Raw genomic sequence first — 72,089 nt, forward strand, 5'->3', positions numbered from 1 at the left:
GGGGCATCGCTGGGTTCCTCACTTGTTTTCTTAGCACTCAATCACTTTGCACCTATTTGGATGTTCACAGCATCTCTGACTTGCCATTTTGTACTTTCTCATCTAGAACTTAAAATTTCAGGAGGGCAAAAAGGGGACATGAGATAGCTTTGGCAAATAGAATTAAGGAGAACCCAAAGGGTTTTTACAAATATATTAAGGACAAAAGGATAACTAGGGAGAGAATAGGGCCCCTCAAAGATCAGCAAGGCGGCCTTTGTGTGGAGCCACAGAAAATGGGGAGATACTAAATGAATATTTTGCATCAGTATTTACTGTGAAAAAGGATATGGAAGATAGATACTGTAGGGAAATGGATGGTGACATCTTGCAAAATGTCCAGATTACAGAGGAGGAAGTGCTGGATGTCTTGAAACGGTTAAAAATGGATAAATCCCCAGCACCTGATCAGGTGTACCTGAGAGCTCTGTGGGAAGCTAGAGAAGTGATTGCTAGGCCTCTTGCTGAGATATTTGTATCATCGATAGTCACAGGTGAGGTGCCGGAAGACTGGAGGTTGGCAAACGTGGTGCCACTGTTTAAGAAGGGTGGTAAAGACAAGCCAGGAACTATAGACCGGTGAGCCTGATCTCGGTGATGGGCAAGTTGTTGGAGGGAATCCTGAGGGACAGGGTGTACATGTATTTGGAAAGGCAAGGACTGATTAGGGACAGTCAACATGGCTTTGTGCATGGGAAATCATGTCTCACAAACTTGATTGAGTTTTTTGAAGAATTAACAAAGAGGATTGTTGAGGGAAGAGCAGTAGATGTGATCTATATGGAGTTCAGTAAGGCGTTCGACAATGTTCCCCATGGGAGACTGAGTAGCAAAGTTAGATCTCATGGAATACAGGGAGAACTAGCCATTTAGATATAGAACTGGCTCAAAGGTAGAAGACAGAGGGTGGTGGTGGAGGGTTGTGTTCCATACTGGAGGCCTGTGACCGGTGACCGGTGGAGTGCCACAAGGATCGGTGCTGGGTCCACTACTTGGTGTCATTTACATAAATGATTTGGATGCGAGCATTTGCAGGTGACACCATAATTGGAGGTGTAGTGGACAGTGAAGAGGGTTATCTCAGATTACAACATGATCTGGACCAGGTGGATCAATGGGCTGAGAAGTGGCAGATGGAGTTTGATTCAGATAAATGCAAGGTGCTGCATTTTGGGAAAGCAAATCTTAGCAGGACTTATACACTTAATGGTAAGGTCCCAGGGAGTGTTGCTGAACAAAAGACCTTGGAGTGCAGATTCATAGCTCCTTGAAAGTGGAGTCGCAGGTAGATGGGATAGTGAGAAGGCATTTGGTATGCTTTCCTTTATTGGTTGGAGTATTGAATGCAGGAGTTGGGAGGTCATGTTGTGGCTGTACAGGACATTGGTTAGGCCACTGTTGGAATATTGCATGCAATTCTGGTCTCCTTCCTATCAGAAATATGTTGTGAAACTTGAAAGGGTTAAGAAAAGATTTACAAGGATGTTGCCAGGGTTGGAGGATTTGAGCGATAGGGAGAGGCTGAACAGGCTGGGGCTGTTTTCCCTGGAACGTCGGAGGTTGAGGGGTGACCTTATAGAGGTTTACAAAATTATGAGGGCCATGGATAGGGTAAATAGGCAAAGTCTTTTCCCTGGGGTAGGGGAGTCCAGAACTAGAGGGCATAGGTTTAGGGTGAGAGGGGAAAGATATAAAAGAGACCTAAGGGGCAACCTTTTCATGCAGAGGGTGGTACGTGTATGGAATGAGCTGCCAGAGGAAGTGGTGGAGGCCTGTTCAATTGCAACATTTAAGAGGCATTTGGATGGTTATCTGAATAGGAAGGATTTGGAGCGATATGGGCCGGGTGCTGGCAGGTGGGACTAGATTGGGTTGGGATATCTGGTTGGCATGGACTGTTTGGACCATTTGATCAGTGGCCATTGCAGTGTATGGAGGCTGGGGAAGCCAATTAGAAATAGAAGCAGAGGTAGGACATTCGGCCCCTCAAGCCTGTTCCATCATTCAACAAGCTCATGGCTAATCTGCCCCAGCGTCAACTCCACGTTTGTGCCAACTTAGCATACCCACAACTCCTGACATTTCACAAATCTACCAATTTTCTCTTTAAATACTTTGTGAAGTAGCCTCCTTATTTCTTGGGTCAAGTGTTCCAGACATTCAGTAAAAGGTAAGTCACTATAGGGCTGCTCTCTCATTAACAGCTGGTGGGGCTTTAACCTGAAGGTCACCATACCTAAGCTGAGGTGAAAAGTTGACAAGGACAGTTCTTCATTTTAAACTCAGTGGTGCAGGAATTAAACCACACTGTTGGCATCACTAGCATTGCAAACAAATTATCTAGTCAGTTGAGCTAAACAACCCCTGACATTCATTACTCTCTGGGAGAAGAAATTGCTTTGCATTTCAGTTTTAAGTAAGTGTCTCCTTATTCTGTAATTATATCCCCAAGTTTGAGATTTGTCAGCAAATTTGATACATTACACATGGCTGTTCCTCCTAGTCATTATTGTAGAGAGAGTCAGAAAGAGACTGAGAAATAAATTAGAAATTTGAAGTTTTTGTCGACATATTTGTATTAAAGACTTTAACTGACTCCAAGTGTGGCATTTGTCCTACAATAAGGTCAGATAGGCTATTCATGCCTCAGAAGAAGAAAACGTAAAATAAAACTAAGTTTAAAATCATACAACACCAGGTTATAGTCCAACAGCTTTGTTTGGAAGCACTAGTTTTCGGAGTGCTGCTGCTTCATCAGTGGTTGTGAGTATTTCCAAATAAATCTGTTGTACTATAACCTGGTTCTGTGTGATTTTTAATTTTGTACACCCCAGTCCATACTGACACCTCTAAATCAAAACTGAGTTTAGGTTACTTTGTGCATTCATAACATTAATGTTATCCAGCACAAACAGAGTTTGGGCACTATGTTTGCCAGGTCTTTTGGACGAAAGAATAGTATGTGGCTTCAAGATGTGAAGATAAGTTCAGAAATTGAATGATTCAAGAAAAGCAAAACTATTAAAAGTCTAGTGGGGGAAAATAACCTATGAATGATCTGGAAGTCACAAGTTCAAATCCCCCATTGCTTGAATTCAAATAAAAAATGAATAATTATCAGCAAAGATGATCAAAATTTGTCAGATAAACCTAATGTCACCTATCAGTCAGGCAGAAATTCACCATCCCTACCCAGCCTGACCTGTGTCTGACTCCAGTACCATGTGGTTTACCCTTAGCTGCTCTCCAAAATTGCATATTAAGTCAATTAGTTTGATCAAACTGCTACGTCAACTAGAGATGAGCAATCAATTCCGGTCTTCCTTGTGCAGCCCACATCCTGAGAATGAAAAATAAGCCAGTGTGAAGTTCACAGTACGGGCAGAAGCATGCTTTCATTCTGCAACAGCCCCAAACCCAGAAGGCTAAGTGGCTATGTGCCCCATATTGTTGGGTAAGTGTCTCCCTCCGCATAGCTCCTATGTTGATAGTAAACCCATGGAAATTATTACAGTCAACTTAGCCTTATTAATGCTTCTGTAGGCCAGTTTTTTATTTACACTGATGTAAGCATGGAGTAAGAATGATTTACTTATGCATAAAGTCACTATATTCATACAATTAAACCATATGACTTGGAAACATTACTGTACACAGAGTCATATTTAAAAACTGAAACCATAATTATGCCTCTATTGCTTTTGTTTAAATTAGTGCCACAAAAATAAAGCAGCTATACTTTACTTAGAACAAAACAGAAAAACAAATAAAAGGTTTTCCCACTCCTACACTTTTCTCAGCGCATATGCCTTTACTTGAAATATTCTTTACAAAGTAAAGCGTACCGGTTGAATTGTACAAACACATTCAGATACTGTACGTACTTATAAGTTAGACTGATTATAGTGCACAAAGGACCTTCATATAACGCAAACTGCATGAATATCCCACATCATGACTTCCACTTGACTACCTTTTAGCAATCTAAAGGAAATGTTTATTGATAGATTTACAAGTGCAGTTAAGAGGTGTATTGCCTGTTTACCTAATGCAATTAAATATGCTGATCCAGATTTTATGAAACAATCAATTGAGTTATCAGGAACTAACTCAGGTAATAAATCATATATATAATTACTTTCTGTATAAAGGTGACTATAATTTTTATTTTTCCAGATTTCTTAATTTCCTTACTCAGTAAAGAACTCCCTGTCTTGTGCCATTGACAAAGGACTCGGGTTGGCATTCAAATCGTGCACACGACGTGCATATTTTCCATTCCAGCATTTTGTTTCTTAGGCCAGGTGTCATTCTTCAGACATGGTGCTAAACCTTAATAATAGTTACAATTGAGTCTTCAGCAAGACTGTGAGTAAGCATAGAATCCCTACAATGCAGATAGAGGCCATTTGGCCTGTCAAGTCTGCACTCACCCTCTGAAGAGAATCCAGCCTGTAACCCCACATTTACCATGGCTAACCCACCTAGCCTGCACACTACAGGGCAATTTAGCATGGTCAATCCACTTAATCCGCGCATCTTTGCACTGAGGGAGGTAATTAGAGCACTCATAGGAAACCCATGCAGACATGGACAGAATGTGCAAACTCCACACAGACAGCTGTCGGAGGCTGGGATCAAACCCAGGTCCCTGGTGCCGTGAAGTCAGCATGCTGACCAGCAATAAAATAATACAGTTACTACAATAAACAACCCCAAAGAACTGACACCAGTACACTATAAAATCTCTTCACAAGGTGATGCAGAGGAACTTGTTGATAAAGGAAAATGGAATGATGTAGTTGTGAACATACACGTTCTCTGTAGTCAGTGGCCCACTGAATAGAATGAATTTGCTCACTGAACCTCTGGAGAAATTATTCATCTTAAATTATTTTTGATAAAAGACAGTGTCTGAAATATTTCTTCTTCTCCTATTTATGTTATTTGATAAAATTTTGGACCCGGATCCAAGTCTTTCAAAAGCTGACATCCTTCTGTTCAGTAAGGTGCATCTTGTGCAGAACTGTCATCATCAAGCCTTTTACTCTGGAAAGCAGAGTGCCATCTGTACAGGATTGTGGCTGGGGCGAGGCTAGGGTGCCACTTGGGCAAGGGGGAGGGTGCCATTTGAATAGGACGACAGCTAGGTGGGATGCTGCCACAGCAGGGGATGTAGTACCAAGTTGGTATCTTGCCAGGGTGCAAGGTTGCAAGGAAGCCAGGTAAATGATGTCACGCTTAGGCAAAGTTGGTGTGGTTGGGGGGAAATGGGGTCCATCAGGGGGTGGGAAGGGTAGGTGTTGGCTCTGGGGAAGTGGCAGCGAGAAGTGAGGGGTTGTCAGGTCAGTCGGGAGGAGGAAAGCAATGGGTGGGTGAGTCTGGTGGCATTGGTTATGTCGGGTCGGATGGCAGGGTTGGGGTTAATGTTGGGTTAGATCAGGTGGCAGTAACAAGATGAGTGGGTGGGGATAATTTGGGGTCAGGTTAGGTCACGGGACTGATGTCTGATGGCAGGAGTAGGGGTTGTTCAGTCACATGTGTTGTCAGGGCAGGGTTCTTTTACAGGATTGTCTGGATGTGGATTAATGCAGGAATGTCAGGTTTCCAGGAACTGGAGGTCAGGTCCGAGGGTGGGGAAAGGTTGGGTCTGGGAAGTGGTAGGGAGGATGTTAGGGGCTTGGGGGAGGTTTAGTTGGGGGTATTTGAGCAAAGCATACTGTCAGTTGAATGGTTACTCAGGAGTTAGAGTATGTAGTCAATAGTGTAACTTTTCCTGTGTAACTACTTTACATAGTCTCATCAGAACCCTCTGAATTTACTGATTTAAATTTCACAATTACATAATTACTGTTTGGGTCTTCTAAAATCTCAGAAAAGTTTATGCTTCAAGACCTCTATTTGTCTCTAAAGCCTGGGATTTGTCAGGTATGTCTGAACAACAGAGCTATTAACTGAGTCTGTGCAATTTGAGCTTGTGGCATGTGCAGAATTTTCCAGCATGCATCAATAGGTTTGACCTTGGACTTTCTAAGTACAAACTTCATTGCTACAATCTGTGAAAATAGTTATATGAGTTTCAAAATTCAGGTCAGCTTAAAAATGATCAACTGATTTGAAAAAGTCAAATTAGAGAGGGAGTCGGTGAAAGGGACAAGGGTGTGTGAAAGAGCTGGGGTGAGGAAGGGGAAAGAAATGGGAGAGGGTAGAGGTGAGAAAGCAACAGGGCTACTCAAGAAACAAAAGTTCCGATCTTTACATGGAGTTTTGTGAGAACTATCTTTGAAGACACATTTCAGACTGGCCTTTTTTAAAACAGCAGCATGGAACAGTTTTCTGTGGAGCAGAGACTCCTTATGACACCTGGCATTTAACTATTTTGTCAACATTCATGTTAATAACAGATGTGTAAATTATAGACGAATTGTATGCTGCCCCAGAGTGGATTTTCTACTTGAAATCTCATTGGAAACAGCAAACAGGGTTGCCAGTTCAGAAAAGGACTGAAAATGTGTTGCTGGAATACAGGTAGGGGTGCATTAATGGATCAAGGAAGTTCACTGGGACATTCCTGCCCCTCCCCACAGTTCATTGAATCACAGAAAAATAAAACACAAATCAAAACAATTCAGGCCATTGCCTTTACACTACCTCTGAGCAATTCACTTAGTCCTATTCCTCCACTCTATCCCCAAACCCTGCAATTGCTTCTCTTTCAAGTATTTATCCAAATACCTTCTGATCAGGTAGAATAGCGCAACATAAAAATGCCTTTCCATAAGTCCCCTTAAGCTTCGGCTGTGTCCTAGAGTGGTTTGTGAGCCTTCACCGATGAGTTAGTGTCTATTTTCATGATTAAACTTTTCCTCATTAAATTAAGACTGAGATTGACAAGTTTCTATGTATTAGCACAACGTCATTATGGGGATGTTCCTGATCATCACATTGTGTTCAGCATCATTCAGAACTCCTCGCAGTCCATGTTCAGATGTAACAGGATCTGGATAGTATCCAGATGTGGGCTGATGGGTGACAGGTGGCATTTGTGCCACACAGGTGCCAGACAATCTAACCTCCAACACTAGATGTTACCATCACTGAATCCCCCACTATCAACATCCTGGAGGGGCACCATTGACCATAAACTTAACTGGATTCATTGCATAAACACCGCAGCTACAAAAACAGGACAGAGGCTAGGAATACTGCGAGGGACACACCTCCTGACTCCCCAAAGCCTATTCACCATATACAAAGCTCATCAGGAGTGTGATGGAATATTTCCCACTTGCCTGGTGAGTGCAGCTCCAACAACACGCAGCACATTTGATACTTTCCAGGGCAAAGCACCCACTCAATTAGCACCATATCCACGTGCATCCATTCCCTCCACCACTGATGCTCAGTAGCTGCAATGTGTGCTATCTACAAGAGGCACTGCAGAAATTCACCAAAAGATCGTGAGATGGCCCCTTCCAAACCTGTGACCTCTACCATCTAGAAGGTCAAGGGCAGCAGATACATTGGAACACCACCATCTGCAAGACCCCTTCAAGCCACTCACCATCCTTCCTAGGAGATATATCACCATTCTTTCACTGTTAAAATTCCAGAATTCCATCCCTAAGGACATTGTAGAGCCAAACTAGAGCCAGCTCTGCTCTCATTCATTTGTAATTTTCTTTATTTAAGTTCAGTACAGTTGGTTTTGATCCAAGTTTATCTCTCTCAAGCAGAATGCTTAATTTGACCAGGCTATGATCACTGTTTCCTAAGTGATTTTTAAAATTACTTATTAAACCTGCCTTATTATCCATCATCAGGTCCAAAATAACCTGTTTCTATGTTGGATCCATGCAAATTGCTGGGGAACCATCCCAAGTACAGTCTATGAATTCTTCCCCATGGTTATCTCTGCCAATCTTGCCACACTTCTTGCATGAGTCTGCCTCATACAAGCCTCGTCACTCAGATTCACATAAAATTTCCTTTGTTTCGTTGAAGGGCTTTGTGAAGCTCAAGATCATACCATCAATTTGAATGTTTAAATGGCCACAAAGCAATTAACATCTCGAATGGAGGAGGCAAAACCAATTAAGTGAAAAAAAAAACAGCATTTGGCAATACATACAGCAGATGTTTAATTTACAGATAATCACTGACAGTCACTGGGATCAAACACAGGTCAATTCTCATTAACTATTTTCTCAGATGTGGGTTATTGATACTGCAGAGATCTGAAGCGTGTGACCTTTCTTGCTGTTAACATATTCAGGATATCATTACAATGAAACGTTTACACAGACTTCCTTTTAGAGTCTTGAGATTCAGAGGTGGCTGAAGTTAGAAGTTTGTTATTTATTTATATTTCACAAGGGTCACAGAATGCTTAAGATGATTGATATCTTAAACGATGAAGTCTCCATTGATGTTACAGACAGAAGAAGCACAAGCCTCAGAAGTTTCTGTAAATGTAAGCATTTACATTATTATAAGAAGGATAAGAGGTAACTTGATACAGGTGTACAAGATGTTGAGAGGCATAGATAGAGTGGGTAGCTAGAGACTTTTTCCCATGGCAGAAATGTCTATCACGAGGGGGCATAATTTTAAGGTGATTGGAGGAAGATTTAAGAAAGATGTCAGAGGTAGGTTCTTTACACAGAGTGGTGGGTGCATGGAATGCACTGCCAGCAGTGGTAGTAGCGTCAGATACATTAGGGGCATTTAAGCAACTCTTGGATAGGCATATGGAAGATCATACACTGAAGGCTGTGTAGGTTAGGCTGATCTTAGAGTAGGATAAAAAGCCAGCACAACATTGAGGGCTGAAGGGACTGTACTGTGCTGTACTGTTCTATGTTCTATGTACAAACCAATTTGTTACCAGGCAATTGTTTGAGTATGGCGAGATACGAGAAAATTTGAGTAACATTTTAATTTTACATGCCTGCTCAATGGCACAAAAATATCAGTGTCAAGGCAAGGCTTTTCACAGGGTAGTAGTGGCCCAATCCACAAACCAGAAAGTCAGGGGTAAGCCTTCTCCACCAGTAACACGCCGAGATTTTATATGGATTAATTCATTCTGTTGACTGCCCTTGTGGATTTCACTCCTCAGCTGTCTCTAAGAGCTGAAGAATAATCAGATGTCCGGCAGTTCTTCAGTAGCAGTAGTGTCATCGCAATCACTGGCCAATGCTGGGACTGAAAGAGACTCCAGAGTCACCCTCTCCCACCTCAAAATATGGCCCATAAAATCCAATAGATTCTGCCAGTTCATGTTGCTTTTAATCAGTGTAGTCCAGCTGAAATCAAACAAAATATTGGAGGAGTTTTAAATAGCAGTCATGTCAAACCGAAACGGGTTTATTAAAATGACAAATGGACCAAAAAGAGCAGCAGACTTGAAGATTGGGAGCAGTTTAGAGTTCAGCAAAGGAGGGCAAAAGGATTGATGAGGAGAGGGGATATAATGGATAAGAGTAAGCTTATGGGGAACATACAGACTGATTGTAAAAGTTTCTATAGGTGTGTGAAGACAAAAAAATTAGTGAAGACAAAAGCTCAGAGTTCTACATATGTAATTTGTGGGGTGAATTTGTACTTGCAGAGTTACATTGCACTTTGCTCAAAAACTGCATACATTCATGTGGAACTCTGAGCTCAAAAACTGCATGAATTTATGTAAAACTCTGTTATCTCACTTTTTAGATTAGAATCAATCTAAACATCAGGTCATAGACAGAGAACACAGGGGGCTAACATCTTCAACATATTGTCTAGCTATCACCGTTGTTAACAGCTAACCCGAGAATGCAACTTAAAAAAAAAGGTTTTGTGATTTACACATGAAAGAAGTGAAACTATCACTGTATTCTAACAGATGAAAGGCTTAACAGACAATCAGTTTTTCAATGTATAATTTCAGTTACATCACACTGCAAATTTTTGCCATAAATTCTGTGTTAGGATCGAGCCCTCCACAATCACCTGATGAAGGAGCGTCGCTCCGAAAGCTTGTGTGCTTCCAATTAAACCTGTTGGACTATAACCTGGTGTTGTGTGATTTTTAACTTTATACACCCCAGTCCAACACTGGCATCTCCAAATCAGAAATGGAAATAAGTGTAATAACTCCATGCTTGTAGACAAGATGGTGAGGAGGATGCAGAGATGGTTCAATGTGGTTTGACAAGTTGACTGAGTAAGCAAATGTAAGGCAGGTAAAAAAACATTGTTGATAAGCATGAGTTATCCACTTTGGCAGCAAAACAGAAATGTTATCTGAATGGAGATAGTTTGGGAAAGGGGAAGGTGCAATGAGACCTGGATGTCCATGTACACTAGTTGCTAAACATAAGCATGCAGGTGCAGAAGGTGGTGAAGAAGGCAGATAGGGGTACGTTGGCTTCCATAGTGAGAGGATTCAAGCACAGGAGCAGGAATGTCTTGCTGCAAATAAGCAGGGTCTTTGTGAGGCCACACCTGGAATATTGTGTGCAATTTTGTTTTCCTTCTTGAAGAAGGATGTTCTGGCTATGGAGGGAGAGCAACAAAAGTTTACCTGGGGATTCCTGGGGATGGCAGGACTGACATATGAATAGAGACTGGACCAGTTAGGAATATACTCGCTGAAGTTTAGAAAACGATGGGGGATCTCATTGAAATATACAAAATTCTAATAGGGCTAGACAGGGTAAATGTGGAAAGCATCTTCCCATGACCGGAAAGTCCAGAATTAGAGGTTACTGTCTAAGGATGCAGTGTAGGTCATTAAGGACTGAGATAAGGAGAAATTTCTTCACCCAGAGAGTTGTGAGCCTATGGTATTCTCTGTTGAAAGCATAGAAAACTGTTGAGCCAAAACATTAGATGTTTTCAAGAAGAGGTTAGATATATCTCTTCAGGTTAAAGAAATCAAAGGATGCAAGGAGAAAGCAGGACAAGTTAACTTGTGAGTGGGAAAATCAGCCATGATCATATTAAATGGTGAAGCAGGCGCTTAAAGGACCAAATGGCCTACTCTTGTTCCCATTTTCTATCTTTTTACATTTCTCTGTTTGATCTGGAAGCTGCCCCAACTACAACACCGGCCACAGCCAAAATAGTGTGTTTGGCACGTTTCTCCTGATTGTTTCCATTTCCAGCCATTCAAGCAACCTCTTCAAACTGGGTTAGGCACTAAATCAATTACTTACAGGGAATATAACTGACGTCCTTATTAAAGAAGATTAGTTTTTAATGATAAAAACATTTTTAGCTCCATTTGTACATTTACAAAAGCTTACTGCTCTTCAATATATCAATAAACATATTTCAATGTGAAAAAGTAAGAAAGAGATCAATCTGAGACTGGTGCAGCTGAGAAAAGAAGTGAGTCAAACAGTCAGGGCAGGCTGGGACAAAGCAGAGAACAAGGTAGAACTGATAAATTAAACTGCATTTATTTCAATGCAAGAGGCCTAACAGGGAAGGTAAGTGAACTCAGGGCATGGTTAGGAACATGGGACTGGGGTGTCATAGCAATTATAAAAATGTGGCTCAGGGATGGGCAGGACTGGCAACTTAATGTTCCAGGATACAAATACTACAGGAAGGACAGAAATGAAGGCAATAGAGAAGAGGGAATGGCGTTTTTGATAAAGGATAGCGTAATAGCTGTACTGAGGGAGGATATTCCCAGAAATACGTCCATGGAAGTTATTTGGGTGGAACTGAAAAGTAAGAAAGGGATGATCACCTTATTGGGATTCTATTATAGACTCCCTAATAGTCAGAGGGAAACTGAGAAACAGATATGTAAGGAGATCCCAGTTATCTGTAAGAATAATAGAGTGGTTATGGTAGGGGATTTTAACTTTCCAAACATAGACTGGGACTGTCACAGTGTTAAGTGTTTAGATGGAGAAGAATTTGTTAGGTGTGTACAAGAAAGTTTTCTAATTCAGTATGTGGATGTACCAACTAGAGAAGGTGCAAAACTTGACTTACTCTTGGGAAATGAGGCAGGGCAGGTGACTGAGGTGTCAGTGGGGGAGCATTTTGGGGCCAGCGACCATAATTCTATTAGATTTGAAATAGTGATGGAAAAGGATAGACCAGATATAAAAGTTGAAGTTCTAAATTAGAGAAAGGCTAATTTTGACAGTATTAGGCAAGAACTTTCAAAAGCTGACCGGGGGCAGATGTTCGCAAGTAAAGGGGATGGATGGAAAATGGGAAGCTATTAGAAATGAGATAATGAGAGTCCAGAGACGGTATATCCATGTTAGGGTGAAAGGAAAGGCTGGTAGGTGCAGAGAATGCTGGCTGACTGAAGAAATTGAGAGTTTGGTTAAGAAAAAGGAAGCATATGTCAGGTATAGACAAGATAGAGCAAATGAATCCTTAGAAGAGTATAAAGGCAGTAGGAGTATACTTAAGAGGAAAATCAGGAGGGCAAAAAAGGGACATGCGATAGCTTTGGCAAATAGAGTTAAAGAGAGTCCAAAGGATTTTTACAAATACGTTAAACAAAAGGATAGCTAGGGAGAGAATAGGGCCCCTCAAAGATCAGCAATGTGGCCTTTGTAAAAGGTAAAAACAAGGACTGCAGATGCTGGAAACCAGAGTCTAGATTAGAGTTGTGCTGGAAAAGCACAGCGGGTCAGGCAGCAACTGAGGAGCAGGAAAATCAACGTTTCGGGCAAAAGCCCTTCATCAGGAATAGATGCAGGGTGTCTGCAGAGTGGAGAGATAAATGAGAGGAGAAAGTAGCATAGAGGCCAAAGGGATAGCCATGAGCACCCGTATGGGCCCCAGCTATGCCTGTCTCGTTGTTGGCTACAAAGAACAGTCCATCTTCCGTAGTTACACCGGCACCACTCCCCACCTCTTCCTCCGCTACATTGATGACTGCATCGGCGCCACCTCGTGCTCCCGAGAGGAGGTTGAGCAATTCATCAACTTCACCAACACAATCCACCCCAACCTTAAATTCACCTGGACCATCTCGGACACCTCCCTCCCCTTCCTGGACCTCTCCACCTCCATTAATGATGACCGACTTGACACCGACATTTTTTACAAACCCACCGACTCCCGCAGCTACCTGGATTACACCTCTTCCCACCCTACCTCCTGCAAAAATACCATCTGTATTCCCAATTCCTCCGCCTCCGCCGTATCTGCTCCCAGGAGGACCAGTTCCACCACAGAACACACCAGATGGCCTCTTACTTTAGAGACAGCAATTTCCCTTCCCACGTGGTTAAACATGCCCTCCAACGCATCTCATCCACATCCCGCCCCTCCGCCCTCAAATCCCACTCCTCCAACCGTAACAAGGACAGACTCCCCCGGTGCTCACCTTCCACCCTAACAACCTTCGCATAAACCAAATCATCTGACGACATTTCTACCACCTCCAAACAGATCCCACCACCACGGATATATTTCCCTCCCCACCCATTTCCGCTTTCCATAAAGACCATTCCCTCTGTGACTACCTGGTCAGCTCCACGCCCCCCTACAACCCACCCTCCCATCCTGGCACCTTCCCCTGCCACCGCAGGAATTGTAAAACCTGTGCCCACACCTCCTCCCTCACCTTCATCCAAGGCCCAAAAGGAGCCTTCCACATCCATCAAAGTTTTACCTGCACATCCACCAATATCATTTATTGTATCCATTGCACCCGATGCGGTCTCCTCTACATTGGGGAGACTGGACACCTTCTAGCAGAGCGCTTTAGGGAACATCTCCGGGACACCCGCACCAATCAACCCCACCACCCTGTGGCCCAACATTTCAACTCCTCCTCCCACTCTGCTGAGGACATGGAAGTCCTGGGCCTCCTCCACTGCCGCTCCCTCACCGCCAGACACCTGGAGGAAGAATGCCTCATCTTCCACCTCGGATAACTTCAACTCCAGGGCATCAATGTGATTTCATCAGTTTCCTCATGTCCCCTTCCCCCACCTCATCCCAGCTCCAGCCTTCCAGCTCAGCACTGCCCTCATGACCTGTCCTACCTGTCTATCTTTCTTTCCACCTATCCACTCCACCCTCCTCTCTGACCTATCACCTCCATCCCTACCCCCATTCACCTGTTGTACTGTAGATATGTTACTTCCTCCCCACCCCCACCCCCCTCTCATTTATCTCTCCACTCTGCAGGCACCCTGCCTCTATACCTAATGAAGGGCTTTTGCCCGAAACGTTGATTTTCCTGTTCCTTGGATGCTGCCTGACTGGCTGTGCTTTTCCAGCACCACTCTAAATCTAGACAGAAGGTGGCCTTTGTGTGGAACCGCAGGAGAATGGGAACAACAATAAACGGGTATTTTGCATCAATGTTTATTGTGGAAAAGGACATGGAGGATATAGAATATAGGGAAATAGACGGTGATATCTTGAAAAATGTCCATATTACGGAGGAGGAAGTGCTGGATGTCTTCAAATGCATAAAAGTAGATATATCCACAGGATTTGATCAGGTGTATTCTAGAACTCAGTGGGAAGCTAGGGAAGTGTTTGCTGGGCCCCTTGCTGAGATATTTGTAACATCGATAGTCACAGGTGAGGTGCTGGAAGATTGGAGATTGGCTAATGTGGTGCCACTATTTAAGAAAGATGGTAAGGACAAGCCTGGAAACTATAGACCAGTGAGCCTGACATCGGTGATGGGCAAGTTGTTGGAGGGAATCCTGAGTTACAGGATGTACATGTATTTGGAAAGGCAAGGTCCGATTGGGGATAGTCAACATCGCTTTGTGCATGGGAAATCATGTCTCACAAACTTGATTGAGTTTTTTGAAGAAGTAACGAAGGGGATTGATGAGGACAGAGTGGTAGATGTGATCTATATGGACTTCAGTAAGATATTCGACAAGGTTCCTCATGGGAGACTGGTTAGCAAGGTTATATTCCACGGAATACAGGGAGAACTAGCCATTTGGATACAGAACTGGCTCAAAGGTAGAAGACAGAGGTTGGTGGTGGAGGGTTGTTTTTCAGACTGTAGGCCTGTGACCACAAGGATTGGTGCTGGGTCCACTACTTTTCGTCATTGATATAAATGATTTGGATGCGAGCATAAGACGTTTAGTTAGTAAGTTTGCAGATGACACCAAAATTGGAGGTGTAGTGGACAGTGAAGAAGGTTACCTCAGATTACAATGGATCTTGATCAGATGGGCCAGTAGGCTGCGAAGTGGCACATGGAGTTTAATTTAGATAAATGTGAGGTGCTGCATTTTGGGAAAGCAAATCTTAGCTGGACTTATACATCTAATGGTAAGTTTGTGAGGAGTGTTGCTGAACAAAGAGACCTTGGAGTGCAGGTTCTAGTTCCTTGAAACAGGAGTTGCAGGTAGATAGGATAGTGAATAAGGCATTTGATATGCTTTCCTTTATTGGTTAGAGTATTGAGTACAGGAGTTGGGAGGTCATGTTGCAGCTGTACAGGACATTGGTTAGGCCACTGTTGGAATATTGCATGCAGTTTTGGTCTCCTTCCTATTGAAAGAATGTTGTGAAACTTGAAAGTGTTTAGAAAAGATTTACAAGGATGTAGTCAGGGTTGGAAGATTTGAGCTAAAGAAAGAGGTTGAACAGGCTGGGGCTGTTTTCCCTGGAGCATCAGAAGCTGAAGGGTGACCTTATAGAGGTTTATAAAATCATGAGGGGCATGGATAGGATAAGTAGACAAAGTCTCTTCCCTGGGGTGGGGGAATCCAGAACTAGAGGGCATAGGTTTAGGGTGAGAGGGGAAAGGGGCAACGTTTTCATGCAGAAGGTGGTACATGTATGGAATGAGCTGCCAGACAAAGTGGTGGAGGCTGGTATATTGCAACATTTAAAAGGCATCTGGATGAGTGTACGAATAGGAAGGGTTTGGAGGAATATGGGCCAGGTGCTAGCAGGTGGGACTAGATTGGTTTGGGATATCTGGTTGGCATGGACAAGTTGGACCAAAGGATCTGTTTCTGTGCTGTACATCTCTATGATTCTATGACTCTAGAAGTTTGATTATGTTGCTGGATTGCATTTGTAAATCATTGAACATTTGTGATTGTGTAAATGAATTTGAACAGAAATTGAGCCGTCACTTCACTTCAGTGTCGTTGCAAGTGCAACTTACATCCAGTTTTGGAATTGCATCCAATGTGGAAACTTTTCTCTTTAATTTGCAATTTTCCTATTTGGTGAACTTTGCAAGCTTACTGCAAAGATCCATGAGGTCACAGAATCATCAAAATACCAAGAACTGCAAAATAGTCCAAATAGTACAAATAAACATCAGGGTCAGGAAGCATCTGTGGAAGAAAAATGAGTCAGCCAGCCACATTTTCAGGTCTGAAGAAAGGCAAGAAACTTCAGGGTTACCACTGCCTGTGGAATAATATCCCAGACAAGTCAGAAGCGGACAGGACATCGGTGGTGGTGTTTCTCTTTAATGAGTATTGCTATGGATTCTTGTTGTCTTTGGTTCCAAGATGGTCGATAATAATCACACTTTTAAGTGTGGAAAGCATAAGAATTCTTTTTAATTATCGCCATTCTGCCTTGTACAATAGAGCCGGTCCTGATTCACATGACTCTCAATGCAGCCATGAATGTAGCCCTTGGAACACTAGTTTCCGACTAACCAGTTTCTAGCTCTTTAGAAGCAATGCAAGGACATATAACAATTAGAAAAAGTATATCATATTAATGCATTTAAGATCCAATATAATCATAGAACCTGTACAGGGTAGAAGCAGGCCATTTGACCCAACAAGTCCACACTGATGCTCCAAAGTGTAAGTCAGCTAATCCCCTATCCTATTACTCCACATTCCCCCTGACTAATGCACCTAACTCAGATCCCAGAACATATAGCATGGCCAATTCCCCTAGCCTGCACATCTTTGGATTGTGGGAGGAAACCAGAGCACCCGGAGGAAACCCAGGCAAACATGGGAAGAATGTGCAAACTCCACACAGACAGTCACTCAAACTGGAATCAAACTCGGGTCCCTGGCGCTGTGAACAGCTGTGCTAACTACTGAGCCATTGTGCCACGGTGAGATACTTTCCTATTGATGCTTTGGATTTATATCTAGAACATCCAGATTTTAACTGCGAGAATTCAGGTCAATTAATCTTTGTTTGGAAGCTTCTGAATTAACCCTTTTGATACTACACTTTCTTCAGTGATTCCAATGGAAGTATAACTTCTACTCCAGATGTCATGATTATCTGTACAATATTGCAATATAAACTCATTAAAATATGGACAGCAGAGGAGTATCAAATGATTTCCTGAAACAACTATTACAACATGGAGGTGGACCCCTCTGTTAATTAAACCAAGCGCCTAGAAAAGCTTCCTTCAACTCGTAATCTGTTAAAATATGAGTGATAGAGAACTCCCAAATTCCACTTTTTAAAGAAAATATCATCATTTTATTTTTTAAACTCTAAAAGTGGATATTAAACAACAATTATTCACAACTCTAAGCCCCCTTTTCTCTTAACTGCTTACTATCTGCCTTCAACTTTTTCACAATATGCTGTTCCAATAAGACATTTATTAAAATTAAGGCAACTTAATTTCAAAACCACAGTCTCTGTCTTCTTCTGTGTCGTCACTCTTCCAGCTGCTGATTTCCCTGAGTCGATCTTTCTTTTTACCGTGAGTAGTTTCACATGAAAAGGTACCTTTGATAGACAGTCTTTTCTAATTTCTTTGAGAGCAAGATGTTAAATGTGTAATTAGCTCTCTGTGAGTTTCTCTCTCTACTGCAGTTGTTCACTGCCCAATTTCCAAAATGTCCAGCCAACTTTGGATTGTCTCATTGGTTCGATATTGGCAAAACAATTAATTCAACCTCAAGTGGGTTTTAGTATCCTGGGGCAAAATTTAAACTGATTGGTTCTATTCGAATTATTGTCAAAACAGCAACCAAAACTCAGATATCTACTTCACAGCTAAATGTTGTATATTTTCAATTTTTCAGTACACTCTGGGACTGCCATCTATTCATATGCACAGGTGCTTGTAACCTTTCAGTTCAGAACAGCATTCTCTCTTTCTTAAAGGTACAGTACGCGCCTTTAACCTCATAACACTATAAAAGTAAAAATGTTAATTTCATTTGGGCAAGTGATCATTCCTCATCAATTACAGAAGTTTGTAACTTCAATATGTTTCTGTTTCTTTCTGTTTATTCCTGTGTATTCATCATTTTTCAGTTTCAGTGAATCACTTCTCACTGAGGAGGCCAAATAATTGATTTGATCTCAAAATAAAATGATCATTTTTGCTATGATGGCAGTAACAAGCAAGATTTTGTGTGACAGTAGAATCTGGTTGTGCTTTAGATGTGGTAGGGTGTACTCAATACAAAGCTGCACCCTTGTCCCTGATCCAGAGGCTTCAGGATTTGGTTGTTCACAGGCTTCACGGTCTTACCCACAATGATGAATGTTTGGGGCTGCTCGGCTTTGTAACTGAAGTTCCAGAAAAAGAAAAGAGTTGAAATATCTAAAAAATGAGTGACAGCATTTCACATTTTAATTCCTGTTTGGCATCAGGAATGAACAGGGAGTTCTGGGGATGAATGTTTGGCTTTGTGGTTTGTAAACAGCAGCTGGAACTGTCTGATTTTGTGCAGTAGGTCAGTTTTATTAGCAAACTGCTGATTGAACTAATTTAAAATTACCCTTTCCCCCCAGGCAGCGCAGGAATGTTCAAAGCTAGCCTACAGTGGGTCATCCAGCAGTCAATTGGATGTGACTGGGGGAGTCTTTAGTACCCAGTTAATTGATCGAAAGGCCCGCTAAACGATTCCACTAACCCTAGGCGTGGAGAATGAGTGTAGAGTTATGCTTGACATTTGAGAGTAATCCACTCATTTTTTCCTATACAAGTATGTCACAGTTATTTTGTTTTGATTCTGTAAATCTGTTACCCTGGTTTGTTTTCTTTACTGCTGGGATTCAAATGAACATTTTAAAGACATTAGTTAAACCTCAGCTGGAGTATTGTAAACAGTTCCTATAGCCACACTACATTAGAGACAGCACTGAAGGGAGCACAAGATAGAACTGTCCACAGTACTCCAGCTGAGGTCTAACCAGTATTTAATATAAGTCTTGATAAACCTCCCTGTTCTTGGTTTCAGTTATGAGGAAAGATTGGAGATGTTGGGACTGTTTTTGTTGGAGAAGAAAAGCCTAACAAGAGACTTGATAGAAGTTTTCATAACTTCTATCACAGTGGCACGGTGGCACAGTGGTTAGCACTGCTGTCTCACAGCGCCAGAGACTTGGGTTCAATTCCCGCCTCAGGCGACTGACTGTGAGGAGTTTGCACATTCTCCCCGTGTCTGCGTGGGTTTCCTCCGGGTGCTCCGGTTTCCTCCCACAGTCCAAAAATGTGCAGGTCAGGTGAATGGGCCATGCTACATTGCCCCTAGTGTTAGGTGCAGGGGTAAATGTAGGGGAATGGATCTGGGTGGGTTGCGCTTCGGCAGGTCGGTGTGGACTTGTTGGGCCGAAGGGCCTGTTTCCACACTGTAAATAATCTAATCTAATCTAATAATCATGAGGGAGTTGGGCAGAGTTTATAAGGAGAAACTATACTGAGTTGAGAACCAGGGGTATAGTTTTAAAATACTTTGTAAAGAAATTATTTGTGATGTGATGAAAAGAACTCTTTCACACTGTGAGGACTGAGGGTATGGAATGCACTACCTGAACATGTCGTGGTGATGGGTTCAGTGAAGGATTCAGGAGGGTATTGAATGGTTATTTAAAGAGAAAGGTTATGGGGAAAAGTCTGGATTCTGGCATAAAGTTAAATTGGTCAGAGAACAGACACAAAGGGTCAGATTCTGTGATTCATTGAATTCTTTGACACTTCTAATTTCTTATTAAATGGCCAAAAGTATTCAAAAACAGGTAACAGGTAACAATATATTTGTTCACTATATGGTTGCAGTTGCATGACATTGTAATCTTTTGCTATATGTCTTATGTGTCTTATGATCCTGCTCCACAGCTACCTGATGAAGGAGCAGGGCTCTGAAAGCTAGTGCTTCCAAACAAGCCTGTTGAACCATAACCTGGTGTTGTGTGATTTTTAACTTTGTACTTCCTAAAGACGATGCTGAAGATTCAGCCCACTTTATATGATTTAATCCTGAGGTATGGATCAAATACACAACTTTCTGATTCATCAGCAACAGTACAAACAACTGACTGAGCTGATTAAAGGAGCAGAATGCAACTTAGCTGCTATCATCCAGACAGTTGGATAGAATATTCTTTCCATTGATACTGCTTTTAGTATTGTTTATCAAAGAACTTTCTGCCAAATTATAACTTGGCTCCGTTCAATTGTCAGACACTCTTGTTGCCTTAAAATGAACATATATGGTTTCCTGCCTAAGTAGAAAACACTTCTGTTTTTGCAGCTCAGAAGTGCTGAGAAATGTCAAAATTACAATCTTTTGCATGTTTTTTTCTCTGCAAAGTCTGTGCAGACCTGATTCAGAATCTTTGTGCCTACTTATGGATTTTTTAAATAATTAAAGTACATAAGACCAGAAGACATAGGAACAGAATTAGACCATTCAGCCCATTGGGTTTGATCTGCCACATGATCATTGGTGAATAGATTCTCAACCCATTCTGCTATCTCACCATAACCCTTGATCCCCTTACCAATCAGGAAGCTTCTTATCTCTGTCTTAAACACAGACAATGACTTGGTCTCCACAGTTCTCTGTGGCAATGAATTCCACAACTTAACCACCCTCTGGCTAGAGAAATTCCCTTCATCTTAGTTCTAAAGTGTTACAACATGTGGTAATCCCACCCTGTAAATCTTAAACCAGCAGCATAGAAAAGATTAATCCCGTACAGGAATCTGTGAAAATTAACAACTTTATTTCTTAAACTGTAACAGAGAATAATTAACTAACAACTATTTACAACTCCTTTCTCTAACCTATCATTTACCTTCCCCATCTACATTACTAATCCAATAAAACCCCCGATTAAGATTTACCAAAAATTCAAATTTCAACACTAGTCAGCTGTTGAATCTTCTCTTTATATCTTCTTCTGTCTTCTTTTCTTCTTCTTAGGGATTTCTGTTTCACAGGTCACTGATTGATAAAGATACCTTTAAGGTAGGTCTGACTAGCAGCCTACATCTGTTGGTCTTTTGGCAGTTCTCCTCCCAACTGTTCAATTTTTCCTGGTCTTAAACCCCCAAAGCATCGGATTGTGTCATTGGCTTTTAAGATTATCACTATACCAAATTCAAACTAGATTGGAGTTCGGTTTTTTGGGGGGGTATAATTTAAATTGATTGGCCTAATTCAAATTTGTTTTTGTCTTCAGGCAACCAGCTATGCTAGCTGCTGGACCAAAAGGTTACATTATATCTTGTTCAGAACATGTGGTGCTATCAGGTAGTTCTGCTAGCTTTTAACTTTCTTAAAGATACAGTACACCCACAGCTTCATAACAAAAGAATCGTCTCTTCACTCTGAGACTGTGCCCTCAAGTCATAGTTTCTCCTAATCGTGGAAATTTCTTCTCCACATCCACTCCATCCAAGCCTCTCAGTATTCTGTACGTTACAATGAGATCCCACTTCCCTGCTCCCCCCCTCCACCCATCTTTCCAAACTCTATTACATGAAGACCTACAGTCCTCAACCACTCCTCATATGACAAGTCCTTCATTATGGAGCTCATTCTTGTAAATGTCCTCTGGACACCCTCCAAGGGCAGCAGATCTTTCCCAAAATACGGGGCCCAAAACTGCTCACAATATTCCAAAGGCAGTCTGATCAAAGCAGTACATTTCTGCTCTAGTATTCTAGCACCCTTGAAATGAATACTACCATTGCATTTGCCTTCTGAATTTCCAAGTGAACCTTCATGTTAATTTTAAGCAAATCACAAGACCATAAGACCATAAGACTTAAGAGCAGAAATTAGGCCATTCAGCCCATTGAGTCTGCTCTGTCTTTCAATCATGACTGATAAGTTTCTCAACCCCATTCTCCTGCTTTCTCCCTGTAACCTTTAATCCCCTTGATACTCAGGAACCTATCTATCTCAGTGACTTGGCCTCCACAGATGATTTCCATAGATTCACCACTCTCTGGCTGAAGACGTTTCTCCTTATTCCATTTAAAAGGTCTCCCTGAACTTTGTGCTTCAAATTTCCAAAGCCTTTCACTGTTTAGAAAACTGTCTACTCCTCTACTCTTCCTACCAAAGTGTATTACCTCACACTTTCCCATATTGTATTCCAACCGCCACTTCTTTGCCCAGTCTCCAAGCCAGTCTAAGTTTTTCTGCAGCCTCCTTGTTTCCTCAATTTCGTCTGTCCCTCCACCTATCTTTGTGTCATATTCAAACCTAGCAAAAATGCCCTCCCTCCCTTTGTCTAGATCGTTACTATATAATGTGAATAGTTGTAGCTCCAACACTGACCCTTGTGCAACTCCATTAGTCATCCTGAAAAAGACTCCTCTATTCCCACTCTCTGCCTTCTGCCAGTCAGCCAATCCTCTATCCATGTCAGTACCTTGTCCCGAACTCCATGGTCTTTTATTCTATTTACAGTCTCCAGTGTAGCATTTATCAAAGGCCTTCTTGAAATCCAAATACATCACATCCACTGGCTCTTCGTTGCATAACTTGCTCATTACCTCTTCAAAGATTTCTAACAAATTTGTCAGGCATGACCTCCCCTAACTCAGTCCTATTTTACCATGCTAAGTACTAAGTACTCCACAATGTTATCCTTAATAATGGACTCTAAATTTTATCAATGACCATTGTCAGGCTAACTGGCCTATTGTCTCCTGTCTTCTGTCTTCCTTCCTTCTTAAACAGGGGTGTTACATTAGCTATTTTTCAGTCTCTGGGACCCTCCCTATGCCCCTATCACCATCTCGAGAACCCCTCAGCTATCTCCTTCAGAACTTTGAGGTGTAGTTCATCCAGTATGGGTGATTTATTCATCTTCAGACTTTTCAGGTTCAGGTTCACTTTCTCCTTAGCGATGGCCACTACACTCATCTCTGCTCCCTGACTCTCTTGAAGTTCTGCTATCCTGCTGTTGTCTTCCATTGTATAAAATGATGAAAACTACCCATTCAGTGTCTCCGCCATTTCTTTGATCCCCATTACTACTTTGCCAGTGGTCCAATATCCACTCTTACCTTTCAGATACCTAAACAAAATGCTTGCAATCTTCTTTTATACTATTAGCTAGCTTATTCTTATAATTTATCTTCACCCCACTTATTGCTTATTTAGTAATCCTCTGCAGGCTTTAAACAATTCCCAATCCTTTGGCTTCTCACTAATCTTCACCACATTGTATGCTTCTTGAAATAAAAAAATTGGACATGACTTGTAAATTAACTCTAATATACTGCAGTTGACAGCAGTTTGAAAACAATGGATCACTTTCAAAATCTTCTTTTTCAGCAGTCCCTCAGGATTGAGGATGATCTGCTTTTACACCAGGGGTTGGATTCTGTGGTGGCTGACAGTCAAACCCTGAAGAAACAGATTCTGCACCCAGTGGGGCAGGTGGTGTTCGATCTGTCTGGTGGGGATGGGGAGAGTCGGGTTGGGGGGTTGGTGGGAAGGAGGCTTTTCTTGCTGTTTGCACTTTACCTCCACAGGCTCCACTTAGTGATGTTCAAAGTGGTTAGCACCTTCACGGATGCGTGTTCCTCAGTTTTTGCATTCTAAGGCAAGCAATTCCCATCTGGCGGTGGAGATGTGTCATTTGTTTTGGCTTTCAGGGTACCCTTGTAGTATTCCTCTGTCCTCCGAGAGATTGTTTACTACTGTGGAGTTTGGAGTGTTGTGTCATGCATGCAGACAATGTGGCCCATCCATCACAGCTGAACGTTTGATAACCAGCGCCTTGATAGTGGAGATACTAGCCTTGGAGCAGACGCTTGTGTTGGTACACCTAAACTACTAACGGATTTGAAGGAATTTCTGAAGGTAAGGCTAGTGATAACTCTCCAGGGATTTCAGGTGTTGGCTGCACATGATCCTGTTTCTGATCATTACGGGAGGGTGGGAGCCACAGCTCTGAGCTTGAGGTCTCAGTCTTTTAGCACACTGTTCCTCAGGTGTCCGAAGGCTGCTCTGTTGCATTGGAATCATTGTCTGCTCACACTGAGAGGAGGCTGCTGAGGAATACGAAATAATTCATATTGTCCCGGAGCTGAGTGTGGATTTTGATAGTCAGTTAAAATGCAGTGTAGTATGGCAGGAGCCTCACAAAATATTTCAAATTAAAAGCTAACCACTTGATGAATTTCCAAATTTGTTCAAATGAATAATTTCCATTAAAAATAAAGCTTAGTGAGCATTGCAAATATTGTGATTTAATTTTTATTTTAAATTCAATACCAAACATGCAAATTTGTAGCAATTTTATGAAATGTAGAGTTTAGATTAGATTAGATTACTTACAGTGTGGAAACAGGCCCTTTGGCCCAACAAGTCCATATCGACCCGCCGAAGCGCAACCCACCCATACCCTTACATTTACCCCTTACCTAACACTACGGGCAATTTAGCATGGCCAATTCACCTAACCTGCACATCTTTGGACTGTGGGAGGAAACTGGAGCACCCAGAGGAAACCCACGCAGACACGGGGAGAACGTGCAAACTCTACACAGTCAGTCGCCTGAGGCGGGAATTGAACCCGGGTCTCTGACGCTGTGAGGCAGCAGTGCTAACCACTGTGCCACCGTGCCGCCCACTGACCAAGTCACCATAAAGCAACGCCCAAGAAGATTCCAGCCTACTGTTCTCTTCTTGAGATGCTTTGTCATCAGTAAACTCTCAGGACCATTTTATGAATGAAAGTTTTGGCTTCTACTTTATTATTGTTAAGGCAAGAGATTTTGCTGCAAAAAATAAACTTCAGTCCTTCCATAAATGCATTTCTTGCAGCATTCTTCCTATTTTACTTTTAATGTGTAATTTTAAATATGAATAAAAACTACAAATCCAAACCACAAATTACAGATCATTTGAAACTGTCTGGAACCTGAAATGCTCATTTGAATCTGGTCATGTAGACAATGTGCTCTTGGGTTTAGTCACGTAGACATTCAAATAAAACTCCTCTTTTTCAAAAATAAAATTAAAGGTGAATTTTATGCCAACTGGAGAGAGGCATGTTAATGTTAAAATGTAATTAATTTATACCTTGCACTCCACATTAGCGGCAATTACACTCATAGCTGGTAAAGTAGGGGTTGAAACTTCTCCCTACATTTCCTTCTGTCTGCTCTGAAAGAGGCTCATTTATTGTACTTTGGAATCAGAGAATTTGATCTAAAAAGTTCTACCAGTCTTCAAATTAATACTGGCATCCTCAAGCTGGTGATATACTGACACCTATAAGTAACACCAGACAGCTTGCAAGTGAGATCGCTTTAAGAACTAGGTCATAATGACAAGAAGAAGGGCTCTCAGGCAAGGTCTTAAAAAAGACCATGTAGAAAGGCGGTCAGATACAGTGGAGAGTGTTTAGTTTTGGAAATGTGTGCAGGCCAGTTTAGCTGGGGTGATAATAGCAGCAGGCAGGGGTGGGTGGGATGTGATCAAGATGAAGGGATGGTGAAATATTTTCAAGCCGACGGTGTGTGATTGAAGAGGGACGTGGGGTTGATGTGTTCCCATATACTCAATGCCTTTGGTCTTCCAGTGGTAGAGATGATAGAATTGGGAAGAAACCTTGACATTTTGCAGTACATCTTGTAAATGGTACTCACCGAAGGTTATGTAAAATGCTAAGGGGTTGGATGGAGTGGTCAGGTCGACTACTTATTCACGGAAGAGTTTTCTGAGAACATTCTTCCAAGAATAGGTAGGCTGCCTGACCACTGGACAGCATTCCATTACAGGACGAGGGCAACTCACCACAGAATTCCTAGACTCTGACTCGGTCTTTGATTCTTTCCTTGTAGCCACATTATTTACATTGCTGAAAATGTGTTGCTGGAAAAGCAGCAGTTCAGGCAGCATCCAAGGAGCAGGAGAATCGACGTTTCGGGCATGAGCCCTTCTTCAGGAATGAGGAAAGTGTGCCAAGCAAGCTAAGCTAAAAGGTAGGGAGGAGGGATTTGGGGGAGGGGCGTTGAAAATGCGATAGGTGGAAGGAGGTTAAGGTGAGGGTGATAAGGTGAGGGTGATATGCCGGAGTGGGGCGGAGAGGTCAGGAAGAAGATTGCAGGTTAGGAAGGCGGTGCTGAGTTCGAGGGTTGGGACTGAGACAAGGTGGGGGAGGGGAAATGAGGAAACTGGAGAAATCTGACTTCATCCCTTGTGGTTGGAGGGTTCTTAGGCAGAAGATGAGACGCTCTTCCTCCAGCCGTCGTGTTGCTAAGGTCTGGCGATGGAGGAGTCCAAGGACCTGCATGTCCTTGGTGGAGTGGGAGGGGGAGTTAAAGTGTTGAGCCACAGGGTGGTTGGGTTGGTTGGTCCGGGTGTCCCAGAGGTGTTCTCTGAAACGTTCCGCAAGTAGGCGGCCTGTCTCCCCAATATAGAGGAGGCCACATCGGATGCAGCGGATGCAGTAAATGATGTGTGTGGAGGTGCAGGTGAATTTGTGGCAGATATGGAAGGATCCCTTGGGATCTTGGAGGGAAGTAAAGGGGGAGGTGTGGGCGCAAGTTTTGCATTTCTTGCGGTTGCAGGGGAAGGTGCCGGGTGTGGAGGTTGGGTTGATGGGGGATGTGGACCTGACAAGGGAGTCACGGAGGAAGTGGTCTTTTCGGAACGCTGATAGGGGAGGGGAGGGAAATATATCCCTGGTGGTGGGGTCCGTTTGGAGGTGGCGGAAATGACGACAGATGATACGATGTATATGGAGGTTGGTGGGGTGGTAGGTGAGGACAAGTGGGGTTCTGTCCTGGTGGCGATTGGAGGGGCGGGACTCAAGGGCGGAGTAGCGGGAAGTGGAGGAGATGCGGTGGAGAGCATCATCGACCACGTCGGGGGGAAATTGCGGTCTTTGAAGAAGGAGGCCATCTGGGTTGTTCGGTATTGGAACTGGTCCCCCTGGGAGCAGATGCAGCGGACACGAAGGAATTGGGAAAATGGGATGGTGTTTTTACAGGGGGCAGGGTGGGAGGAGGTGTAGTCTAGATAGCTGTGGGAGTCGTTCGGATTATAGTAAATGTCCGTGTTGATTCAGTCGCCCGAGATAGAAATGGAGAGGTCTAGGAAGGGGAGGGAGGAGTCTGAGATGGTCCAGGTGAATTTGAGGTCGGGGTGGAAGGTGTTGGTAAAGTGGATGAACTGTTCAACCACCTCGTGGGAGCACAAGGCAGCGCCGATACAGTCATCAATGTAGCGGAGGAAAAGGTGAGGGGTGGTGCCAGTGTAGCTGCGGAAGATGAATTGTTCCACATATCCTATGAAGAGGCAGGCATAGCTGGGGCCCATGCGGGTGCCCATGGCTACTCCTTTGGTTTGGAGGAAGTGGGAGGATTGGAAAGAGAAGTTGTTCAGAGTGAGGACCAGTTCAGTCAGTCGAAGGAGGGTGTCAGTGGAAGGGAAAGGAAGAATCGGAGGGCTTTGAGTCCTTCGTGATGGGGGATGGAGGTGAACAGGGACTGGATGTCCATGGTGAAGATAAGGTGTTGGGGACCGGGGAAGCGAAAATCATGGAGGAGGTGGAGGGCGTGGGTGGTGTCCCGAACGTAGGTGGGGAGTTCTTGGACTAAGGGGGACAGGACCGTGTCGAGGTATGCAGAGATGAGTTTGGTGGGGCAGGAGCAGGCTGAGACAATGGGTCGGCCGGAGCAGTCAGGTTTGTGGAACACTCCAACCACAAGGGATGAACTCAGATTTCTCCAGTTTCCTCATTTCCCCTCCCCCCACCTTGTCTCAGTCCCAACCTTCGAACTCAGCACCACCTTCCTAACCTGCAATCTTCTTCCTGACCTCTCCGCCCCCACCTCCACTCTGGCCTATCACCCTCACCTTATCACCCTCACCTTAACCTCCTTCCACCTATCGCATTTCCAACGCCCCTCCCCCAAGTCCCTCCTCCCTACCTTTTAGCTTAGCCTGCTTGGCACACTTTCCTTATTCATGAAGAACGGCTCATGCCCGAAACGTCGATTCTCTTGCTCCTTGGATGCTGCCTGACCTGCTGCGCTTTTCCAGCAACACGTTTTCAGCTCTGATCTCCAGCATCTGCAGTCCTCATTTTCTCCTATTTACAATGCTGGTCAAGTTAAATTTCCAGTCAATGCTATAACACCCATGATCTTAGCAGTAGGAATTTGATCATGGTCAAATCAATGAATGTCAAAGGGATATCTCCCTTATAGAAAATTCCAAAGAAAATTTACAATGTGGAAAGGGATTATTTGGCCCAACATATCCACTCTTAGCTTGTTGGAGATTCCATTGTTGTGAAATTATGTAGCACCAATGCGACTTGCCAATTATTCGCCTAGGATCAAATATTGTTCAGGTCTCTAAGATAAAAAAAAATTCTCCTCATCTCCATCTTAAATGAGAGACACTTTATATCTAAACTGTGACCGTTGGTCTAGATCCACCCTTGAGGGGAAACATCTCTCCACATCTGCTATGTCCAGCAGCCTTATAATCTTGTATGTTTCAGGAAGATCATCTTACATTTGTCCAATCTCTAGTGAGCACAAGCCTCTAGGGCATTTTAGTACAAGAGTAGAGCTTATACAATTAATGGTCGGGTCTTGGCTCGTGTTGTAGAATAGAGGGGTCGAGGGGTTCAGGCACATAATTGTTTGAAGGTTGTGCCACATACAGACAAGATGGTTCAAAAGGTATTTGATATGCTTGCCTTTATTGCTCAGTCATTTAAGTATGAGACTTGGGAAGTCATATTGGGATTGTAGAGGGCATTGGTGAGATCTCTTCTGGAATACTGTGTTCAGCTCTGTTCCCCCAGTTATAAGGAAGATATTTTTAAGCTGGAGAGAGTTCCGATGAGATTTACCAGGATGGTGTTGGGTATGGAAGCTTGAGTTATAAAGAAAGGCTGGATAGGCTGGGACCTTTTTTCACCAGAGTGGAAGAAGTTGCAAAGAGACCATATAGTTTATAAAATAATGAGAAGTATGGATAGAATTAGTTCTAGTTGTCTTTTCCCTAGGATTGAGGATTTCAAGACTAGGGGCCACATTTTTAAGGTAAGAGGACAAAGATTTTAAAAAGACATGAGTGGCAAAATGTTTACACAAGCTTGGTTCTAGTATGGAATGAACGTCCTGAGAATGATGGATGTGGGTCCAATTACAATATTTAAAAGACATTTGGATAGGTACACAAATAAGAAAGGCTTGGGAGGGGTATGGGCCAGGAGCAGGCAGATGGGACCAGTTTAGTTTGGGGTTATGTTCTGCATGGACTGGTTCGACCGAAGGGTGTTTCCATGTTATGTAACTCTATGACTTTATAACTCATTCATCCCAGGAATCTGCCTATTTAATTTTCTGAACTGCTGCCATTGTAACTGGAAGACTATGGTTTAATGGAAACATCACTGGGCTGCAAGCTCAGGCTAATGTTTTGAGATTCATTCCTTTCCCTCCGCTTCTTCCTTTCCCACCGTACCGACCAGTACCCTTCCACTGACACCCTCCTTTGACTGACTGAACTGGTCCTCACCCTGAACAACTTCTCTTTCCAATCCTCCCACTTCCTCCAAACAAAAGGAGTAGCCATGGGCACCCGCATGGGCCCCAGCTATGCCTGCCTCTTCGTAGGATATGTGGAACAGTCCATCTTCCGCAACTACACTGGCCTCCCCCCCCAACCTTTTCCTCCGCTACATCGATGACTGTATTGGCGCCGCCTCGTGCTCCCACGAGGAGGTTGAACAGTTCATCCACTTCACCAACACCTTCCACCCCGACCTCAAATTCACCTGGACAGTCTCAGATTCCTCCCTCCCCTTCCTCGAACTTTCTATTTCTATCCTAGGCGACCGAATCAACACGGACATCTACTACAAACCGACCGACTCCCACAGCTACCTGGACTACACCTCCTCCCACCCTGCCCCTGTAAAAACGCCATCCCATTCTCTCAATTCCTTCGTCTCCACCGCATCTGCTCCCAGGAGGACCAGTACCAAAAACGTACAACCCAGATGGCCTCCTTCTTCAAGGACCGCAATTTCCCCCCGACGTGGTCGACGATGCCCTCCACCGCATCTCCTCCACTTCCCGCTACTCCGCCCTTGAACCGTGCCCCTCCAACCGCCACCAGGACAGAACCCCACTGGTCCTCACCTACCACACCACCAATCTCCATGTACAGCGCATCATTCGCCGTCATTTCCGCCACCTCCAAACGGACCCCACCACCAAGGATATATTTCCCTCCCCTCCCCTATCAGCATTCCGTAAAGACCACTCCCTCCGTGACTCCCACGTCAGATCCACACCCCCCACCAACCCAACCTCCACTCCCGGTACCTTCCCCTGCAACTGCAGGAGGTGCAAGACTTGCGCCCACACCTCCCCCCTCACCTCCCTCCAAGGCCCCAAAGGAAACTTCACCTGCACTTCACTTCGCCACAAATTCACCTGCACCTCCACACACATCATCTATTGCATCCTCTGCACCCGATGTGGCCTCCTCTATATTGGGGAGACAGGCCGCCTACTTGCGGAGCGTTTCAGAGAACACCTCTGGGACACCCGGACCAACCAACCCAACCACCCTGTGGCTCAACACTTTAACTCCCCCTCCCACTCCACCAAGGATATGCAGGTCTTTGGACTCCTCCATCGCCAGACCACAACAACACGACGGTTGGAGGAAGAGCGCCTCATCTTCCGCCTAGGAACCCTCCAACTACAAGGGATGAACTCGGATTTCACCAGTTTCCTCATTTCCCCTCCCCCCACCTTGACTCAGTCAAATCCATCGAATTCAGCACCGCCTTCCTAACCTGCAATCTTCTTCCTGACCTCTCCCACCCCAGTCTGACCTATCACCCTCACTTTGACCTCTTTCCACCTATCACATTTCCGACGCCCCTCCCCCAAGTCCCTCCTCCCTACCTTTTATCTTAGCCTGCTGGACAAACTTTCCTCATTCCTGAAGAAGGGCTTATGCCCGAAACGTCGATTCTCCTGTTCCCTGGATGCTGCCTGACCTGCTGCGCTTTTCCAGCAACACATTTTCAGTTTTGAGATTCAACTCTGGCTCGGAGAATTTTACTTAAATTACTAACATTTGGATAAAAATAATGTGATGTGCATTCTGGAGATCTGAAATAAAAGCAGAAAGTGATGCAGAAACATAATAGGTCTAGTAGCATCTATAGAGGCAAACAGAGTTAATGTTTCAAATCCAATATGACTCTTCATTAGAATAGGATAAAATGTTTTGGAATTTAAGGCCCGATTGGGGGCAATTGCATGATCCATGCAACCCATCTTAGGTCCCTCTTTAAACAAAAGGACCAGGATTGTAGATGGTAATCCAGATACTGTTTTACCAATGTGCTGCCCTGCAAGATGTCCCTTTTAAATTCTACTCCTCTTGCAATTAAAGCAAACACTCCACTTGGCTTATTCCTGAGAAGGGCTTTTGCCTGAAACATCGATTTTCCTGCTCCTTGGATGCTGTCTGAACTGCTGTGCTTTTCCAGCACCAACCTAATCCAGAATCTGGTTTCCGGCATCTGCAGTCATTATTTTTACCTTCCCAATTAGTTGTTGTGTGTGCGTGCTAACTTTTTCTGAAGTCTGTAAACAACATCTGATTCCTCGCCATTTGAAGTGTTCCTCTAATAAAACAATAAATTCGTCATAGACCATTGGGCTGCTCTCTTACACGAGAGAGAGAGACAAACAGCAGTGGTTTAACCTGAGGGTCACTACACATAAGTCAAAGAAAAAGATTGAGAAAGAGGGACAGTGTAGAAATTGAAATAGTAGCAATCTGTGTGATAGACAAGCCATCCAGCAAGTTGAGCTAATTAACCTATGGGTAGCTTTTGTAAAATATGGAGCCCTTGTATAATATATCATAGATTCATAGATCATAGAATCCTTGCAGTGTGGAAACAGACCATTTGGCCCAACAAATCCACACTGATCCTCTGAAGAGCAACCCACCCAGACCCATTCCCCCACATTTCACCTGACTAATGAACCTAATTTACACATCCCTGAACACTATGGGCAATTTAGCATGGCCAATTCACCTAACTTGCACATTTTTGGACTGTGGGAGGAAACCAGAGCACCCAGAGGAAACACAGACATGAAGCAAATGTGCAAACTCCACACAGACAGCCGCCTGAGGCTGGAATTGAACCTGGGTCCCTGGTGCAATGAGACACCAGTGCTAACCACTGAGCCACCCACATAATAGTTATGCTACCGAAAATCATATGTTAAAATGAAATTGAGTTATTAGAAATGCATGCTCCCACAGAAACCCATGTAAATGTTTGGGTTACATTCCCAGAAATCATCCAGGCTGATTGGACAACTTTTTAACAGGGGGATTATCCTGCTGCTCCAGATCATTTCACCATAGAGTCAATAATTCCACCTCTATTCCCACTAACATAGGGTGAAATTGCCATTCACAGTCAATGATTGTTGACATCCTTTATTGGCCATTTGAAAAAAGGATCATGTGTATTACTGAAATAACTCCAAGGAGCTATGTATTTCATCACCAAGTCACCTTTTATTTACCCATGCACAGTACAAGGACACTGATTAGTGTGCTCAGAGCCTGTCCCTAATATGGGGACACTCTCTGAATCTCCTGTTTATATCTGTCAGCCAGGGCTCCCTTATTGACCCAGGTTAACAACTGCAATCAAGGATCACACAATCAATAAGATTCCTCTGACCCTTGTTCCAATCACTACAATTACATGTGAGATTTGCCAACACTTATGAAACTACACGTGATCTGGAGAAAGTAATGAAGATAGGAATAGTCCAGACATGGCTGCATGAGTTGGAAAAGGGAGTATTGGGATTTAGAAAAGAAACACTGTATTCTATGAGCTAGGAACAAATGATAATCATTCTTTAAAGGCCACCTCCAGCGTTGCTTATCCTTTTGTCAACATTTCAGTAATCAACAACACCTCATTGTCACGAATAAGGCATGTGTTATTGAAATAATGGGTTGTAAAGTAAAATCTCTTACAGCGCCAGGGACCCGGGTTCAATTCCTGCCTCGGGCAACTGTCTGAATGGAGTTTGCACATTCTCTCCGTGTCAGCCTGGGTTTCCTCGGGGTGCTCCAGTTTCCTCGCACAGTCCAAAGATGTGCAGGATAGGTGAATTGGCCATGCTAAATTCCCCGTAGTGTTAGGTGCATTAGTCAAGGGTAAAAAAAAAACGTAGAGTAGGGGAATGGATCTGGGTGGGTTGCTCTTTGGAGGGTCGATGTGGACTTGTTGGGCCGAAGGGCCTGTTTCCACACTGTAGGGAATCGAATCTAATCTAATCTAATCTAATCTAATCTGATCTATGTTATGGTGAAATATGTATTTCAAAACAATGCAAACAAGAACTATTAGTATTTTGCTTTTCTATTTTTCCTACCAGAGTAGACAAAATTGCATTTGTTTGGACCATACCCGATTTGCCAATATACTCTACCAATTTGGATGCCCAGGAAACATCACAACAATCCTGCAACTGTTTCATGATGGATGCAGGTTTGCTTGCTGAGCTGAAAGGTTCATTTCCAGACATTTAATTACATTACTAGGTAACATCTTCAGTGGACTTTACGCAAAGCAATGCTGAAATTTCCGGCTTTCTATTTATATGTTTGAGCTTCTTTGGGTTGGTGATGTCATTTCCTTTGGTGATGTTATTTCCTGTGGTGAAGTCACTTCCTGTTCTTTTTCTCAGGGGGTGGTAGAAGGGGTCTAACTCAATGTGTTTGTTGATAGAGTTCCGGTTGGAATGCCATGCTTCTAGGAATTCTCGTGCATATCTTTGTTTGGCTTGTCCGAGGATGAATGTATTGTGGCTGAAAATATGTTGCTGGAAAAGCGTAGCAGGTCAGGCTGCATCCAAGGAGCAGGAGAATCGATGTTTCGGGCATGAGCCCTTCTTCAGGAATGCAGCAGATCTCCAGCATTTGCTGCCCTCACTTTCTCCTAGATGGATGTATTGTCCCAGTCGAAGTGGTGTCCTTCCTCATCCGTATGTGAGGTTACTAGTGAGAGAGAGTCATGTCTTTTTGCGGCTAGTTTTCTGCCTGTTTGTCCAATGTATTGTTTATTACAGTCCTTGCACGATACTTTGTAAATGATGTTAGTTTTGCTCATTGTCTGTGTAGGGTCTTCCAAGTTCATTAGCTGCTGTTTTAGTGTGTTGGTGGGTTTGTGGGCTACCATGATGCCAAGGGGTCTGAGTAGTCTGGCAGTCATTTCCAAGATGTCTTGCTTCATGATGATTTGATTGAAACTGTAATGAGTAAGAGATCTGAAACATATCTGGGCCAGTATCAAGTAAGGCTGTATAATATTTAGACTCTATCTGATAGTAGTTAATCACCGCAACAAAGATAAATGCTGCCTAGACAGAAAGGTCTTTCACCTTAGAGTTTTACTAACTAACAAGTTTTGTTGATGCTTCAAAGGTCAGTGGGAAAGCAAGTTGGAAGGAAGTTTCAAAGAATGTTTAAATCTGTAGGCAACAAACTGGGCAGATAGAGCTGTTGGCTCTCCCTTGATTCAAGTGTGGTGTTTACTCAGGATCACCAGCTATCATCAGCAAATCTATAACAATGTCAGGCCCCTCCTTCAAGTCATTCATAACTGAGGCCCCTGCACAGATCCCTCTGGTATTCAACATGATAGCATTTGTAAACTTGAAAATAATCAATTTATCCTGGCATTCTTTTTCTTGTTAGTCAGTCAGAACAGTATGTGTGTTCCATATCAGCCCAAACATCATCTTGTGGAGTAACCTTTTGTGTGACATCTTTTATATTAAATGTCTTTTGGATATACGGATAGACTATAACCACTGGCATCTTTTATCCACTCTACTCGTTCTGTAAGAACACTAATAAATTTGACAAAGACAATTTCACTTTTACTTAACTATGTGGCTTTTGCTTTTGTTTCATGATTTTGTAAATGTCCTGGTATTATTCTTAATAATAGCACTTTCCCCATTGACAGATGTTGGGCTTACTGGCCTATAAAGGACGTGACAATAAAGAATATTCTATATTCACTTCTGTAGGCTCCTGCTTTTGGCTCCCTCTTTCTTGAACAGAGGTATTATGTTACTGTTTAATATACAAGACATTTTATTCTTTGAAAAGTCCCAAACAGTTCTGAACATTGTGTTATAATCAGTGAACATTCCCACTTCTGACCATATGATAGAGGAAAGGCCATTGATAAAGCCATTGAAGATGATTGGATCAAGTAAACTAATTTAATTAGATCTGTCGCAACATCCTGAGCTGTGATCATTGACCCCCAACAACTCTAACCATCAGTCTTTATGTTAGATGTGACTCTACCCAATGAAAAGTATATCCATGATCTCATTAATTACAATTTAGTGAGACTTCTCAGAGCAACACACACTCAAATACTGCCTTGATGTTAAGGGACGTCATCCTTACCTCATTGCTGGAACTCAGCTCTTTGTCAACATTTATAACAAGGCTGTAATGTGGTCTGGAGCTGACTGTCTCTAGCAGAACCCAAACTGACCATCGATAGCAAGTTATTTCTGAGTAATTCAGCTTAATTACATTGTTACTGACCTCTTCCAGCGCTTGGATATTATTAAACTGCAGAGGATTCAGAAAAGATTGATCAGGATGTTGCTGGGAATAGATGGTTTGAGTTATAAAAATAGACTGGATAGCTTGGGACTTTTTTTTAACTGCAGCCAGGAGGTTCAGGGGTGACCATATTGAGGTTTATAAAATTATGTGGGGCATAGATAAGGTGAATGATAAAGCTCTTTTCCTTAAGGTGGGCGAGTTCAAAACTCGGGGACATATTTTTAAAGTGAAAAATGAAAGATTTTAAAAGACATGAGGGATAACTTTTTTAATATTGAATGATGAAGCAGAGTCAAAGGGCTGAATGGCCTACTCATGAACTACTTTTCTATGTAATGACATTAGAAAATACAGCCTTGTCTACTCTGCAAATATCAGGGAGGTGTAGGCCCCACAAACATCCCTATCCTCAAAGTTTCAGGAGCCCCAGTACCTCAGTGCAAAAGACAAGTCTGAGCATTTTCATTCACCTTCAGCCAAATGCTGGGTGGATGATCCAGCCCAACCTCCTCTCGAGGTTCCCAACATCCCAGAGGGCAGTCTTCACCCAGTTGGATTTGCTCCATTCCATATCAAGAAATGGCTTGAGGCACTGGAGGCTGCAATAGTTATAGGCCCAGATACCAGTCTGCTCAGACTTGTGCTCCAGAATGTGCTGCAGCCCTGGCCAAGTTAGTCCAGAACAGTTACAACACTGGTATTTACCTGATCAAATAGAGAATTCTCAAGTCTGTCTTGTACTGAAAAAGTAGGATAAATGCAACCTAGAAATTACCATCCCTTCAGTCTGTTCTTAATCATCAGCAATGTGATGGACGAGGTGGTCGAAAGTGCCATCAAGTAGCATTTGCTTAGCAATAGCCTGCTCATGGCTGCTCATTTTGTCTTCTTCAAGGGTCACCCAGTTTTGTGGGTGTCTGTACACATACTGCACACCCTACACTACAGTGATTCAATAATGCAGCTCCTCACCGTCTTCTCCAGGGTAACTGAGGATGAGCAATAGATGCTGGCCGCATCTGTGCCAGCATATCCAATGAATGAATAATAAAAACACACAAGCTGGGATTGAATAAATGCAGTTTGGACTGGTTACTCATCAGAGACAACACTGCTCCGAAAGGCTGAATCACCACCAGCTACTGAGTGGCTGACAGTCTAACGTAGGACATCTGGGGCCTGATTAGAATATTAAAGTCACAGCTCAGTGATGTGGTAGGCATCATTATACGACTTTTACATGACTCACATCCTCCAGAATGTCCAGATGTACCACCCACAGCATACCTCCTACACAGTGTCCTGCCCTCTCATTAAAATCCCCATCACCCCCATTTTGAACTCAAGCTGTCTGCAGGCAGGACTCTTCCAGAGAGAGCATTTCATAGCGTTATCACTCTAACCTCAGGGAATTCTGATCGCAATCTAGAATCTTTCATCTAAATAATTGAGATTTTTTTTCACGGTTAACCTTCTTGCAAATCAGGCAATTGGTCTTGCAGATAACTTGGTGCTTTCTTCAAAAGCAAACTTTCACAGGAAATTTGAAATTAGATTGCAAAATGCTGGAAATATTCCACAGGTCTTGCAGCATCCACGAGGAGAGAAAAATGGGATTTACAGACTGAATTTTACAAGAAATCAGATAAGTATCAATTTTCCCAAGTTTTATGGAGGGTTTCTGAAATGATTGGAATGAGGTTGGCCAGGTAGATCTCAGTGACTATTAGTTCCCTGACTGGGGCTGTTAACCTGGGCCAATCAAGGAACCCTGGCTGACAGACATAAACAGAAGGGTCACACCTGCACACACACATAAAAAAAAGAAGAAAAAAATAAATAGGAGTGTCAGACATCCTGCTCACTCTGACAGCTGGCTCTGAGGGAGCTGGATCAGTGTCAAGGACTCTCCGTGTGTAAATAAAGGGTGACTTGGTGACGGGATACCGGCCTCTGTGGAAAACAATAAATAGAAGGGTCAGGGATTCTGCTCAGGAGCCAGCTATGAGCTAGCTGTCAGATTCCATGTGCAATGCACATGTAAATAAAGAGTGACTTGTTGACGGGATAATGACCCCTGTGCAGTTATTTCAGTTTCTCTCCACAAGGCCTAGTGAGATTTTTCGCTCTATCCTCACCTCATTACTTATAAACCACCCCTCTTTGGCACCACGCTCATTTGCATTCTCTGATTCATCGCAGGCTCTGGTACTCGACACTGCCAGGGCCTCCAGAAATCCTGGCACTGGTGCCATCTTGAAAGCTTCTCAGGGCACAAAGGTGGCATTGCTGACACTTCATTGTACCTACAAGTGCATATTCATACATCTATTGCTAGTTAACAATCAAAGTACATAGCTTACCCATCCTTGGCCACATCCCATTAGAGAACCCTGTCCAAGTCAGTGCTACTTTCTTCCTGACATCCAGTGTTGACCAACATCCTCTCACTGTTCAATATAGAACCACCTCACACATACAGCAAAACCTTCAAATGGTTAAAAAGATTAACTTTTATTCAGCAACTGTAAAAATGAACAAAAAACCACAAACTGATTTTTTCCAGGAAATAGCGAAGTGTCAATTTTGGTGAGTTTCGTGGGCTATTTCTCTCTGCCAGCACTAGTGAGAATTCTCATTCTATTCTCTGGAGCCTGCCTTACTATCTATGCACCACACCTGTAGGTGGGAGAATGGGAAACTACACATCAATGATGGGAGGTTGCATAATGAGGATGCTAAGATATGGAAATTGGTCTCTCATCTCTCCCTTGTGAGAACCTTGCCTCACTGTTCAGCACTTGGTTGGAAATTGGGATCTTTTGCTATCAATATCGGCCAGCTCCTCACTGCCAATCTCATGCATTTCTCCCAAAGAGACAAAGCTGCACTTGCCTCTTGGAGCAGACAGGGAATGCTTGTGTTTGAACACCAACAAATGTGCAGTCAAGGAATGATCTCTGCCCCCAACTCAAATCCCCTGGAACTGGGTGTCAATGAAGTCCTGACTGGCTTGATATGCATAATGCAGCGCCATTCTATCATGCTGAAGGTGATTTTTCTCGCACTCAATATCCTCAGCTTCCTGCTTGAAAGATTGCTGCCTCACTCCCAGCTCTTCAGAGTCCCTCACACCCTTTCTTTGCCTGCTCAGTCATGCAGAGCACAGCACAGAAGGATTATGTGCTGACGACCATATAGTAAAGACTCACAGAATGATCCAAGGCTCAAACTTCACCTTTAGTAAACTAACTGTATGATCACCCTGACTGAAGAATGGGCTGCACATACCTATGTCTAAACTCAGTTGGGATTTGTACCACTCAGTCCTCAGCTATGGCTGCAGAGTGTGGCCTTGTCTCTCGTAATCATATTTTAAACTATTCTGAAGAATAGTCACTGGGCCTGAAACATTAAATCTGTTTTCTCTCCACAGATGCAGTTAGAGCTGCTGAGTTTTACCAGCTATTTCTGTTCTTGTTTGTGATGTCCAGCATTCACAGATTCTTTAGTTGTTTTTTTGCTTTTCTGTCTCTTCAATATTCTGACTTAAGTAGCCATTATTTAAGTGACCTTCGATAGTCAAGATTTCAAAGACATTTATTTAAAACATTGCATTAATTCAAACTACCAGCTTAAGTGCAGGCTGCTAGATATCTTTCAAATACTTGAAATAAATTCTGTATGTGGGTTAAATATGTGTTTGTGCCTTTAAGCTTTAAAACAAAATTCACACCAAAGTGGTGTATTGCTCTAATCTGTAGGTAATATAAACTAACATTATTATTACTGAAAACGTCTGAAAACTCCAAGCAGCTAGAATATATCATTTACTTCACTAAGGTTGTACAGTTATGAATTTTAAACAGAAAACGGTTACATATTGATGTCTGCAAACACACATCTTCAGCTTCATCTGCAGAATTGTTGCTCATGTTAAATTGTTCCGCGTTTTCTGAAATTTTTTTTCCTTTAACTTAATCTTTTGTTCATTTAAATATTTTTAATATTTAAAAATACCATAGATGACAGCATATGAGCTGACCTTTGAAGTCTTGAAAAATCCCTCCAATAAAAGGTTGCTGTTGGCAGAGTGTGGGTGGTCATGATCTCTGCTGTTCACCATGTGGGCTCTGTCCAAATGTGGATATGTTAAACTCCAGTGCATCTTCAAAATGCAGCCATGTTGCTTGCTGACACTCAGTTATAAAGCATCAGTAAGTAAGACATGCAGTAAAATTTTAAAATGCTAACCTTGTCTGTTTTGATTGGTTTCTGTTACACTACGTTATTACTTTCCCAATAACTTGGGAAATTAGTGCCCTATTAAGACTTTTAGAACACGTAGCTTATATTCCAGTTTGATCATTTTCTAAAATGACTCACCAGGCATAGCATTACAAATCACTGCAAGTGATGAGAAGTTTTGAATTTCTGTCAAAGCCTCCTTGCTTCCTGCTAAGTGTAAAATCCAATTTCATAAGCCTTCATTTTAGATTGTGCAACTAAAATGTTGTTTACTCTGATGTAACTATGGATCAAAGGTTGGCAGATATTATCATTAATATGAAGGATGAAGATAAAAAGTCACATTACCATAATTACACTGTCATAAACAAATCGAGAGATAAGCTAACAGTATCGGTTAGAGCCTTCATTACTACATGTAACACCAATTCATCCTTTTAACTGAAAATATTGCTGCGATGTAAACAAAATTTTGATCTATGTCAAGCAGAGAAAATTTCTGCACTCTGGTTTTAAATAACTGCAGACAACCAAGAGACCGATGGAATAAACATTGGTTTCAAATTATTTTAGCTTCTAAAAGACTTTCCTTGATACTGGGACTGGAAATGGAAAATCCAGTCATTCCAACTGTCCTAATTCACCCACAATTCAGAAGAGTTGGCTGGCTTTCTCCATTGGTGGTGTGAGGATCAAATTTCCTTTCAGCGAAAAATGTTACAGTTTTCCTGGCATGACCAATTACTTAGGGCAGCTGCATTCCCAGCACCCAGCCGTCTCCTGCAGCTACTAGTTTTATGATCAAAAAGGAAGCACATGCAGGAGCAAGAGCTAACAAAAGGCAGCAGAAAGAATGGGGCCAGTACAGTCAAAAATTTGAAGTACCATTATTCCCTTTCATCATTGTGCTGCTGTTCAGGGCCCCAGTGAGACCAGGCACAGTCCTTGCAAAGTGAATTTCAGGAATTGTTTTGGGAAGAGAAAGCTGATAAAATGAATCCATTCCCTTATATCTGTTTTGTCACTGCTGGGAACCGAATTTATGTCACATCGCCTCCCCACAATCCTTTACAGTCTATGTTTAGTAGCAAGGAAAAGCACATCTGCAGGTTGCAGAAATGGAAACATTTATTATCTGGAACATCAGTGGATAGCTGGAGAGGGAGGTAGTTAATGTCAGCGTGAATGGTTTCTTATGGCATCCAAGGGTTTCAGAGAGCTCTTAATCAGAACAAACTGATTCCAAACTAAAGAATGTAATATTGCGATGAGTATTCAAAATGTGGTTAGTGAACATGCTATTAAAGAAACAATGGGAGAAGGAGAGACACAAGGGAATCCCAATGAATAAGGTATAACCAATTAAGAATATAGTCATTGTTAATGTGAAAATGCAAATGGAGCCAGGGACAGACAAAAGGAAAATTCTGGTTGAGAATTGCAAGATTGCAAAACGTTACAGAGATGAAGGTGAAAATGCTGAAATTGATGCACAAAAGGGCTAAAAGTTAAAGTAGAAGTGAGGTTAGGGAATGAGAGCTGGTGGTGGTTAGGATATAGATAACCATTTTGGATGAATTAAGTTTGAGGATGGGAAGCTAGCCAGCATAGCATTAGAATATCATGTCAGAAGTGACAGAGGCATGGAGGAGGTCTTCAGCAGCAGATGGGATTAAGAAAGGCAGGCATTGCCAATACTCAGAAGTAGAAGGCAAACAAAAAGAACATGTTCAAGCCCCGTGCACTGTTTAAATAAAAGAATAAAAAATGTGAAGTAATGGGGAAACCGTAAATCCCCATTGCTGTCCCCATGGTAATGCCCTCGCTATTACAGCTGACTTGCCAATCACTGAGCAAACTTTTTTTCTCCTGTATACAAATTGTTGATTGTGTGAAATTTGGGCAAGCTTGTGTTTGTCCTGACAGGTATAAGATAAAAAGCTTCAGCAAAATGTCTCTCTTTTTGTCAATATTCAAGTTCTGTTCTGCCAAACAACAGGATAACAACTAGAGAAGCTGCAGGGCTGGAAGATCAATTCAGGATTGAGCCTGTAAACAGTTAAATTTAGACTGAAACACTCGCTGAGGACACTAGCTGATTGGGAGTGTATAACACTACCAATGTAAATGTCTCAGTATTTAACTGGAAAAACTTATGACTAATTGTCTAAGACTGGATGTTGGACAGATGGTATGGTCATCAAAGCTGAACTGGAGAAAAGTATTGGAGAGGCAATATTGATCAGTAGTCAGGAATTTCTGGAGCTGACCTCATATGTGAAGATAATGTCTCTAGGTGCCAACATGTAAAGTAGAAAAAGATAGTGACAAAGGATAGATCGTTTGAATCTTCAGAGTAATAATGTTGTACAGGAAGTGAAGCCATTATTCGAAGTGCTGAGCACCTAAAAAGAAGAAACTATTTATAATGTCAATGAGGTCAGTTTGGGAAATTGACTGGATGTAATTAAGGAAAATGGAGTCTGTAGGTCTCTTTTTGTTTTAACTCTGGAATAAAATGGGATGAGGATTGATTTAAATCCCAGAAGTTTGGAAGGAATTGCTTCACTTTTTTAAAAGCAAGTTACTGAAATTCAATGTAAGTCATGTTTACCTGCTGCTTTGATCATTTTCTTTTAGATTAGATTACATTACAGTGTGGAAACAGGCTCTTCGGCCCAACAAGTCCACACCGACCCGCCGAAGCGTAACCCACCCATACCCCTACATTTACCCCTTACCTAACACTACAGGCAATTTAGCATGGCCAATTCACCTGACCTGCACATCTTTGGACTGTGGGAGGGAGCCAGAGCACCCAGACACGGGGAGAACGTGCAAACTCCACACAGTCAGTCACCTAGAGGCGGGAATTGAACCCGGGTCTCTGGTGCTGTGAGGCAGCAGTGCTAACCACTGTGCCACCGTGCCACCCACATGTTGTAGGGGAGCTTTAACTTGGCCAGCACCAGAGGCTGTGTACAAAGTGAGATTCATCCAATAACAGGTTACAGATTGTTTTGAGAAGTTGTGGCCAGTTGTAGATGCCAAAGGTAATCAGCATTACAACAACTCCCTGACTGGCTTCTGAGTAGCTGAACAGCTTGTGGGTGTGAGCAATACTGGCTGAAGACTTTGAACAGTTGCAAGGGGCAGATGGTGTAACTTTCTCTCCAATAAAATGCCTGAAGGCTGGAGAAAGCCAGTTTGTTTTCCATCACCAGTTGCTGTAAGCTGTGGCCTTTATCCAGTAACTAAATGACTTGACAATTAATGTACCAATTGCCTGCCTCTTGCAAAGAACTGAAAAGGAAACTGAAAAGAGGTTGAAAAACTGAAAATTATGGCAAGCAAAAGAATTATCTCAGATCATTGGACTGGTGACAATGAACTGTTTCCCCAAACTTTTTATCGTTCCACCGATATCTCAAATTTTTTTTGTCTGTCCGTATGTGTAGAAATATTTTGAAGGGGTTTGCAGTTTAAACTAGTCATGTTGCATATCGACAATTCATAACTGTTTATCTGTGGTCACAAACTATTTATTTGTGATAAACAATAGTTCTTGGTAGATGCAGAAAACCCCTGTTTTCTGTTAACCTTGGTACATCCAAAAGATAAATTCTTATTTAGTGCACCTTGATAGAGTTTTGAAACTTTTTTGACAACTTTGGGAATGATGGAGTTTGACTTCCAGCATGCTACCCAGTGAGTCATGACAAGTCAAGGATTCAGGAGGTGGAAATTGTGGACCAGATAAGAAAATTAGAGTCAATGGGAATGATGGGGAAAATTATCCACTGATTGGAGTCATATCTATCAGACCTCTTCAAGAGTTTCTCAGGGTGGTGTCCGAGGCTCCACTATCATCAGTTGCTTCATCAATGATCTTCCCTCCATCATAAGGTCAGAAATGGGATGTTTTCTGAGGATTGTACAATGTTCAACACCTTTCACAACTCCTCAGGAACTGAAACAATCCATCTCCAAGTGCAGCAAGATCTTAACATAACCAAGCTGGTCTGACAAGTGGCAAATGACATTTGTGCCATACAAGTGACAGGCAATGGCCATCTCCAATAACAAAAGCTTTAACCACCACCCCTTAACATTCAATGGGACCACCCAATACTGAACCACCCACTATCAACAACCTGGGTATTACCATTGGCCAGAAAGACAACTAGCATTGCCATATAAGTACTGTGATTGCTGGAACTGATCAGTGGCCAGGAATCCTGTGGTACATAACTCACCTCCAGGCTTCCTCAACCCTGTGAATGAGCTACAAGACCCATGTCAGGAATATGTCAGAATATTTTCCATTTTCCTGCATGGGTGAAGCTTCAACAACACTCAAGAAGCTAGACACTACCCCCAGAACAAAGCAGCCCACTTGATTGGCACCACATCCACAAGCATCCATTGCTTCCATTGACAAGATATGCTGCAGAAGTTCACCAAGCCTCATCATATAGCACCTTCCAAACCTATGACCAAAATTATTCAAAAGGACAAGGGCAATCGATACATGGGAATACTACCACCTGGCTTCACAGGAGGCTCCCAAAGCACTGAGGATGTCACCTAGATAGGGGACGAAACGTTTGCAAGACAAATTCCCAGCTCGGCGAACAGAACCACAACAACGAGCACCCGAGCTACAAATCTTCTCCCAAACTTTGAATTACCACCTGAAAGTTCCCCTCTAAGCCACTCAACATTCTGACTTGGAAATACTTCTCTCTACCTTCAGTATCCAAGAGTTCCAAGATTGAGTCAAAATCTTGGAACTCCTGCAAACAGTGGTGTTACTTTTCCCAACCACCAATCTACCAGGACTGTTCCAAATTCTACTGAATTTTGTACCGAGATAACTGAGACATCCTTAGACCTCTCCTTTAGTATCCTGAGATTTATATTATCAATCTCAGGGGATTTATCAGCTTTCATCCTCCAGCACTTTTTTTTTTACTAATACTAATCTCCTTCAATTCCTTCTTCCCCATAATCCTTTGCTTCCTTATAATTTCTGGGAAGTAATTTGTGTCTTTTTCTGTGAAGAGGGGAAGATGGAGTATGGAGAACTACAAACCTATTTATTTTGATGTCCATAGCAGGGAAAATATTAGAACCTACTATTAAAGATTTGATAACTGAACATATGGAAAAAAATGGGGATGTGTAGATTGATCATTGGTTAATAGCCAGCATCAGAGAGCAGAAATAAATGGATTAGGATGGCAGGCTGTTACTAGTGTGGTTACTAGTCAGTACTATGTTCACAAATCCTCACAGTCACAATTTAAACTATTTGCAGGCATCAGTTGCCTCCTCTTCACCATGGTCCTGCAGTCCCTTTACACGTCCATCCCCCGTCAGGATGATCTCAGGGCTCTCTGCTTCTTCCTGGAAAAAAAGGCCTGAACTGCCCCCATCCCCCCACCCTCCTCTGCCTGGCCGAACTCATCCTCACTCTGAACAACTTCTCCTTTGACTCCTCTCACTTTCTTCAGGTCAAAGGTGTAGAAATGAGTTCCCACATGGGCCCCAGTTATGCCTGTCTCTTTGTGGGGTGTGTGAAATATTCCTTGTTCCAGTCCTACTCTGGCCTCCACCCATAACTTTCTTTGGTACGTCAATGACATCATCAGTGCTGCTTCCCTCTCCCATTCAGAATTGGAAAAGTTATTAATTTCATTTCCAATTTCCACCCTAGTCTCAACTTCACCTGGACCATCGCCAACTCCTCACCTCCCGTCCTCAACATCTCTGTTTCCATTTCTGAGGAGAGGTTGGCCACCGATATCTATTATAAACCCACCGACTTTCACAGTTACCTGAGCTATACATCCTCACACCCTGCTTCCTGTAAAGATTCCATTCCATTCTCCCAGTTTTTCCATCTCTATCACATCTGTTCTGCTAATGCCATCAGCCACAAAGGGGCCTTAAAAATGTCCACCTTCTTTCTCAACCAAGGATTTCCCACCACCACAGTTGAGAATGTCCTTAGCCATATCCAAAAGTCTCTCAAACTTTTGCCATCACATCTTCACTTCTCTCCTGCAACGGTGATAAGGTCCCCCTAGTCCTCACTTACCACCCCACCAGCATCCACATCATCCAAAGGATCATTAGCTATTTCTGCCACCTCCAACAGTATGCCAGCACCAGATATATATTCCCTGCCCCTCCCTTATCAGCTTACTATTGGTACTGTTCCCTCCGGGACACCCTGGTCCACCCCTCCTCCTCTGCCAGTGCCCCCTCACACCGCCATAGTACCTTCCCTTGCAATCGCAGAAGGTGTAACACCTGCCAATTTATTTTCTCCCTCCTCACAATCAAAGGCCCCAGACACACATTCCAGGTGAAGCAGTGATTTACATGTACTTCACTCAACCTGGTTTACTGTATTTGTTGCTTATAATGTGGTCTTCTCTACCTTAGGGAGATGAAATGCAGATCAGACAACTGCTTTGTAGAGCACCTACATTTTGCCCGCAAAAAATGACTCAGAGTTCCAGTTGCCTGCTACTTTAACACCCCACCCTGGTCCCTGGTCAACATCTCTGTTTCAGGCTTGCTGCAGTGCTCTAGTGAAGCTCAGTACAAGTTGGAAGAACAGCATCTCATTTTCTGCTCAGGAACTCTGCAGCCTCCAGGACTCAATATCGAGTTCAATAATTTTAGAACATGAACACCTTCCTCTATGTACTTCACAAATCCCTACAGCCCAGGCCCAGTCATCGTGTGGACTGCTTTTAGCACAGCCAAACCATTTTCACCAACCTGTGGTCCCCATTATCTGCTTTTCTTTCTCCCTGGCTTACTGTCATCCATCCTTCCTGAAGAAGGGCTAATGCCCGAAACGTCGATTCTCCTGTTCCCTAGATGCTGCCTGACCTGCTGCGCTTTTCCAGCAACACATTTCCATTACTGTCATCCATCCCTTTGTTTACTTAACTGTTGTTCTCTCTCTCTGGGCTCCACCTTCACCTATACTCTGACGCTTTTCCCATTCCACCCCTTATCTTCAGCATATATACCACCTTTTCTTAGCTACAATCAGTTCTGATGAAGAGTCACTGGACAAAAGCCATTAACTCTGTTTTCCCGCCACAGATGCTGCCAGTCCTGCTGTGTTTCTCCAGCAATTTCTGTTTCTGATCCACTTGTGGAGCAAATGGCCACATCTTCCCCTGGCCTCTCCTCAAATAAATGAGGGAAATTTGAAATCAGTGGCTTCACCACCTGGGTCAGTAATCAGATTAAGTGTAGTAATGTTTGCAATCTACTTGGGGGTGCACAATAGTGAGGCTATTGTGAGTTTGCAGGATGTGGAATGTGTTCCCATGAGAACTATGGGATTTCAGACAGTTGCATGGGTTAATTTTAAAGGCCTATGTGAAGGGGGCACCTAATGAACTGTTGGCTGGTGGTATTCTTTGAGGAGTATATTTTTCCTGCAGATGTCATGGGCTCCAACATATGCTAATGCAGTAATCCCCCCTCAAGTTGAGTTGGTCTCAACTATCCTGGTCTATCTTCATGACTTCCTGGAGATGAATATCTAACATGTTTGTGTGGTGGATCATAAGCCAGACAGACTAGCAGTGAACTGACTGAAAATTGCCACATTGTTGCCTATACTGAGAGTTGGAGAGCTGATCAGCATGTAAGCAATTAACACACTCAATAAAAGTCAGAACGTTTGGCAACTTGAGGTTTGGAGAGAGGAATTGTCATTAGGATCATACACAATGAAAGTGAATGCAGATAACTACATCCAACTGCAGGAGATTACCTTAGATTCTCGACAGTGTGGAAACAGGCCATTTGGCCCAACAAGTCCACACCGACCATCCCAAGAGCAACCCATCCAGATCCATTTCCCTCGGACTAATGCACCTAACACTATGGACAATTTACCATGGCCAATTCACCTGACTTGTACATATTTGGACTGTGGGAGGAAACTGGAGCACCTGGAGGAAACCTATGCAGACACGGGGGGAATGTGCAACTTCCACACAGCCAGTCGCCCGAGGTTGTGCTAACCACTGAGCCAGCATGCCACTGATAAGCTGTTCTTTTACAGCAGAAAAGTGATGAGGCAGGTCTGATGTTGACAACTGAATGTAAATCTCAACAACAATCAATTCCAGGGCATAGAATTATAGAGTACAGCACCAAAACAGACCCTTCAGTCCAAGTTGTCCATGCCTAGCAGATATCCTAACCTAATCTTGTCCCATTTGCCAGTACTTGACCCATATCGCTATAAACTCTTCCTATTCATGTACCGATCCAGATGCCTTTCAAATGTTGTAATTGTACCAGCCTCCACCACTTACTCTGGCAACTCATTACATACACGCATCACCCTATGTGTGAAAAAGTTGCCCGTTAGGCCCCTTTTAAATTTTTCCCCTCTCACCCTAAACCCCTGCCCTCCAGTTCTGGACTCCCCAAACTGGAGAGAAAAGATTTTGTCATTTATCTTATCGTGCCTCACATGATTTTATAAATCTCTGTAAGGTCACCCCGCATCCTCCAAGCTCGAGGGAAAACAGCCCCAGCCTAGTCAACCTCTCCCTGTATCTCACATTAGACCATAAGACATTGGAGTAAGGTCATTGGAAGTAAGGTCATTTGGCTTATCGAGTCCACTCCACCATTCAATCATGGCTGATAGGCATTTCAAAGCCACTTACCTGCATTCTCCCGTATCCCTTAATTCCTTGCGAGATTAAGAATTTATCAATCTCTGCCTTGAAGACATTTAACGGCCCACCCTCCACTACGCTCCATGGCAATGAATTCCACTGGCCCACCACTCTCAGACTGAAGAAATGTCTCCTTCATTTCCGTTTTAAATTGACCATCTCTAAGTCTAAGGCTATGCCCCCAGGTCCTACTATCCCCACCTGACAGAACAGCGTCCACCCTTTCTAAGCCATGCATTATTTTGTAAGTATCAATTAGATCTCCCCTCAAGCTTCTAAACTCTAATGAATACAATCCTAGGATCCTCAGCCGTTCATCGTATGTTAGGCCTACCATTTCAGGGATCATCCGTATGAATCTCCGCTGGACACGCTCCAGTGCCAGTATGCCCTCCCTCAGTTGTGAGGCCCAAAACTGGACACAGTATTCTAAATGGGGCCTAACCAGAGCTTTATAAAGTCTCAGTAGCACATCGCTGCTTTTATATTCCAACCCTCTTGAGATAAACGACAACATTACATTTGCTTTCTTAACCACGGACCCGACCTGCAAGTCAACCTTTAGAGAATCCTGGATTAGCACTCCCAGATCCCTTTGAACTTTGGCTTCATGAATTTTCTCACTGTTTAGAAAGTAGTCCATCCCTGTATTCCTTTTTTTCCAAAGTGCAAGACCTCACATTTGCTAACATTGCATTTCATCAACCATTTCTTGGACCACTCTCCTAAACTGTCTAAATATTTCTGCAGCCTCCATACCTCCTCAGAACTACCTGCCTGTCCACCTAATTTCGTATCATCTGCGAACTTTGTCAGAATGCCCCCAGTCCGTTCATCCCGATCATTAATATATAAAGTGAACAGCCGCGGCTCCAACACTGAACCCTGCGGGACACCACTTGTCACTAGCTGCCATTCCAACAAAGAACCTTTTATCCCAACTCTCTGCCTTCTATCAAAGTGCCAATCCTCAATCCATGCCAGTAGCTCACCTCTAACACTTTACTCAGCAGCCTCCCATAAGGCACCTTATCAAAGGCCTTTTGGAAGTCTAGATAGATAGCATCCTCTGGGTTTCCCTGGTCTAACATACTTGTTACCTCTTCAGGTTTGTCAGGCACGACCTCCCCTTACTAAATCCATGCTGACTTGTTCTAATCTGACCCTACGCTTCCAAGAATTTGGAAATCTCATCCTTAACAATGGATTCTAGAATTTTACCTGCAAACATTATGAGGGGCGTGATTAGGGTAAATAGGCAAAGTCTTTTCCCTGGGGTCGGGAAGTCCAGAACTAGAGGGCATAGGTTTAGGGTGAGAGGGGAAAGATATAAAAGAGACCTAAGGGGCAACAGAGGATGGTACGGGTATGGAATGAGCTGCCAGAGGAAGTGGTGGAGTCTGGTACAATTGCAACATTTAAGAGGCATTTGGACGGGTATATGAATAGGAAGGGTTTGGAGGGATATGGGTTGGATGCTGGCAGGTGGGACTAGATTGGGTTGGGATATCTGGTCAGCATGGACAGGTTGGACCAAAGGGTCTGTTTCCATGCTGTACATCTCTATGACCCTATGACTCTATCACCGAGGCTAGGCTAATCGGCCTATAATTTTCCATCTTTTATGCTGATCCTTTCTTGAACAAGGGGGTTACAACAGCAATTTTCGAATCATCTGGGACTTGCCCTGACTCCAGTGATTTTTGAAAGATTACAATCAACGCCTCCTCTATTTCTTCAGCCACCTCCCTCAGAATTCTAGGATGTAGCCCATCGGGGCCAGGAGATTTATCAATTTTTAGACCTTATAGCTTTTCTAGCACTCTCTCTTTTGTAATGGCTCCCATGCTCAACTCTGCCCCTTGAGTCTCCTTAATTGTTGGGATATTACTCATGTCTTCCACTGTGAAGACTGACACAAGGTATTTATTATGTTCTTCAGCTATTTCCTTATCTTCCATTACTAGCCTTCCTGCATCAATTTGGAGCGGCCCATTTCTACTTTTGCCTCTCGTTTGTTTCTTATGAATTGAAAGAAACTTTTACTATTATTTCTAATATTACTGGCTAGCTTACCTTCATATTTGATCCTCTCCTTCCTTATTTCTCTCTTTGTTACCCTCTGTTTGTTCTTGTAGTCTTCCCAATCTTCTGATTTCCCAGTGCTCTCAGCCACTTCATGGTCTCTCCCTTTTTCTATGATACATTTCCTGACTTACTTTGTCAGCCATGGCTGTCTAATCCCACCCACCCAGATAATCTTTCTCTTCTTTTGGATGAACCGCAGTACTGTGTCCTCAATTACACCCAGAAACTCCTGTCATTGTTGCTCTACTGTCTTCCCCACTATGCTCTGCTTCCAGTCGATTTTCGTCAGTTCCTCTCTCATGCCCCTGTAATTACCTTTATTTAACTGTAACACCATTACATCCGATTTTGCCTTCTCTCTTTCAAACTGCAGACAGAACTCTACCATATTATGATTGCTGCCTCCTAAGTGTTCCCTTCCTTTAAGATCTTTTATAAAGTCTGACTCATTACATAGCAAAAAGCACAAATTACCCCCAACCATGGCAACATCCTTGTAGACCATTTCTGAACCCTTTCAAGTTTCACAATATCCTTCCGATAGGAGGGAGACCAGAATTCAGGAAATGAATTAATGAAGAAATGATTTTATTTTGGAACATCCTATTTTGATTTCTCCTGGGTAGTTTGCCCCATGGCTTCTTGCTAACCACACCTTAGCTATTACGTAAATAAACTTGACATCAACAGTTAACATAGCTTTTTAGGGGAAGTTGATGACTGTTCATTTCTTAAAATGAAAGCAGAAACTGTTGGTAGTACCCAACAGGTCAGGCAGCATCCGCGGAAGGAGAAACAGAGTTAATATTTTAAATTGATGACATTTCATCATCCAATGTATCTTCTAGTTTAATCCACCACAAATAAGGAATTAGTGAAGCTATCCTATTCACAGCACAAACTAGACTACATGGAATATTAAGTTTGCTTACAGAAACTGCCTTTTTCCTGAGTACAAGTTGAAAGTCTTGGAAGGAAGTCTGAATAGTAACAAATTCCGCTGAAATAACATTACAGAATCACTCTGACAAATGGTTTGCCAACCTTTGATGGTAATTTCCTTACAGAGTCTTAAAAAATTCCTCAAACCAAACTCAAATGTAGAAATAAAAAAGAAAGTGTTAAAAATACTCTGGAGAAGAATAATATTCAGCTCGAAACATTAACTCTGTCTTTCTCTCTCCAGATGCAGGCAGACCGGCTGGGTATTTGCAGCACTTTGTGTTTTATTTCGGATCCCCAGTGTCTGCAGTATTTGGCTTCTATTCAACTGACATGTGTTACTTTGGGATCATTGACCCTTTTGGAATATCAGGAATAGCAGTTTCCATAACTCAGAAATATTCCATTAGTCTAGTTGTTTGCACAAGACTTTTCTTAAGCCAGGATATATGTGCTCCTAGTCATATGTCTGCACTTTATAACTCAGACGTCTTTGATACCTTTTCCAATCAAGTATTTGTAACTTGTCTTTCTGCCTTCTGTCCCTTTTTAATCAAGACTGCCTGACCTAGAAAGAGAATTATGAAGTAATTTATGGTCTGTGTTACCCTGAGCATCAATATAAGAGAATCATAATAATAATCCAATAAGTGAACAAATCTGACAACCAATCCAAAAGAGGAAATTTTGCCCATGCTTTGGACTGCTTTCGTTCCTGAACAAGTCTGTCAATGAAGCCACTCCCACCAGGACATTATAAGATATCTTGAATGTGTTTCATTTCATTTTTCTACTCCCCCCTGCCCCCCCCCACCACATTCCCACCTGACTGCGGTAGTGCCTATATTTTCCCCAGCACCCATGTCGTGTGTGTGCAGGTGTCAGACACATTGAGGAACAACAAATGTGTAAATCTTTATTGATATTCCACCACCAGGAAGAAAGGAAACACCCGAGTGGCCAGTGACATGCAGTGCCCTTCTCAGAGGGCAATGCTGCATGATCAAACAGTGAAGGGGAGGGCAGAGATTAAATCAAAATAGGGTTGGAGGGGGGAAATCATACACTCCACTCCCTGCGGTGCCCACCTCCCCCTGAAAATTGCATTACATTTCATTCAGTTTTAGGAATGTTTGGAATCCACTTGGTATAAATTGAGGACCATAAATTAATGCAGTAATTAATTAACTAATTACTCAGGAAATTTATTAAATAAAAAAGTCCTCAGCACAACTGTCATGTTTTGACTGAAATTTTGAGGAATTATTGAGCACTAAGTTTGTCCTAGCCATATCCTTGGAAAAAAAAGAAAAATAATTTAGTGGTATTTGGAATCAGCATCAGTGCAATAAAGTATATTTGCCTTTTTCTTGCCTGCAAGGTATATAGGTTAGGATTGACTATAGGACTGAGTCATGCTGTACATACAAGGGATAGAGTTGAGCAGTGACACAACTACACTTATTGTCTAATACAGTTACTGATGTACATGCAATTTTTTTTCAAAATCACCTTAGAATTTGGGCTATCAAAAGCGGTTTCCAACATGCTCATTTTAGTCAAGGTAAGATGTTCCTCAACTCTATAGCAATGAAGGTTGAAGAACCTCTCAGATAGAGTTAGATCACAGCTTATTGCTTTGAAGGATGGGGCACATTTTAATTTTTCTCTCACATGGAGAATATTTTTCAGAAAGATAAGATTTGTCACAAAAGTAACCAGTAATTTTGAAAAATAATCCAAAGCAGAAAACTATTACTTCAAATGAGTAGTTAATAAAGCTATCCATTAAGAAGTGTCAAGCAGCAAAGCTAACTAAACTTCCTTTTGTCTTTTCAGTAAAGAACCAAAGCTAGAGAGTGACAACTTTGGCATCAAGTCTGATTGCCAAACAAGGAGTGGGAATGAGAACTAGTCTAACTCACAGTGATCTCAACACTTCTGGTCTTTCACATACTGAATGGTTCACAGCACAATTCTACCAAAAGTGGGGATTGGAAGCGGGTTGTCTTTCTCCTTGCCCAGCCTTCTTTGTTGGAGAGGAGGAGAAAGAGGAGGGGAGAGTTGGTCATGGAATTAGCCAGTCCCACTCCACCATTCCCTCGTTATACACACATCCACGCATCCAGCTCTACAATCAGTTCCTCACAGCCATGTCCCTCCTGTTAGACAGTCACTCGCTCATCCAAGGCCTCATTTAGCCAGGCAGTCATTCGCCCAAACACAGTCCAGTCAATCAGTCACTCACCCACCCAGTCCAGCAGTCAGTCACTCAGTCACCTATCCACCCATTCCCTCAGTCAATAAATCAAGCAATCACTTATGCACTGGACTCGGTCTTCACACATTAATCCACCCAACTACACAGCAGCCCCAAGAAAGTCATTCAGTCGCTCTCTCACTTACACTGCACCCAATGACAGCCAAGGACCAATACCAATCCAAACTAGAGACCCAGACACCCGGCCACTACGGCAAGGACTGAATGACATCACAGGTTCTAAGAAGAGACAGTGCAAGGTAGCAGACAATGACACATCCCTCCCAGATCATCTTAATGCCTTCTATGCTCGCTTTGAGCAGAATTTCGGTGGAGAGGTAACACCTATTCCGACAAGTCCTGACGAACCTATCCCAACAGTCATTGCATCAGAGGTCAGATCAGTTTTCCTACGTGTGAATCCAAGGAAAGTGATGGGACCAGACGGGGTACCAGGCCGTGCACTCAGGGCATGCGCAGATCAACTAGCAGAGGTCTTCTTGGACATCTTCAACTTCTCCCTGCAGCAGGCCACTGTCCCTGCCTGTTTCAAGAGGGCCAACATCATCCCTGTGCCTCAGAAGACTTATGCAGCATGTCTCAAAGATTACCGCCCAGTCGCCCTAACGTCGGTGGTCATGAAATGCTTTGAAAGGCTGGTCATTGGCATTAATCAACTCCAGCTTCCCCACTACTCTTGACCCACTCCAATTTGCCTATTGGACCAACAAATCCACGTTAGATGCCATATCACTTGCCCTTCACTTCTCCCTCGAACATCTTGACACCAAGGACAGCTACATAAGAATCCTATTCCTTGACCACAGTTCAACCTTCAACACTATTATCCCCTCGAGACTGATTACTAAACTTAATGATCTCTTAGTAAGCCCCACTCTCTGCAACTGGATCCTCAGTTTCCTGGCCCACAGGCCACTATCAGTGAAGATTGGGGACAATATTTCATCCTCACTAACACTCAACACGGGTGCGTACTCAGCCCCCTACTGTACTCACTAATTATCCATGACTGCATTGCCAAATACTAGACTAATGCCATTTACAAGTTCGCTGATGACACTACCATAGTCGGTCGAATCTCACATGGCGATGAAACAGTCTACAAATGCGGGGTGGAAGACCTGGGAAAATAGTACACTGAGAACAACCTAGCTCTCAATGCTGGCAAAACCATGGAACTCATTATTGACTTTCGGCAGGATGTTACTCATGCACCCGCCCACTACACGTTAACAGCACAGAGGTGGAATGAGTGGACAGTGTCGAGTTCCTGGGAGTGGTCATCCTCAACAAGCTTTCTTAGACTCTTCATGTGGATGCACTGGTTACAAAGGCCCAACAATATCTCTTTTTCCTCAAGCAGCTGAGGAAATTTGGCATGACGGTGAATACCTTGCCAACCTTTATAGGTGCACCAGCGAGAGCATTCTGTCTGGATGTATCACTACCTGGTATGGCAATTGTACCATTCAAGATTGGAGATGCTACAGAGAGCAGTGAACTCGGCCCGGACAATCACAAGGGCCAACCTCCCATCTATAGAATCCATCTACCAGGCCCTCTCTGGATTAGTGGTGCAGGAAGAGCACAGCAGTTCAGGCAGCATCTGAGGAGCAGTAAAATCAATGTTTCGGGCAAAAGCCTTTCATCAGGAATACAGGCAGAGAGCCTGAAGGTTAGACAGATAAGTTAGAGGAGGGTGGGGGTGGGTAGAAAGTAGCATAGAATACAATAGGTGAGTGGGGGAGGGGGTGAAGGTGATAGGTCAGGGGGGGGTGCAAAGAAGATAGGCAGGTTGGACAAGTCATGGGGACAGTGCTGAGCTGGAAGTTTGGAACTAGGGTGAGGTGGGGAAAGGGAAATGAGGAAATTGTTGAAGTCCACATTGATGCCCTGGGGTTGAAGTGTTTCGAAGTGGAAGATGAGCCATTCTTCCTCCAGGGGTCTGGTGGTGAGGGAGCGGCGGTGAAGGAGGCCCAGGACCATCATGTCCTCAGCAGAGTGGGAGGGGGAGTTGAAACATTGGGCCACAGGGCGGTGTGGTTGATTGGTGCGGGTGTTCCCTAAAGCGCTCTGCTAGGAGGCGTCCAGTCTCGCCAATGTAGAGGAGACCGCATCGGGAGCAACGGATACAATAAATGACATTGGTGAATGTGCAGGTAAAACTTTGATTTATGTGGAAGGCTCCTTTGGGGCCTTGGATGGAGGTGAGGGAGGCCCCCTGTCATGGAAACGTTGCCAGCATTCTCAAAGATCCATCCCACCCTGGCAATGTTTTTCTACAACCTCTACCATTGGGGAGAAAGTACAGAAGCCTGAACCACGCACCAGCCGGTTTCGTAACAGTTTTTACTCTACTGTTGTTAGAATACTGAATGGACTCACAAATTCTTAACATTCGCTTGTACCTGTGTTTTTGTTTTTGCTGCTGTTTACCTATTATTTACTTATCTATGCCATTTAGCTCTGTGATCTGTCTGTATTGCTCGCAAGACAAAGCTTTTTGCTGTGCCTCGGTACACGTGACATTCCATTCCATTCCATTCAATTCTATTCAATTTCATTCAATTCAATTCAATTCAATTCAACCAGCCATTCAGTTCTCCAGTCACTTATTTAACCAGCCATCTATCTCCCAGTCAGTTAGACAGTTAGTCATCCATCTCTAACTCTGCAAGAAACTCATCTATCCATCACTAATCAACGGTCTACCTGATTCCTATCTCACAGTTACCCCTGGAGGCCTGACTCTATTATGCTTCTCACAGCATCTCTGTGTAAAACCTCCCAGCCCCTGTCACATGGACTCATCCCGGCGGTGTCTGCAGTATACATGGACCTACTGAGTGCCAATGATGGAGGTAGTAAACATTTAAGGTGGGGGATGGGGACCAATTGGGAAAGCTGCTTTGTCGTAAATGATACTGAACGTCTTGAGTAATGATAAAGTTGTGCTCACTGAGGCAAGTAGAGGTGGCCTTGTAAATGGCAATAAAGCTTTGGAAAGTCAGCAGGTAAGTTATTTAGCCTCTGCGCAGCTTGTAGTTGTGTTATTTATGTGGCAGGTCCAGTTAAGAATCATCCATCTCTGCAGGCATTTTCAACCATCTGTTAAATTGGTATGGAGGAGACAATTGTATTAATGGGTGGGTTGCATGAGGCATTACATGTTGGATTCCTAAACTATCAAATTTACATTCCCTTAGGATAAAGTGTTAATGTAAAACTAATGTAAGCAACTGCATGACAGGAAAACCTGTACAGATTTTTTAAAAGAAAACTCAGACAGTGCACTTCAGCAGTAAACTGGAAAGATGCAGGGGAGAGAGGCCCAGTACTTGGCTCTTCCACTTAGCTCCAAATGAATTTATTGCATGTCTCAGTGTTACTTTTATTACAGACAAATGGAATTATGACTATGCAGAAATCATCTTGACCCAGAGGCTGAAGGACATGGCACCAAGCCAGAAAAGAAAATACAGGATTTCACAATTTAGGTTTTCAGGCCCTCTTCAAGGTAATTGAAGCAGGAGACATGGACTCCACAGTGTGGGAGCAAGCGGCCTGAAATAACACTATAGAGGCTGGTATCCCATCACCAAGTCACCCTTTATTTACACACAGAGAATCCTTGACACTGGTCTGGCTTCCTTAGAGCCAGCTCTCAGGGTGAACGGAACCTCTGACATTTCTGCTTATATCTGTCAACCAGGACCCCCGAATGTGGCTGTTAACCTGGTAAAATCAGCGAATTGATACTCTATGAGGTCCACCCGGCTAACCCCATTACAATCACTACATCCCTCCCCCTCTGAGTCTGGGGATGTAGGCCCGTTCTTTTTCCTTGTAGCCTCTCCTGAGGTGTTTTGACATTGGATTCAGTTCCTCTGACTCAGCCTCGGATACAGAGGGCATTTACCAGACTGTAGCCCATCTCTTGCACCTGGGCCATCTTAAAAGAAATTCATCCTCTTCTTCAGATTATAAAAGCATCAAGACTCCGACATCCGCTGTGTCCATCTCAGACTCTGAGGTTTCTTTAACGCTAGGTGAAGGGGGAGAACCCATGGGTTCCCTCAGCCATTCTGGTGTTCTGATAGGCTAGATATAGAGTCACAGAGTCATAAAGCAGCACAGTATGGAAACACACCGTTCAGTCCAACTCGCCTATGCCAACCAGATATCCTAAATTAATCTTGGCCCATTTGTCAGCATTTGTCAGCATATCCCTCTAAACCCTTTCTATTTATATACCCATCCAGATGCTTTTTAAATGTTGTAATTGTGCCAGTCTCTACCACTTCCTCTGGCAGCACATTCCATACATGCACCACCATCTGTATAAAAAAGTTGCCCCATAGGTCCTTTTTAAATCTTTCCCCTTTCACCTTAAACCTATTTCCTCTAGCTCTGGACTCCTCCATCTCAGTGAAAAGACCTTGTGTATTCACCTTATTCATGCCCCTCATGATTTCATAAACCTCAATAAGGTCATCCTTCATCCTCCGACGTTTGAGGGAAAATAGTCCCAGCCTATTCAGCCTCTCTCTGTAACTCAAGCCCTCCAATCATGGCAACATCCTTGTAAATCTTTCCTGAGCCCTTTCAAGTTTCACAACATCCTTCCTATAGCAGGGAAACCAGAACTACACACAGTGCTCCAAAAGGGGTCAAACCAATGTCCTGTACAGTTATAACATGACCTCCTAACTCCTGTATTGAATGCACTGACCAATAAAGGCAAGCATTTCCAAAAACATTTTTCACTCTCCAATCTACCTGCGACTGCACTTTCAAGGAGCTATGAACCCGCATTCCAAGGTCTCTTTGTTCAGCAACAGTCCCCAGGACCTTACCATGAAGTCTATAGGTCCTGCCCTGATATGCCCTTCCAAAATACAGCATCTCACATTTATCTAAATTAAACTCCATCTGCCACTCCTTGGCCCATTGACCCATCTGATCAAGATCCTGTTATGCTCTGAGATAACATTCTTCATTGTCCACTACACCTCCAATTTTGATATGGTCTGCACACGTACTAACTATACCTCCTATGTTTGCATCCAAATCACGTACGTAAACAATAAAAATCAATGGGCCCGGCACCGCACCTTGTGGCCTACCGCTGGTCACAAGCTTCCATCTGAAAAGCAACGCTCCTCCACCAGCCCCTGTCTTCTATTGAGCCAATTCTGTACCCAAATGGCTAATTCTCCCTGTATTCCATGTGATCTAACCTTGCTAACCAATCTACCATGAGGAACCTTCTCGAACACCTTACTGCAGTCCATATAGATCACGTCCACAGCTCTTCCTTCATCATTCTTCTTTTTTACTTCTTCAAAAAACTCAATCAAATTATTGAGACACAATTTCCAATTCACAAAGCCATATTGACTGCCCCAATCAGTCCTTGCCTATCCAAATATATGTAAATCCTGTCCCTCAAGATTCCTTGAATATGTTTTGCTCCTGCCTCATTTGCAAGCTTGCAACTTTCATATGGTTCATGTGCTTTTTCAGGATCATATCACCTACCCAAACATTTTATGTCACAGGACCAGACCTTTCCGTGGCCTTGCTTCATACCTATGCAGGGCCATTTCCATGGTTTCGGCACCAAGCCTCATCCCCTAAAGTAAACTGTCTCTCTCACTTAGCGGAGCCTTGTGTTTGGCATTGGCATTGCTGATGCCATTTCACTCTCTCCCCTCATGTACAGGAAGATCAGATTTAACCTGGTGTGGAGTCCTCTCCCCAGTAGCAACACTGCTGGAGCTATCTCTGCAGCTGCATGAGGGGTGGTCCCATAATCAAATAGGACAGTTTGATATCTCGCAAAGTTTTAGGCTGCTTCTTTAAGCCTGCCTTTAAAGTTTGGATTGCTCTTCCTGCCAGACCATTGGATGATGGGTGGTATGGAGCTGTCCTTATATGCCGAATACCATTTGACTTGAGGAAATACTCTAATTCCCTACTGGAAAATTATGGCCTGTTGTCTGTAACCCGTACTTTCAGGGGCCCATGTATTGCAAAAGATGCTTGTAGCTTTTCTAATGTCATCCCAGAGTTTGATGAATTAACTCAATATACAGCCAACCACTTTGAGAGGGTATCCACAATGGCTAAGATCATTGAACTCATGAAAGGACCTGCATAGTTGACATGTGACCGAGTCCAGGGTTTACCTTGCCATTCCCACAAATGTAGGGGAGCTGGTGGTGGTAATTTTTGTCCTTGTTGGCACTCTGGGCACTGCCCTGACAATGCAGCTATATCTGTATCCAGTCTTGGACACCAGATATAACTTCTTGCCAACATCCTCATTTTGGAAACCCCTGGATGACCCCGGTGGTGTTCAGCCAGTATCTGGTGATGACCTTTACTCAGGCCAATCACTCTTGTTCCCCAAAGTAATATGCTGTCCTCTACTGTAATGTGGTCTCATTGGGTCCGAAAACATTTCAATTCTGGTGGTGATGGCCCTTTGGATTCCCCCATCACTACCAGATCTTTCAGTTTTGCAAGGACCAGAATGTTATACATCCACAGTGGGATATGGTCAGTGGTGACCGAAGGGTGTCCAGAAAGTTTAACAACAGAACAGACTCTTTTAGTAGTGGAGAAAGTGAGGTCTGCAGATGCTGGAGATCAGAGCTGAAAATGTGTTGCTGGAAAAGCGCAGCAGGTCAGGCAGCATCCAGGGAACAGGAGAATCGACGTTTCGGGCATAAGCCCTTCTTCAGGGGTCATCATTCCTGAAGAAGGGCTTATACCCGAAACGTCGATTCTCCTGTTCCCTGGATGCTGCCTGACCTGCTGCGCTTTTCCAGCAACACATTTTCAGCTCTTTTAGTAGTGGCCCCATCGGTGATGTATCTGCCAAAGGGAGGTGGCTCAAGTCATCTGCATTTGCTACTTGGCCTCCCAGTGGTGTTCCACCTTGTAATTATATACACTTAGGATGACTGCCCGCTGCTAAATTCGATCTGAAATTATGGGCAACTCAGCCTTGTCCTCTTTGAGTAGCCCAGCAGGTATTTGTGGTCTGTTACTATTACAAATGTATGCCTATAAAAGTATTGGTGGAACTTTCTCAGACCAAGATAACCTCTGAACCTTCTTTCTCTATTTGAGTTCATTTGGGAATGTCTGGGAAGCAAACGCTATTGAGTGTTCCTCTCCATTGGGCTGTGAGCCTACATTACCCCAACACTGAGTTTTTCCAGCAATTTCTGTTTTTGTTTCTGATTTCCAGCATCCACAGTTTTATTGGTTTTTTTTGTTTAGTGACCAATACATTTAGATATAGTTTGAACTTACAACCTCATAAAGTCCTATAAATAGGCCTTTGTGAGACATCCTTGGTGATGCTCTGCCCTGTTGCAATCCTGGTTAAAAAAAGAGTCCAATGGTTTGAGAATCATGTTCTCATTCAAAAATAAACATGAACTAATTCCACACGAATTTAGCTGCACAGTCATCACACATTGTCACAGTTACCAATTCAATTACTTATTTAGTGCATTGAACTGGACACATGGTTTTATTTCTATAAGTATTCCCTGAAACTTCCTTTATGTGCACGCTGAATATTTAAAGTAATGAGATACATTCATCCCAACCCAAACCTACTCATACTCTGTGACCTCATCTAAATATGTGATTTATCCCAGTCTAACTTTGTCTCTATCACTTTTCTCATGCAATAACCGTCACCGGAATCCTATCCCACTCTAATCTTGAACACGGTCATCGCCCACTCTGAATCCTAAACTCTACTTCAGCTCTGTCACACAGTGGTCATCACCTTGGCTGCGGAAGTCCAAGGCATGGATCTGAATCCAATGCCCAGCCTATCACCATGTTAAAATAAATGTAGCAAAGATAATCCATTTCTTTTTATTATTTAGGGAACATTCTTGGCAAGTCTGTAATTTGTTAACCAGCTCTCATTGCCCTTGAAATTGAGCATTAATAGGCAATTTCAGTGGGTAGTTAAGAGTTATTATCATGTCTGTGGTCTGGAGACAATCGAGGAGTGTTGCTAGGGTCTGAAAGTTACAACTGAAGAAAGATTGGATGGGCTAATGTCATTTTCATTTGATCAAAAGATGCTGAGAGAATAAATTAATTGAGGTGCACAAAATAATGTGGATGCTTGGATAAAGTGGCAGGTTGGGCCTATTTACCCAAGCACAGAAGTTAGTTACTAGAGATTTAACGTGATTGTTAAAAAGGTTAGAGGGGACATGAGGACAAACATTTTCACCCAGAGGCTGCTAGGTATCTTGGACAAATCCCAGTTTCATGGTTGAGCGAAATTCCTCAACTCATTCAAAAAGGAATCAGGGTCTGCAGCTAATGCACTGTTATCTGCTAAGGAGATATTGTAAAGTAAAGCTTACAGAATACTGAAAGGCCTGGACAGAGTGGATGTGGGGAAGATGTTTCCACCAATAGGAGAGAGGGCACAGCTTCAGAGAGAAGGGACAGCCCGATGCTACGAAGATCAGGAGATTTCTTTAGCAAGAAGTTGATTAATCTGTGGAACTCATTGCCATTCATTACCAATCTGTGGAGAACAAGTTATTGAGTGTACTTAAGATAGAGATAGATGGGCTCTTGAATAGTAAGGGGAAAGCAAGGACTGCCATTGCTGAAGATTGTAATCAAAGAGTCTGGTGTTGGAAAAACTCAGCCTGTCAGGCAGCATCCAAGGAGCAGGAGAATTAATGCTTCAGGTGTAAACCCTTCATCAGGAATCCTGAATAAGGGCTTAGGCCTGAATTGTTGATTTTCCTGCTCCTTGGATGCTGCCTAACCAGCTGTGCTTTTCTAGCACCACGCTCTTCAACTCTTGAATATTAAGGTGATCAAAGGTTATGGGAAGAAGGCAGGAGAATTGAGTTGAGAGTTTCACAAAGCTAGTCCCCTTTTTCCTAAAGGCTGTTCTTTGGCTTAAGGAGACTCTGTCCTTGATTTTTTCAGAGGGGTCTCGTTGCATTCCAGTTTCTGTGGAAGTGCTGATTCTGAAAATAAGGAATGATGTGGAATTACCAGTGTTGGTCTGGGATGGACCAAGTCAGAAGATACCAGGTTATAGTCAAACTTGTTCATGCTAACCAGATATCCTAAATTAATCTAGTCCCATTTGCCAGCATTAGGCCACATTCCTCTAAACCCTTCCTATTCATATACTAGATAACCTTTAAATGTTGTAACTGTACCAGCCTCCACAGCTTCCTCTGGCAACTCACTGCATAGATGCACCACCTTCTGCATGAAAAAGTTGCCCCTTAGGTCCTTTTTAAATCTTTCCCCTCTCACCCTAAACCTATGTCCTCTAGTTTTGGATTCCCCCATCCTGGGGAAAATACCTTGCCTATTTATCCTATCCATGCCCCTGATGATTTTATCAACTGCTATAAGGTCACCCCCTCTCAGCCTCTGACGCTCCAGGGAAAATAGCACAAGCCTATTTTAGAAAATTGCATCAGCCTCTCCCGATAGCTCAAACTCTACAACCCAGGCAGCATCCTTATAAATCATTTATGGAGCCTTTCAAGCTTCCTCCTGAGAAAGAATAAAATAAATTGAAATCCACTTTGAACGGAGTATTATAGGAGCAATGCAAAACCTGGTCACGCAGTGCAGAATGCAAGAGGAGAATACAATCTTTATGACAGGTATCATATCAACATAATCATGTCCCACAAGCCATGGCCATTGTGCAATTCATCTTTAACGATCAAACTCAACAATGGGTTTGATGGATTTGAGACTATCATATCCATGATCAACAAAGTTAATTAATGCTAGACAATTCAACAACTAGGCATTTTTATAATGGGCGCAACAGTTTAGCAGTACCAGTACAATGACAATAAGATAATAAACTAAATAGGATGTAGGTTTATTTAAATTAGAAGAGAGGTTAACCAGAGAGAGGCATAGGAGACTTTCATTAGTGTCTATAATAAATGCAGAATCAGAAATATTATTTATTAAAAGCTGAAATCATTAGCATTAATAACGTAACTTAGGTGTAAAACAAATGTCTATGATTTCTGTTTTGACACTTTTTCAAAGTTATTAATGGAAGGATTTTATTAGTTTCATTCTTCTCATATTAAGAAGACTTCAATGACCTTTTGTGGCGGGTTATGAATAGGTGATCTGAATTCAGATCATAAATCCAGGGCCTTTGAAACAAAAATGGATTAATGTTTGAGTGGAAATCTTTTGTCTGTAACCTTGAAAGTCCAGTATGTTCTGAGGAAATACATCTTCACTTGCTTATCTACATTGTCAAATGTTTCATTTTTTATGTGCTGGGCTTGGGGTAGATTTTTGTCTTTCAAGTTTGTTCGAAAGTCTACATACTCTAGAGTCATAGAGATGTACAGCACAGAAATAGACCCATTGCTGACCAGATATCCTAAATAAATCTAGTCCCACCTGCCAGCACTTGGCCCATATCCCTCTAAACCCTACCTATTCATATACTATTCCAGATGCCTTTTAACTGTTGTAATTATACCAGCCTCCACCACTTCCTCTGATAGCTTATTCCATACATGCACCACTCTCTGTGTGAAAAAGGTGCTCCTTACGTCCCTTTTAAATTTATCCCCTCTCACCCAAAACCTATGTCCTCGAGTTCTGGACTCCCCCACCCCCAGGGAAAAGACCTTGTCTATTTATCCAATCCATGCCCCTCATGATTTTATAAACCTCTATAAGGTCACTCCTCAGCCTCCAACACTCCAGGGAAAACAGCCCTAGCCTATTCAGCCTGGAGCCCAGTTACAAGTGGAGTTCTGTAGGGATTAGTTCTGGGTCCTCTGCTGTTTGTAATTTTTATTAATGACTTGGAAGAGGGAGTCGAAGGGTGGGTCAGTAAATTTGCAGATGATACGAAGATTGGTGGAGCTGTGGATAGTGAGGAGGGCTGTTGTCGGCTGCAAAGGGACTTAGATATGATGCAGAGCTGGGCTGAGGAGTGGCAGATAGAGTTCAACCCTGTCAAGTGTGAGGTTGTCCATTTTGGAAGGTCAAATAAGAATGCGGAATATAGGGTTAACGGTAGGGTTCTTAGTAAGGTGGAGGAGCAGAGGGATCTTGGGGTCTATGTTCATAGATCTTTGAAAGTTGCCACTCAGGTGGATAGAGCTTGTAAGAAGGCCTATGGTGTATTAGCATTCATTAGCAGAGCGATTGAAGTCAAGAGTCGTGAGGTGATGTTGCAGCTGTATAGGACCTTGGTAAGGCCACATTTGGAGTACTGTGTGCAGTTCTGGTCGCCTCATTTTAGGAAAGATGTGGAAGCTTTGGAGAGGGTACAGAGGAGATTTACCAGGATGTTGCCTGGAATGGAGAATAGGTTGTACGAGGATAGGTTGAGAGTGCTAGGCCTTTTCTCATTGGAACGGAGAAGGATGAGGGGTGACTTGATAGAGGTTTATAAGATGATCAGGGGAATAGATAGAGTAGACAATCAGAGACTTTTTCCCCGGGTACAACAGAGTGTTACAAGGGGACATAAATTTAAGGTGAAGGGTGGAAGGTATAGGGGGGATGTCAGGGGTAGGTTCTTTACCCAGAGAGTGGTGGGGGCATGGAATGCGCTGCCTGTGGGAGTGGCAGAGTCAGAATCATTGGTGACCTTTAAGCGGCAATTGGATAGGTACATGGATGGGTGCTTAAGCTAGGACAAATGTTCGGCACAACATCGTGGGCTGAAGGGCCTGTTCTGTGCTGTATTGTTCTATGTTCTATGTTCTATGTTCTATTCAGCCTCTCCCTATAGCTCAAATCCTCCAACCCTGGTAATATCCTTGTAAATCTTTTCTGAACCCTTTCAAGTTTCACAACTTCTTTCCAATAGGAAGGAGACCAGAATTGCACGCAATATTCCAACAGTGACCTAACCAATGTCCTGTACAGCCGCAACATGACTTCCCAACTCCTATACTCAATGCTCTGACCAATAAAGGAAAGCATTCCAAATGCCATCTTCACTATCCTATCTACCTGCAACTCCACTTTCAAGGAGCTATGAACCTGCACTCCAAGGTCTCTTTGTTCAGCAACATTCCCTAGGACCTTACCATTAAGTGCATTAGTCCTGCTCTGATTTGCTTTACCAAAATGCTGCACCTTAAATTAAACTCCATCTGCCACTCCTCAGCCCATTGGTCCATCTGATCAAGATCCCATTGTACTCTGAGGTAACCTTCTTCACTGACCACCACCCCTCCAATTTTGGTGTCATCTGCAAACCTACTAACTATACCTCCTATGTCCACAGTCAATCATTTATATAAATGGTGAAAAGCAGTGGACTCAGCACCAATCCTTGTGACACACCACGGTCACAGACCTCCAGTCTGAAAGGCAACCCTCCACTACCAATCTCTGTCTTCTACCTTCGAGCCAGTTCTGTAAACAAATGGCTAGTTCTCCCTGTATTCCATGAGATTGAACTAAAATTTTATGTTTTAAGAAACCTTTTGACATTTATGTGTTTGTGTGTGCTTAATATGATTCAATCAATCATTAAAGACAATTTGATTTTCTTTACAAAATCTGGATTGTACTGTAAATACAGAACAAGTTCATCAGCAATTAAATGGGGAATATGGCTTTTGGGTAAAACCTCAATTCCATGCCTTGCCTCAAACATAGTAGTAAAGCTACTCCTTGGTAATAATGATCATAATTTGCAATGGCATTTCTAGCAAGTCAAGGAGCTTTGAACTTTCTTTGTAACTTATCAAAACTGAAGGAATTTGATGGATTGCACATTTTCCTTTATTAGTTAAAAAAAATCACAACATGAATCTTGGATTTTATGAGATTAGATTCCCTACAGTGTGGAAACAGGCCCTTCGGCCTAACAAGTCCACACCGACCCTCCAAAGAGCAACCACCCAGACCCATCTCCCTCTGACTAATGCACCTAACACAATGGGCAATTTAGCATGGCCAATCCACCTGACCTGCACATCTTTGGACTGTGGGAGGAAACCGGAGCAAACCCACGCAGACACAGGGAGAATGTGCAAACTCCACACAGACAGTCACCGAGGCCGGGATTGAACCTGGGTCCCTGGTGATGTGAGGCTGCAGTGCTAACCACTGAGCCACTGAGCCGCCCCTCTGGGTTAGTTTTGTCCTGCTGTTTGTGTCCAGGAAATATGTTGACAATTTTCCAATTGACAAATGGATGTTGGTGTTGTGGCTCTACCAGAAGAGCTTGGCCACAGTGAACAACTAATTCAGGAGCACAAATCATCTTCAGTATCATTGACGGAATGATGTCAGGACCCGGAGCCCTCGGACTCTTCAGTGCCTTCAACAGTTTCTTGATATCGGGTAGAGTGAATCAAATTATTTGAAAACATATACTTGTGATTCTGGGATCTCAGGAGGAAAGTCTTACTGTGGAAGATGCCCATGAAAGGCAGGTTTTAAGGTGCATCTTGAAGGAGGATGGAGAAGGTGGGAGGCAGAGAAGTTTGTGGAAGAATTCCAGTTGTTGGGAGTGTGAGATATTGTGTAATGAGATTTTGTATTATAGGCTATCTTTATTAACTCACTCGCTATATTCATTAATACTGGGTTTCTGTTCATTCATTCACAATCCTTTACAAACCCATTCTTTACAATAACACGGTTTCATCCATTCACTCATAAAACTGCAGTTCTGTACTATCCAAGTTTAAAAACAATCCTTTCAAATCCTTTAGTGCATTTCTACACCTTATCGGCATACAGAACTAAACCATCCCCATCAAGTCTCCACAAAACATTATAATATTAATCAGTCCTTACCAACCATTTCCTCGACCTGAATCGATTAAGTACCTGCTAAATACCTTCTAAGGCCATTATCCCCTTAAGAAACTAATTGACAAAACAGAGCTTGTATGAAATTGCATGAATGAATGAAACTCATACTGGCAAATGGTAAATAAATCTCACCACACAGTTGCAGTAGTCAACTTAATATCATTCCCGACTCAGACTGTGGAGTTTGCACGTTCTCCCCGTGTCTGCGTGGGTTTCCTCCGGGTGCTCCGGTTTCCTCCCACAGTCCAAAGATGTGCAGGGTCAGGTGAATTGGCCACGCTAAATTGCCCATAGTGTTAGGTTAAAGGGGTAAATGTAGGGGTAGGGGTATGCGTGGGTTGCGCTTCGGCGGGTCAGTGTGGACTTGTTGGGCCGAAGGGCCTGTTTCCACCCTGTAAGTAATCTAATCTAATGTAAGTAATCTAATCTATTCTATAATTATGATTTCTAACTTAATTAGAGAAAAGGCCTAGTATTTTTAATAACATTTACTAATTTAAAAGACAAAGGAACTAACACCACTAATTATGCAACAGACTGGACAGACATCCCATCAGAAGTAACAGCCAGCATTTAGCACATTTTAAACCCACCTCCTGACTCCCAGGACAGAAGCCCTTCAAACCTTTGTGTACTATAGATGAAAAATGATGTGGAGGAACCGATGTTGGACTGGGGTGGACGAAGTCAAAAATCACATAACACCAGGTTATAGTTCAACAGGTGTATTTGGACGTACAAACTTTCAGAGCACTGCTCCTTCCAGGCTGGGAGCCATTGTAGGTCAGCAAGCTCAGGTAAACACAGCAGTTAGTTCTAAGTTTGTGTTGTGGGTTGAGTTCTTGATGAGTGCAAATTTTATGAAGGTATACAAAGCACACTTAAAGGTGTAGAAAAGATAAATCTAGAAAATTATTTTAAAGGACAATTTAAAAACAAGAATTGAGGAAGTGAGGGAACATTTAAAAAATATTTACATCATGACAAATCAGATTTTACTGTATTTTACTGAATGGCTGTTTTTTTCTGTGTTTCAAGCGAATCTGCCCAGTCATTTCCTTTTAACACAGAAATTGCACAAAATAGTTGAAAAGCTTTTTGTGTCACATCTTCCTCCATGGAAATAGTTCAGCAGCCCAAAAATAAATCTTTTTCTGGAATTAATGATGACGTCATCAGGCGAGTGAGTTTCAGACAACTGCCCTGGATTTCCTGAAGAAGGGCTTAAGCCCGAAACGTCGATTCTCCTGCTCCTTTGATGCTGCCTGACCTGCTGCGCTTTTCCAGCCACACATTTTTCAGCTCTGATCTCCAGCTTCTGCAGCTAGGATGCACCACCCCTTAAAAAGTGCAGTCCCATAGTTTTAAAAAGTGCAGGCTAACTTTAATTGGTGCTAGCCTCACATAAACTTGGGTGCCCTTCTGAGGAGGGAGGTGTGTGTGGATTTGACAAGGGGCAGCTACTCAGCAGTGTATTTACTGCTGAGCTGCACATTACGACTGTGGAAATGAGCAGCTAGCAATGTGCTAACTGTATTAGTGACAAACCTTTCTTGGATATGAAGATATGCACCAGAAGCAGAAATAGGCCATTTGCGCCTCTGATTCATTCCACCACTTAATAAAATCTGATTTGACTGTTGTACCTAATGGCTCCAATATTAGTCAAACTGTATATTCTTCTGAATTATGAATTATCCCGTAACTCCACTCTGCCATTTTCTGGGGAAGAGTGTAGCAAAGACTCACAACCTCATGAGAGAAAAATAAAATTACCCTCATCTCTGATCTAGATGAGAAATGCCTTATTTTTAAACAATAGATCCTGGTTCTCCTTTCTCCCAGAAGGGCAAACATCCTTTCAGTATCCACCCTGTCAAGACTCCTCAGAATCATTTATGCTTCAATAAGATCACCTCTCATTCTTCTAAACACCAATGAATACAGGCCCAGCCTGTCTTAGCTTTCTCATAAGAAACCATTGCCAACAATCTGAGGTCCAGGCAGAAGTTATTTGAATCTTCCCTGAAATGCTTCCAGTGCATTTATACCTTTTGTTCAATAAGGAATCAAAAATGTTACCCAATACTTAAGTTGTGACCACATCAATGATCCATAGATTGTGCACCTGTAGCAAATCATCCTACTTTTATATTCCAGTTTCTTCGCATAAATGACATCTTTCCATTTGTCTTCCCGATCTTTGTGATTTAGTTACCTGGGCACCTCGAACCCTCTGCATGTCATAGTTCTCTATTGTCAATCCATGTAAATAACATTCTGCTTTTCTATTCTTCCTACCAAAGTGGACAAGTTCACATTTTCCCACATTGTACTCATTTGCCAAATTTTTGCCAACTCCTTCACACTGCATCTTCAAAACCTGTGGACTCAACCAACAAGAAGGACAAGGGCAGGAGATGCATAAAAATAACCCCATCTTCAAAAGCCCCTCTCAGCTACACACCACCATCTTGACATGGAAATATATTGCTGTTCTTTCATCATTGCTGTGTCAAAATTCAAGAACACCGTAACAGTTGTGAATGTACCACTGTATTTACTCCCATGGATGGCAACTGTTGAAGTGGGCAGCTCACCACCAATTTCTCAAGAAATAATTAGGGATGGGCAATAAATGATGGCCTAGCCAGTGGTACCCACATTTCAGGAATGAATTCTAAAAAGATATCTCTTTTTGAGAGAACAGCCTAAGACTCTCATCATGATTTGAGCCTAAGCCATTGACAAATTACTTTCTTCAGTGTCCTAACGTTGAAGTGGCTACTTTGTTGCATGGACCAGAACTATATGTGATGTTGATGGTGCAATCTGAACAGGACATGATGTGGCTTATGTCGAAGAGCGTGGTGCTGGAAAAGCACAGCTGGTCAGGCAGCCTCTGAGGGGCAGGAGAGTCAATGTTTCGGGAATAAGCCCTTCATCAAGAATGAGGGCTTCATTCCTGATGAAGGGCTTATGCCCGAAACGTCGATTCTCCTGCTCCTCGGATGCTGCCAGACCGACTGCTTTTCCAGCACCACACTATTCAACTCTGATCTCCAGCATCTGCAGTCCTCACTTTCTTTAGTTTATGACTTGTTGCAATTTGGATTCTGCTGTTTGGTTATATTGTTTAACATTTTATTGATGCTGTTGCTTGTTACTCTGCATTGGTTGGACGTGTCAACCTTCATGTCAACATGTCCCTCAGTCTCTTTCAACATCATCCTTATTTAATTTAACTTTATTCAAATTAGTTTTCTTTTCCATGTTCAATATCTTAAAATTATTTGCAAAACATTCTTCCTGACATTTTTCAGCTAACTTGGATTTGTTTCTAAATTCATAATTTTTGTGCTGCTTTCTCCGATTCCATTGCCTTGCCTCATTTTGTATAATTTTTAAATTCAGTAATACACACTGAGGTTCTAAAGCAACGACATTAATGATGGTAGAAGCAGATGTCCAAGGACCAAGGCATCTCCCCAAACCTGACATACCTCTTTTAACAGGCATCCCTTCTTTTCTACCCTTTGACTATTTACAAATCTGTTCCTATGCTTTTCCCTGAATACTGGCTGCCCTGTATTCTTATGTGGAACATCAAGGCTATCGACAGTCTTCCTAGGTTGCCATTTTCACAAAACAGTCAAAACTTGGTCAGGCAAGAGCTTTTCTTATTTACCAAGTTATCATTGCATTGATAACCTCTTACATTTTATCCTGAAAGTCCATTCCCTTGCAAATTCTGTTACTTTTCCAGTGATAATATCTTCACTACTCTCCCTCAAATAACCTGTCTACAAAGGCAATATTTCTACAATAATATCCAAGCAGGTGATCCATTCCATTCTTAGTGAAAAGTCTGATGGTGTCAGACTAAATGGTGGGTCAGGGCCAGGTCATACTGATATAAAAAATTTCACTTAAGAATTCGATCTGGTAGCAATTTGTGACAAAAGACAAACAATAGGAATCATTGTGACAAAGTACACGAGTGCGCAACGATTAACAGTTCCAAAGAATTATTGTCTGCTCATT

The 72,089-nt window shown here is 42.8% G+C and overlaps 1 long non-coding RNA gene across 1 annotated transcript; it reads right to left on the reverse strand.

Moving 5' to 3' along the window:
• Window positions 1–7,467: 7,467 nt before the first annotated feature.
• LOC122564072 (uncharacterized) lies at window positions 7,468–40,312 on the reverse strand. The gene is made up of 3 exons (XR_015752351.1): window positions 39,940–40,312; window positions 38,258–38,382; window positions 7,468–9,347 (listed from the first exon to the last, which is right to left on the reverse strand). It is a non-coding gene; the product is annotated as an uncharacterized LOC122564072 (long non-coding RNA).
• Between the last annotated feature and the right edge of the window lie 31,777 nt (window positions 40,313–72,089).

Source organism: Chiloscyllium plagiosum, unplaced genomic scaffold, assembly GCF_037043375.1.
Source record: "Chiloscyllium plagiosum isolate Xiang-an unplaced genomic scaffold, Cpla_swu_hap1 HiC_scaffold_31, whole genome shotgun sequence".
Taxonomy (NCBI): domain Eukaryota; kingdom Metazoa; phylum Chordata; class Chondrichthyes; order Orectolobiformes; family Hemiscylliidae; genus Chiloscyllium; species Chiloscyllium plagiosum.